This window comes from Sphaeramia orbicularis, chromosome 21, assembly GCF_902148855.1.
Source record: "Sphaeramia orbicularis chromosome 21, fSphaOr1.1, whole genome shotgun sequence".
NCBI classification, from domain to species: domain Eukaryota; kingdom Metazoa; phylum Chordata; class Actinopteri; order Kurtiformes; family Apogonidae; genus Sphaeramia; species Sphaeramia orbicularis.
This window is the reverse complement of record NC_043977.1, coordinates 36,158,624-36,230,712: the sequence shown is the minus strand read 5'-3', so window position 1 is coordinate 36,230,712 and position 72,089 is coordinate 36,158,624. Positions and strand designations below refer to the sequence as shown.

At 35.6% G+C, this 72,089-nt stretch overlaps 1 protein-coding gene across 1 annotated transcript; it reads left to right on the top strand.

The window, feature by feature from the left end:
• Positions 1-15,480: 15,480 nt before the first annotated feature.
• Positions 15,481-48,348, top strand: LOC115412017 (aquaporin-10-like). The gene is made up of 7 exons (XM_030124317.1): positions 15,481-15,567; positions 16,523-16,649; positions 16,726-16,863; positions 17,150-17,268; positions 17,730-17,947; positions 18,045-18,206; positions 48,123-48,348. Exons 1-7 carry the CDS (start codon positions 15,481-15,483, stop codon positions 48,346-48,348), a joined length of 1,077 nt encoding a protein of 358 aa, XP_029980177.1.
• Positions 48,349-72,089: the final 23,741 nt, after the last annotated feature.

Below are 72,089 nucleotides of genomic sequence, written 5' to 3'. Positions count from 1 at the left end.
CAAAAAAAAAACGGATTCTGACCGGTCATTGAAGTGGCTCTAATACAAGTGTCGGACACTAGACACAGGTAGGGTGTGTGGATCACAGGCTTCTATTGTGAGGAACTCAGTCAAACCAATATACTCTGACACTATAGACTAGCGGAGTCAAACCCATTTCAGTTCGGGGGTCACATCCTCCAAGTATGATCTGAAATGGGCCAGACTAGTAAAATAATAACAGAATAACCTAGAAATAATGTCAACTCCAAATATTTATTTATGTTTAAGAGTGAAAAAACTAAAATTACACGATGAAAATGTTTACATCTGAAAACTATCCTTTAAAAAATGTGAATAATACACTGCGAAAATCAAAATCTTACCAAGTGTATTTTTCTCATTTCTGATCAAAATATCTCATCACACTTAAATAAGACACACTCACATAAAGAGTGACTTTTCAGTGAGATATAAGAACTTTTTAGACAATAGATCTTGAAAATCTTATATCAAGAAATCTTACCAAGATAATTTTCTCTTGTTCCATTGGCAGGTTTTTTTTTTTGCTTAATTAAAGATTTTTGTGCTTAATTCAAGAAAAAAAATCTGCCAATGGAACAAGTGAAAATTATCTTGTTACGATTACTTTTTTGGCATATATATTTGATATTCGATACCAATACTTTCAGTGATTTTTTAAAAATTTAAAGTTTACACTTAAAAGACATCTCACATGACAAATACAGTCCATTTAACAGCTTTCATGTGCATAACTTTTGGGGGGCATTTTTTTAAGCAACAGAATAAATTTAGAAAAACACATAAATAACTAGAAAAGCACTCAGAGAGCACAGACCTCCGCCAAGGCAGATCAGTGCCCCCGATCACCACCAAAATGTAATCATTTGTTCCTTGTGCCAGTATCAACATTTCCTGAAAATTTCATCCAAATCCTTCCATAAGTTTTTGAGTTATCTTGCACACAGACAGACGGACAAACCAACGCCGGCAAAAACATAACCTCCTTGGCGGAGGTAATAAATAATTAACCTAAATGTGAATTCAAAAATAAAAAAATAAATACAACACTAATAATAAATATACATATGAATCAAATAAAAATGTCTAAATAAAACACAAATAATACAAATATTAATTAAAATATAAAAATAAATCACAAATAATACATTTAATGTGAATTAAATAAAAAATGTCAAAATAAAACACATTAATAATTAACATACATGCTAATTAAAATATAAAAATAAAACACATAGCCTACATAATAAATAATGAACACATAGGAATTAAATAACAAGTTACGCTATAGGATTTAAGACATGACAGGTGCTTTTATTTTGCATTTATTAATTAATAATGATACTTTATTAGCGTAATCAATCCTCAAATGATTAGTGTTTGAGTATCAATATACTGATTTGCCCACCACTTCTGTGGGGTCATTTCTTGGTCCAAAGCACTAATATGTGGATGGCAAAAATGCCAAACTTGACACCAGTGGGTGATGTCATGGACTCTTCACGCTCTTTATATACAGTTTACCTTATTAAGACACATTTGCTTGTTTTTCCTTTAATTTGTCACCAGTCTTTATCTCCTGTTCTTCCTTGAAAATGTGGTGAAGTATAAATTATGCAGTCCTCATAGTTTCTGTGCCTTGCGGATTATGGTTCACTGATGCTGTAAGATCTCTGTGAAATTGCAAAGTGTTTACAGAGTTAGGCTGTGAGTATAATGACTCAGCGTCTCTCTTAAGGTGTTAAAAGACTTCAGTGTGTATGTAAGTAGACATCAGATTTGGTTATTAAGTAAATGCATGCCAGCTCTAAAAGTTAGGAGATCAAAAAGCCATTTTAACAGAAATTACACTGAGGAAAAACTGGAGAGAAAGATGCAGAGAACACAATATGAATGCCAGATTTTATTGTAACAATCTGCTAAATTCCTGCAGAGGTGGAAAAGAAATAACCAAGGAAATATGATGAATACACCAGATCCACATGGAGACTTTGCAGGGTATGCCTTGAGCTACAACCATAGAACTGGGGTAGATGTTTGAGCAGGAAATATCATGAAGGCATGATGTGGGGAAAAAAAGGGGATAAACCCACACACTTCAAGATGGGAACCAAGAGGGGAAAAATAAAAAATTAAAGAGCATCAAAACCAAAAGCGCACCAGCTGCCAGTCAATGTCACTCAACTCCCGGGACATTGACAACAGAGTGTTGGGGGGAATGAAAGACTTTGTAGCACCTCAGTCGCCTGAAGGGTAGAGAGAGCAGAAGACGTGCACAGCAGGCTTCACCCTCGGGTTTTGGCTTCATCTACAGAACCATGAGGAATGTTTTGATTTCTATAGGCGATGGTGCCGTATGTGCATCAGACCCCGGCAGTCCTGCTGTGTGCCTCGGTGCATGTGCATGTCTCCCTCCTCCACCTGTCACTTCTCCATTTCCTCTCATTCTCTGTGTGTTTTTTTCTTTATTATTGCTGTTCTGTCCCTCTCAGTGAAAGGAGCAAAACAAGTCAAGTCGAGGGAAGATCACTGTGGAGATGGTTTCCTTTTAACCCGTAAAGACCCAAATATCCAAAAGCATTTACTGATCTAAAACTTTTGAACATTCAAGACTTTTTAAGACTTTCAAGACCTGCACAAGCACCCTGGATCTGGTCTGGAACAGTAAAATAATAAATAAAATAAGAACATAATAACCTACAAATAATGACCAAACTTTTCTCTCTACATGTACAAACTATCCTTTAAAAAAGTGAATAACATGAACAACCTTAAATTTCCTCTGAAAAATAAGTGGAATGTTAACAATATTATGCCTCAGTTTATCCTTTACACATGTGTATTATTACTTACAGATCACAGTGGATCTACAAAGGCACAAAACATTTAATAAGAGGGATAATATTGTTAAAAATGCATTTATTTTACTTAATACATTTCAGGTTGTAAACAGTAGTTCATGTTCTTCATTTTTTTTTGTGAAAGGATAGTTTTTAACGAAGGCGATTTCTCATAGACTGCAAGGGAACCTCAGCTTCCCCTAAAATTACGAAAATTAAATGGTTAAATATGTACGGTTGTGTTGACATTTCATTGACTACAAATGTGTTAGAACACGTTCATCTCAAAGACGAGTTCGTTCAGAATCAGCTTTATCACAAATCAGCGGACTCGGTGTTGTTCACTTCTCATACATTCCTGTTGCGCTGTTTTCTCATACGATCTCTGCTCAGTGCATTTGCCCGTAGACGCTCATCGTCCATGCACTTCAATGGGACTGAGTGGAACAGTTTTTTCATTGCCTCAAAACTGGACAGTAATTAGATAAATGCCACGATGTTGTCCCACCCCCAGATACTCAGCATCTCTGGGGGTGAATGGAGCTGTGGGCGGAGCTTGGCCGGGCTGGACGCTGGGCTTCCACGTGCTGATTGGAGGATCAGTCGAAATGCTGAATCCCATTTGATTGACAGCTAGTTTGAGATCTACTCCTTCACTTGACAGAGTTCAGTTTAATACCGTTGCACATTCTGCTGTGAAATCAAGAAAGAAACCACTACGAAATTACTTGCTCATTTCTTGCACTGTAAATAAAACACTCATTGTACTTCCTTGTTACAATTTAACATAATTTCAACATTTTCTAGTTTACTTGGTACGATAAGGTCACTGATCATTTTCTTAAAAAGGAACGGAGGGCTGAATTTTTATTCAAATAACATGACAATTTTTTTTTGATGTAAGCCAACAATGAGCTTCCCCTCTCTTAAAGACGAGCAGCCGCCACTGGTTTGTAAGTGTAAAAATGTTCACGTTATTTTAGTTTTTTACACAGATTAAAAACCACTGGTTTAGTGAGAGCAGATCTGAGAGCAGGAGGAGGATTAGAGTGAACACTGAGTTGAAGGTAAGTAGCTATATTGAACTTAATGTGAATGACCTTTTATTTAATGTTTGTGTTACCCACATGGTTACTAGACCCACTTATGTGATTTAAATGTAGTTTCATTTCTCGGCCACTAGGTGGTACACTAACTTTATGGTCATTACCATGATCACGCAGCGCGTGCACAATCTGAGCTGAGCCACTGACCAGAGTACCCACAGACAAACAAGCGGACGAGCCTTGGGGAGAAAATATACGATGTAGAAGCCGCAAAATGATTAGAAATCATTTTGAATCGTATAAGTAACCGGTCGCTTGCTTGTTAGGAACGAGATATGTGTGTTATAGTGATGAGAGGAGCTGCTTCATCTTCTATCGGAACTCCGGTAATCTACATGCTAGAGGCTAGGCCTCCAAGTTAGCTTGTTGATGTGAACTGTTATGAAAAGATGATTTCATGGGGATGATTTCCTAAAACCAATGGGGGTCACTGATGTGTGTGTTGGTGTTTGGGCTTACCGTGGTATTATCCGTATCATTGTGTACTCAGTAAATTGAATGCTCAAAGATTGTTCACCGCGTTAGCCCAATGCTAATGCTAATCGCCAGTGTCTTCTGCCACTACGTTAGCGCACATTTTAAATGTAGCATTCGATAGGGGAGCTAACAAAGGTGCTAGTTTGTCATTACTGTGTTTAGTGAGGGAGACACAGATGGTACATGGTGCACATATCTGTTAATGTGGTACTAGTTTGTGATTAAAAAGAAATGTTCCCTGATGAATGTAATATGCTAAATGTTGTTGGTTTGTGCCAGTTGTTGGTTTAAAATAACAAAAGTAATAATTTAATACAGCTGATTTACAATATAAGATATGTTTTAAAAAAATAAGATGCAAGCTGTGGTTATAAAGATAAATCCTGATGTGTAAATGATGAACATTGATTAAAAGACCTAAATAGCACTTACCAAGTTAAGTAAATTAATTTATGTTAAAAAGGAGTAACTTTATGTAAATAACTGTGTCATGTTAAAATACTGCGAATGTATTTCAATTCATTTACAATAATTGACATAAGGTGTATCCAGCAGTTAGGTATATATTGAAGACATTCAGAGTAAGAGTAGTATGACATGATGAGATATGATAGTAATTGTGATGTTTTCTGCATTACATGTGTAGACTGGTCTTTCTGCTGGATAGAAATTGAGTCTGAACCCTGAGCGCTTCAGTGGCGAGCCAGGAGAACAGAACAGGCCGGGTGGAAGCATGTTGTGGCCACATGTGGAATCCACCTCAAGAAGAACCTCTTCTCTCTCCACCCATGAACACAGATAAGAATACTCAAAACCTACCTGGGTAGTAGAACAAACATATACAGCTCTGGAAAAAATTAAGAGACCACTGCAGTTTCCTGTGAAATCAGCATGTTTTTGTGTATTACAGCCATTCCATTCCTGTGTCTGTTGAATTCCAACATGAGTGCACCTTACTCTACTTGATAAACACCTGGTCCATGTCTTATTTAAGGAGAAGTATAAACACCACTACTGTGGCCATCACTATCTTCTTACAATTGGCAAAACAGTGCTATTAGTACCGCAAAAGTAACTGGAATCCAAAAATAACTATTGAAAACTACTGGACTTCTGCTCTGACAATGTTCCCAAACTCTGAGGTCTGGTTTTTCTTTCAGGACAATGCTCCTGGCCTCAGCTAGGTCAATAAAGGTGTGGGTGACGGACCAGCAGATGAAGACCCTGTCATGGCCAGCCCAATCTCCAGACCTGAACCCACTCGGAAAATTTCTGGAGGAAGATGGATGGTCACAAGCCATGGAATATTGCTGAGCTTCTTGAATTTCTCTGCCAGGAACTGTCATCCAACAGCAATGAAGGAGAGCCAAGACACGTGACAGCTGTCATTGAAAATCAGGGTTATTCCACCAAATACTGAGGTCTGAACCTTTCCCAAGTTACAACATTAGTATTATGTTGTTTAGAAATGAATATGAACTGGTTTTCCTTGCATTATTTGAGGTCTGAAAACACCTGTATCTTTTTGTTATTTTGACTGTGCCGTGTTCTGCAAATATATGCTCTAAATAGCAATATTTTTATTTGGAATTTGGGAGAAATGTTGTCGGTATGGAGAGACATTAATTTCTTTATTCATCAATCAAAAAGAATGGATTTGCAATTAAAAAGAATAGATTTGCAACCAAAAAAAGAGATTTGAGAGCAAAAGACAGTGAGTGGCAATCAAAAACAAAGATCCTTTTGCTTATAAATCAGTCCTCTTTGCTTGTGAGTGAAAAACTTTTGCTCGAAAATCACTCCTCTTGCAACTTCAAAAGTTTTGCTTGTGAATTAAACTGCACTTAGTGGGCGGGGCCTATGCTGATGAAACATTCGTGATGCATGGTACACGCGGTACCAAAACGTCACGGTTCCTTCTATACTAGAAAACACACCCAGAGCAACTTAATGATGCTTTTTTTCTTGCTGATGTTATAATACACGCACACTGCTACAGCTGTGCAGTGACATCAGTGCCAATCAGCATGTATCTGTCCCACAGTTAGGTTTAGGGCTCCCGGAGCTCTGTCCATTAGAACAATGATGTTGCCTCCGAGATGTAGAATGAAAAAAAAACACTTATTTCAGCACCACTGATTTGCAGTTCGTCTTCGTTTAACCTGGCATTTGGCTGTATTTTGTAACGAAGGAGTTGGATATTGAAGATCTGAGCACCGTTCAGCTGATCTGTTGCACAACTGTAGCAGTGTGTGTGTTTTACAACATCAGCAAGAAAAAAAAGCATCATTCAGTTGCTCCGGGTGTGTTTTCTAGTTTAGTAGGAACCGTGCATCGCTAATGTTTGAATCCCATCCCCATGTTGTAAACTCCTCTCTGTAACTCACTCATTCTGTACTCTGCTCAGGCTGTGAATGTACAGGCTGTAGCCAACGCTTTTTAGTGTAATTCATTACTTAGGAGACACATTTCAATTTCACAGAGCAATAGACTATCAAACTTACCTCCCAGTAACATAACACAACAGAGAAGTAGGTTTAACATGGAAGCTGTAGCCGGTGCTGGAGCCAGGTCAAACCCACCAATAGAAACTCTTCTGTCATCCATCAGCGTAGGCCCCACCCATTAAGTGCAGTTTAATTCGCAAGCAAAACTTTTGAAGTTGCAAACAAAGAGGAGTGATTTTCAAGCAAAAGTTTTTAACTCACAAGTAAAGAGGACTGATTTATAAGCAAAAAGATCTTTGTTTTGATTGCCACTTACTGTCTTTTGCTCACAAATCTCTTTTTCAGTTGCAAATCTATTCTTTTTAATTGCAAATCCATTCTTTTTGATTGATGAATAAAGAAAAAAAAAGTCTCTCCATATGTTGGTAGTTTAGAGAATAAAACAAACATATTCATTTTACTCAAACACATACTTATAAATGGTAAAATCAGAGGAAAGGATGATTTTGCAGCGGTCTCTCATTTTTTTCCAGAACTGTTTACATACACACCCAACACAGGACTGAACATCTTTTGACACAGAAGAAAGGACACTTTGATTGAACTTTTTTTTAATCTTTATTTTTATTTGAAATCGCTCTTTTTTGTGTGTTTTGTTTTTTCCTTAATTCCATGCACTGCAAAATAATAATTCCATTGGGAGGCAATAATTGCTCACTGTTCAACTTCCAGTCAGAGTCCAACTTTCTGAACCAAGGGGAATTGTGGTTTGCTTTCTTCCATTAAGGTTAAACACGCTACATTCAGTGTTTAGTAACGTTCACCTTCTTCCTCCTTTAATTATGAATTCATGTCATATTGCCTAGCTAAGTTGCCTGAGAAGATCTCTTGCTCATAGGGTTGAATTCTATGTATGTTGAATGTTATTTCATCCTTTTACATTTTCCAACTGAAAAACTGAAAACTATCAACAAATTCTACATTTAGATATAACAAAATGTCACCTGTACTGTACATGATGATTTTAATATATTTTATGGGTCATCTGAGGCAATCACTACAAGGTCTGTTATTTCTGTATAAGTTTCAACTAACAGGTTAACTCAACTGGTATCAGGTAATATTCTGAAAGTTGTTATATTACATATTATGGGATAGTACTGCCTTTGATCGTTGTCTCAAGTTCCGCCTACCAGTGGTAAATCAGGCTAGATGATTTAATTACCGCTGTCACACTGGAGAGGGAAGGGAGGGGGTACAGCTTAAAGGGGACCTAATATGCTTTCCAGACATATAAATATGTTTCAAATGGTGGATACTTGTTCTACAGGACATAGGTGTCATATAGGCAAGTGTGAAGCCCAGCGTTTCAGAGCCAAGCAGGAAAGACAGAATGGAGGATTGCACAGACAGCTCATAGGTGATAGTTATGGAGTTTTTTATTGATCAGAACTTTCAATAGTGTCCCACTGTGGTCCAATATCATATTAAAAGCCCCTGAAATGAGCATATTAGGGACCCTAGCAGATAACGGATCATTTCTTTTCAAGGACAAATGTTGGTCTCAGATTAATTGTGGCAGCCATTTTAGTTTGTCTGAATGTAAAGGTAAGCTTCATCTGTACTGGGAAGAAGATCAGCTGCCTCAGGGGCTCGGTTAACAAGATATTAAGATATGGAAAAATAAATAGTTGATAATCACCTGATGTCATTCTGTATTTTGGTTTATTTTATTAGGCTACGTAACTGCATTGATTTTTATTATAGCTACAGTACAGACTAAATAGTCTAGTGTCGAATCTAAATACAATACAGATGGATAACATTTGTCTTCCAACTTTTTCAGGCGCTGTTCTCAAAACTTTTAAGGAGGGAACTGAGGATGTGGTCCATGGACACGCTGGAGAGCACCTCAAGTATGCTCCCTCAAGAGTGGACGGGCACAAATACTCAAGACCGGTCTCGACTTCCTTCTACTGCTACTTTTACCCTGACATAAATTCATTTTTTTCAACATGACAAATAGACGACGCTTCTGTTTATTACAAATCATAGACTGATCCTAAACTTTTCAGTATTATTCAGTATTATCTACTGTCACTGAGTGTATATTGTATTCTACATCCAGTTGTATTTCAGTAACATTTCTAAATAATGCTCTTCTTTTAAAAGATTAATGTAAATGTCAAACTGATTATTGTGATTACAGCATGACGTCTGTGTAAAGTTAAAATATGGTTCAAAAATGGTATGGACACCCTCTCAATGTCTTATTTTGAACATTTATATTCACAAGATCATTGAAAATTTTGACCAAATGAATGTATGTATGAAAATATTCAATACAGCATTCCAAATCGCTTTGAATAATTTTCTTGCACTGTGAGAGCGTACAATAACATTATTAAAATGTATTTTGAATACTGTATTAAACATTTTCATACATATTAATTAGGTCAATTAATTTGGACAAATTTAAATCTTGTGTATATTAATGACGTTCAAATTTGGTCCATATAAGACATCGAGTGGACATCCACACTGACCATTTTTGAGCCATATTTGAATATTACACACATGTCCTGTCTGATGTGCTGAATTCTGCTCCCTGCTGAAAACATCATCCCCAGCCCCAGGTGATGTAGTTTTCAGCAGTATCTGTTTTTTTTTTTTTTTTTTTATATATATATTTTGTGTGTGATGTATCTCAGATTAAGCTTTTTAAATTAGTATGTAACTTCCAGTTTGCACATTCTTTAATATTAAACATACAGCAATGTCCCAGTTTTAGGGCGTTAATAATGCTGCGTTCCTGGCCGTTTTTTGAGCCCGTAAGTCACGACTTCAAACCACGACTCACGACTTTGTAGCGTTCCAGGCAAGTCGCACCAAACTGCCTGAGTGCAAGGAAGTGTGGTAGCTAGATGTAAACAAACCAGCATGTCGGACTGTATGTTATGTTCATTTACAATCATTTCTATCGCCAAAGGTGCTTGCTCCTTGGTTATTTGAGGGAAACAGTAGTAAAAACGGTGCATAAGGCAAGAGAAGCTGTTTAAATTTATTCTTGAACTCAATGGACTGAAAAGTAGCTAATGCTGGAGTAGCTGCTGATTATGCAGAACATTTGCAGATCAATAACGTTAGAGCAATACCTTGTTTGAATAAACAATCTGCATAAACACCGCATCCACAGGGGCGGCCATTGTTACGTGACGTCAGAACTCGTAACTGGGAGTACATGATCTTGTATAAATTCAAATTTCATGATCTGAATCTGAATCTACTGTACACTTATTCTTTTTATGTGAACGTTCTTCTAATTTTTGGTCCAAAATTGAAAATTATATCTAAAAGTAACAAAATAAATATAACATCCCAAAATGTAATTACTTATTTTAAACATGATACTAACAATCTAGAATTTATTGTAAATGTATTCATATTATTTGGAAAATTTTATATACATAAAAACAAATATACTAAAACACACCCAAATTTTAAAATTTTCCTATTAGAATTTGAAAATTAGATTAAATCTTTAGAATCCATTCAATACTGACTGAACTCTCTGTTGCATTTATTTAGTTGTATTTATCAGATTTATTATTTATTTACTTATTTACTTTTTTAAAAATTATTATTTGTATTTTATGTTTTGTATTTTTAAATCTATGCATTATTTTCTTACATGTTCAAATGCTTTTTCTCTTTTGACATCTTAATGTTTGTTTAAAATTTTGTACTGTATACTCAAATGTTGTTAATAAAGTTGTTTAAAAAAAGTTCAAATTTCATATATATATATATATATATATATATATATATATATATATATATATATAAACAAATATACTAAAACACACCCAAATTTTTTTAAAATTTCCTATTGGAATTTGAAAATTATATTAAATCTTTAGAATTTATTTATAATTAAAAAAAAGCTCCAACACCTTGGCTATTTATAAACAGTTCTTTAATACTGACTGAACTCTCTATTGCACTTATTTATTTACATTTGTCAGATTTGTTATTTTTATTTATTTATTTACTTTTTTTATACTATTATTTGTATATTTTGCTTTGTATTTTTAAATCTGTGCATTATTTTCTTAAACTTATATGTTCAAATGGTTTTTCCCTTTTGACATCTTGTTTGTTTAAATGTTTGTAATGTATACTCAAATGTTTAAAATAAAATTGGAAAAAAAAATGTTTCTACAACCCTGAATAACAAATAATTGCAGCTTTAACCCTTTCATGCACAGTGGTCACTACAGTGGACAGTTACTCTACCGCTTTAATCTTGTATATTCATGGGTTTTGTTGTTTTAGTTCCATATCAACCAACACAGTGAACACTTAAGCATCATCTCATAAACTGCAATTCATACCATTATTGTAATTTTGCTGTTCTTGGTTGGTTCTTGAGTGGAAATCAATTGTTAATATTTATTTTTTGCATATTATCTCTATGAGGTGAGTAATAACTAGTATTAGAATATGTTAAAATGTGAGAAAACATCAGATTAGCTGCATTAAACATGGTTTCATTTCACTGTTTTCATATCACTTTATGATATTGGGTTTTAAATACATGTTTCTTTGCCTCAAGAATAAAATTCATGGTGTAGCTGAGTGGACATTTTTGTAACTCCATGAAAAACAGGCTGATTTAAAAAAAAAAAAAAATCACATTTTTTTTTTTTCCCATGCCTAAAGAGGAATAAAAACACTCAGGAAAAAAATCTTGATTAAGGTTCTCATAATTCATGCATGAAAGGGTTAAAAAAAAAAAAAAAAAAAAGATCTAGTATGAGTTCACGGGTGGGAAGTTACAGGTTGGACTGCCATTCCAGTGCATTTTCACCGGTAGAAGGATAAACTGTAGGGAGGGCAAAAAAAAAAAAAAAAAAAAAAAAATACCGGATGCAAATCTCAGTGTTTGGAGGACAGTAACAGGACTGTGTTTATGAATGCATCGGCCAAAAACAGGGTCACTGAGACTGGCGCATGCGCAGTACAAAACAGCCGCTTACAATAGTTTGGAACTGATTATATTTAAAAAGAACTAAACACCACCAGGAAAACTATGGACAAAATGAAGACTCTACATTGGAATTCTACTGTTACCAGGTTACGGACTGAGTATATACAGACTGGGCCGCTATTAACCGTCGTTTTTCGAACTTGTATTGAGAGAGAAAAGCAGGTATCTGATCCACGCGACGGATATTTAAGCTAATAACATCTAAGCTAGGAGCGACCACGGAGAGAAAGAAGAAGAAGAAGAGAAAAAAGAAGAAGAGGAAGAAGAAATCACCTGTCAGACATCACAACATCAACCTACGGACCACTGAGAAGGACCAGGACTAGGACCACCGGAAGACACCGGCTAGGCGCTTTAGCATCAGCAGAAGGTGAGAATCCTTTTAAACTTGTCATTTCATGTAAATAACACTTAGAGCAGGACTAAAACATGAAAACTAATGTAAACCTTGTCAGATTATTGAATTACTGAAGTCCTATCATGCAGGTTAAGCCGTTTCTGTGGTTTTAGGCTTTCAGGCAGTAAGTATCATTTTGAAAATTGCACTTTGTTATTAGAGTTAATCAGACATTTTCAAGGACAACCAAAACAGTGGTGCTGCTAAGTCATGTGAACAGCTGATGGCATGTACCAGCTCCATGGAATACAGTCTGAATACAGTATTAGTATATACAGGGCCAGTCCGGGCCATAGGCCATATAGGCGGCCGTTGTTGTGCAGAATTCTGCTCCCTGCTGAAAACTGCATCCCCAGCCGCAGGTGATGTAGTTTTCAGCAGTATCTGTTTCTATTGTTCTATATTTTGTGTGTTGTGTATCTAAGATTTAACTTTAGAAAGTTTTATATACCTTACAGTTTGTACATTCTTTAACCCTTTCATGCATGAATTATGAGAACCTTAACCCTTTCATGCATAGTGGTCACTACAGTGGACAGTTATTCTACAGCTGTTCTATTGTTTATTCATGTGTTTTGTTGTTTTAGTTCCATATCAGCCAACATAGTGGACTCTTATGCATCATCCCAAACACTGACATTCATACCATTACTGTAACTTTGCTGATCTGCAGTAACATGTTTTAGCGTCAATCAATTGCTAATTGTTATTAGACTGTAATTAACAGTTTTCGGGAACAAAAAGTTTTTTTTTGTTTTTTTTTGCATATCCACCTGAAACCTAGCAATGCATTTTGTCATCTGTAGGGGACAAAAGTTTGACAGTTTTACTTTAAAAATGCTATGCATTGCAAAGGACATTCCATTAAAAAAACAATCAATAAATAAAAATAATTTTAAAAATGTATGTGAAAAAACTGTTGCATTATGCAGTTTCCAATCAAGACAATTTTTTAATGTAAAAAAGCTAAAACTGTCAAATTCCTAGTTCTCAGGAGGATATTATCTCCATGAAATGAGTAATAACTAATGTTAGAGTATGATAAAAGGTGAGAAAACAGTGGCAATTTAGCAATTAGCGGCATTAAAAATGTTTTTATTTCATAGTTTTCACACAGTATATCACTTTCTGATGATGAGTTTTAAATACATGTTTCTTTGCTTCAAAAATTAAACGCATGGTGTCCAGCTGAGTGGACATTTTTGTAACTCCATGAAAAATAGGTTCATAAAAAAAGTCATTTGCATTATTTTTTTCATGCCTAAAGAGGAATAAAAACATTCAAGAAAAAAAATATTGACTAAAGTTCTCATAATTCATGCATGAAAGAGTTAATCAAGATTATTTTCCTGAGTGTTTTTATTCCTCTTTAGACATGAAAAAAAGCAATGTAATTGAATTTTGTTGTTTTGTTTTTATGAACCTATTTTTCGTGCGGTTACAAAAATGTCCAGTCAGCTGGACATCATGCATTTACTGACATACTGTGTGAAAACTATGAAATACATTTTTTTTAAAGCTGTTAATCTGTTCTCACATTTTAACATTCTATAACCTCCTGAGATCCAGCAATGCATTTTTGTCCTCTGTAAGGGACAAGAGTTTTACAACTTTATTTAAAAAAAAAATACTGTCCACAGCAAAGGACATTCCATAATTAAAAAAAAAAAAAATCTGTCTGAAAAAAATGTTGCATCATGCTGTTTCCAATCAAGACAATTACTAAATGTAAAAAAGCCAAAACTTTTCCTTTCCTGGGTCTCTAGTTATTACTCAGATATGCAAAAAAAAAGTTATTTAAAAAAAAAAAAAACCCTGTTAATTACAGTCTAATAACTATTAGCAATTGATTTACACTCAAATATGTTACTGCAGATCAGGTTGATCAAGAACAGTAATGGTTTGAATTGCATTGTATGGGATGATGCATAAGCGTCCACTGTGTTTGTTGATATGCAACTAAAACAACCAAATCCATGAATATACAAGAGAACAACTTTGAATAGTTGTCCGCTGTAGTGACTACTATGGATGAAAGGGTTAATATTAAACAAAAAAACATAACTGCAATATCTTACAGAATTATTCATTACTTAATTGCTACACAGGTATGATGGTGTTTAGAGGTTGAATAATTCACAGTTAATTTCTTACCCTACAGTCAGAAAGGAGAAAAAGTTGTGACAAGATGAATTCGGTGCACAATGTCCTCTTCGTGGCTGACTTAGGGGGAGCAGTTTTCGGCAGGGAGTAGAATTCAGCACAACATCCTTAGCCCGTGGAAGGGAAGAAAAAAAGAAAAAGGAAAGTACTAATTTCTGATGTTCCGTCTTAACAGTAAAGAAATGAGTAAATTAAAACAACTGACAAACATCTGCTGAGCCTGAACTGGTTTATAAACTGTAAAATTGCTGTTGTAAGATTGCAACCTATGATAAGAGATGATTTTATCCTATCATATCTTATTTGATCTTATCTTAAATGTTATCTGGTTATTCGCTGCAGACTTAGGTTATATGTTTGTATGTGGTTATTTGCTTCTGAGCTGTGTTTCTGTCTGGTTTACTTTTGTTATGCTGGTTTATATGTGTTTCTATCTGGTTTAGTGCTGGCTGCTTCATGCATCTTGTATCACATAACGCGTCAGTTGTTGTGCTGCTGAAATGTTATTACCAGTAGGGACAAATAATACTGAAATTATAATTATTGTTAAAATATTGTTGAGCAAGTGTAACTGTAGTGCACATGTAGATATTTGATGTCCTATAAGACTCCTGAATAACTTTTACAACAAAGTTGAATTTTCAAAATTATATGCTTTAGTTGACACTGCCTGAAAGCCTAAGGCCAAAAAACAGCTTACCTGCATGAATATGCACCAGTGTTTCATCTGCTTTATCTTCCTATGGTCATTCCAAAAGATAGTGGTAGAATAAGGGGCACATCACTGCTAACTTTCTGAAAAGTTTAAATCTGTGATGTAGATTCAATAGTTTTTATTGTGACCCAATACTTTTATATAGACTGAGCTGAAGTGCTACATAGAGGTGGTTTTAGTAAAAGGATGTCTTATCCTAACTCTGAACTCTTTGTCTCTCCTTTGTGCAGACGTACAACTTCCCCTTAGCCGGACGCCTGAAGGATGGAGACCCTTCTGAAGAGATGTCGAATTAGAAGCCAGATCGTCAGGGAATGCATTGCAGAGTTCCTTGGGCTCTACATCGCAGTTGTAAGTGTCTTGTTTAGTTAAATATAAGATGCTCTTGAGTTCAACGGGAGTTTCATGTCTATCTTTGTGCAGTGTGTGAACATGTGTCTGCAGAACTATCGCTGCAGGGCCAGATCAAGCCAAAGTGAACATCAGTGTCAAAAATTAGAGTTTAACTTATCATTTCTCAAATAGTTTTTTTTTTTTTATCTTAAGAACTGTATTTTATGGAACTGTTTCCAAAATTTCAGTATCACTTGTAAAAAAAAAAAAAAAAAAAGATATAATTGATTATGCAAAGTTATACTTCTGACATACATGTACATGCACTTTCAACTTTAATAATAATATTTTTCTTGCTTGTGTAAGTGATATTTCAGGTCTGTGAATCTGTAGGAAGTAATTATTCAACAGTAACAGAATATAGAAAAGTTATGTACAGTCCAATTATTTGTCAAATATGCTCTGCTTTTAGCTGTATATATCACTTCAGTTGTAATATATATGTTAAGTAAACGTTTATTAGCATATTTGTAGTGTTTTAGTTCCAGCAAAATCTTTTCTTCTGATACTAACAAAGGTACAAACTGCTATCCCTGTGTCACAACATAGTTGTGTTCATAAAAACGTATCATTTAAACATTTTTATCCAATATTGATCACAATTGTACTTTAACATCATAGCTAAAACCCTGTGTTTCATTTATTTCTTAGGAGAACAGCATGTTTTGTACATTTACTTAAAATAAAAAAAGATGTTCATTTTGAGTCCCTGTTTCACACAGCAGTAATTTAGGCACATCACCTGATATGATTAAATCCAACGAGCATTCAAGTTTATCGAGCTTGGAACTGGGAAATCTGCACAAAAAATATGATACAGTCAAAATACTCACTTGCTTAATGTTGCACATTTTCAAGGTCTTTTTTGCAGACTTATTCTTAACAGTTGTTTTTTCTTTTCATGCATTTGCAGTTAATCGGATCTGGCGCGGCGGCCCAGGTCATCACCTCCCGGGGCACCCACGGTAACTACCTCACCATCCAACTTGGTTCAGCCCTGGGAGCAGTATTCGGGATTTTTGTAGCTCGAGGAGTTTCAGGTAAGCAGTGAGTCGATGCTTGTATAGATAAGATATTGTTTTCCTCACAGGACTCATGATGTTTGTTTCTTTTCAGGTGCTCATCTCAATCCCGTGTACTCCTTGAGCCTGTGTGTGTTGGGCCGCCACCCGTGGAGGAAGCTGCCGTTGTATTCCCTTTCGCACCTGGTCGGAGCGTTTCTGGGGGCAGCGACAGTTTATCTCCAGTACTATGGTAAGATATCTACAGTTTTTATTTTAATTTTGATCTTATCCTTTAATGAATGCTTTTTGCATGTCTTTTATACTGTTTTTTTTACTTCATTGCTGTCACTAAACTTACCAGCACTTCTTTAACCACATTAGGCAAAGAAAAGTAAAAGAAAAGAAAGACACAAACAAAACAAAATCATGTGTTTTGCATCAAAAATTCGCACCCTCATTGGACTCTAGATTTTGATGTTTAATCTGAATATTTTCCCAGAATGCCCTAAATATGTTCTTTCTCTTTGTTGATACAGATGCCATCCAGGCATTCAGTGGAGGTGAGCTGTTGGTGGCAGGCCCCAATGCCACCGCGGGTATCTTCTGTTCATACCCAGCAGACCACCTCAGCTTTTGGGGAGGCCTCGTGGATCAGGTAAGGATCTGTCACTCACATCTGCTTGTCCTACATTTTAACTGAGGCTTTATCTGGAGTCTGTGCAGCACATCATGAAAATGTTAGACTCTGCAGTGACCATAAAGGGGCTTTATGTAGTATTTCCACTTTCAAATATAAAAAAAAATGACCCAAAACTGTTATTGGAATGTTTAGAATAAAGAGCTGTGAAGTTCTGTCAAAGATGCCAATGTATTGAATTGCTGAGAGATGAACTGAATTTATTTCCATGGATGTGACTGTAAGAGGGAGTAATGAGTCAGATAAATGAATGATATGCACAGCTTTCTGACATGCTGATATAGAAATTTAATATATTAAAAAAATGGAGCCTAAGGGTTAATACTACATAGAACCCCTTTAAATAAATGTTGAGTATTTTTGTGTGAAGAACTTTAGTTGCAATCAAACTGAAACTTCTTTTTACCTCCTAAATCCAGGTGGTTGCCACTGCGCTTTTCCTGCTCTGCTGCGTGGCTCTTGAGGATCAGCAAAACGGACCCCTCCCTGATGGTCTCCATCCGGTCCTGGTGGGGGCGCTGATTCTGACCATGGGAGTCTCCATGGGGTCCAACTGCGGCTTTCCCCTCAACCCAGCCAGGGATCTGGGGCCCCGGCTGTTCACCTTCGTCGCTGGCTGGGGGGAAGAAGTGTTCAAGTAAGTAAATAATTAATTTTAGACTGAAGTGTGGAACATGTACATGGTAAAAGTGTGGAACATGTGGAACCTTATAATAAAACTGCTGTCTTTGCAGGGCTGGAGGTGGTTGGTGGTGGGTCCCCATAGTGGCCCCCTTTGTGGGCGGGCTGCTCGGAACCCTGACCTATGAGGTTCTGATTGAAGCTCACCATCAGACCACGCCGCAGAGTCCACAACAGGAGCTGGAGGAGGTGGTGGTGGACTCCGGAAACAACAGGTAAGGAACCCATTACATAATGGACTAAAGACACTTAACACTATGTAGTCTGAAAGCACTGGAGTCATGTGACCGTCTCCAACTGAACATGTAGAATGATTATAATTATACATTGAATTATATAGGTCGCATGTTTTGATGAATATTAATAAGAAATGCACTGATTGTGAAAGTTAGATCCGATAACATGTTTAAAACCTGACATGTCATCACAGACACACTCTGCACATATGCAGTTTGGATGGCTGTAACTCTTTCACTGTTTGTACAATTGGAAAAATTCCAACAGTTTCTAAAACCTGAGACGTTTTATTGGGTCATTACAGTAATTTCACTCATGCCTGTACTAGAAGCTGGAGAAGAAGCCAGTTTAGCAATATTATAACATGCAGTAAATTGTAAATGATTGCTAGATTTTCAAAGATCTGAAAAAAAAAAGTGCTCTGGAAAAATAGGCAAACAGACTCACTCACAGCATATTTTCTAACCCTCTTACAGTCAAAATAAGAAAAAAAGTCCAGGCGGACCATTTTAGGCTCAGGGTTTAAAGGGTTAAATAACACTTATAGCAGGACTAAAACTAATGAAATACTGATGTAAACCATGTCATATTATTTAAACAAACTCAAAATAAGATTGATATTGAAGAAAAACTGAGGTATATGCAGAAGAACTAATTAGTTTTACATGACAATGGAACAAAAACTAAAGCAAAACTCATCCGAAGTTACTCAAATTGTCTAAAATATACTCAAAACAGAAGTAAAACTGATTAAAAAAAAAAAAAAAAAAGAGAGATTTATTAAATAATCAGACAAGTTTCAGGTACAACTACGACTGATATTAAGAAAAACTGAAGTGAATTAGTCAATTCATCTAAATAACACTTAAAGCAGGAGTAAAAGTAATGAAAACCTGATGTAAACAATGTCAGATTATTTAAAAAACTCAAACTAAGACTGATATTGAAGAAAATCTGAGTTAGCCTATATTTAAAAGAATAATTAGTTTTACATGAAACTGAGACAAACACCAAAGCAAAACTCATCCAAAATCACTCAAATCATCTAAATAATACTCAATAGAGGAGTAAAACTGATAAAAATACAGATTCATTAGATAATCTCAAAAGTTTTAGATAAAGCTAAAACATATATTGAAGAAACACTGAGGTATATTTGGAAGAATTAATTAATTTTAAATGAAACTGAGACCAAACCAAAACTCATCCAAAATTATTGACCCTGTTTTCAACAGCTCAAACCAAACACATCACCCTGCCCTGAAACAAACCACGTCCAAATCACGAGTTTAAAAGCAGAGTTTGTAATTTTCTTGAAAAAGTTTGAGAAGGTTCAATACTAACTTTATTTCCATGTTTTACAGTGAAGTTGAGCTGGAGTTCCCAGAGCAGAGCGGCGGCCCCCTGCCCTCCAACCAGTGGAGGAGCCGAAGTGAAGGAGACGTCTGTGAGGGACCATGGACGCAGACCAGGACCAGGACCAGCTCCGGTTTCCCTTCTTCTTTTTCATTGTTTTAGACTGCAGGACCTGTGCGTCTGGCCGGGCCTGCACCAGGATGTCCCCTTTTTTACAGTTTAAGATGTTGTTCTTTTCTGGTTGAATTTACAGTTTAAAATGTTACTGTTGATGTAGTTATGGCCCCTGGTAGCGTCTTGCGCTGGGGGTCATCTTAATCATATGTAAATAGTTCGTTTGTTAGGATGTCGACACCGGGCCACTGTTTTTGTGCATTTTGCATGTTTATTTATTTATTTCTTGGGGCCCGTTAGTGTCGTGTTAGAGTCCTTCATATGGTTAATGTTGAATTGTATTGATGATTGTTTTGATGTATTGATAATTTGCTGTGTCTCTTATCCCACCCCCCCACCCCTCTGTCTCTCTCTCTCTCTCTCTCTCTCTCTCTCTCTCTCTCTCTCTCTCTCTCTCTCTCTCTCTCTCTTTTAAATTGGCTTTAGACACTAATTGGCACTTTGAATTGGACTTTATATTTTGATTAGTATTTTGGTCAATTATTTATTATGTACATATTTTTCTAGATGTATTTAATTGGTTAACTTAACATTCAGTACTTACATAAAGACCCTAACAATCAATTTAAGTTAAAACCATCCACTGATCTAAACTGTTTCATACCTGTTCATCCACTAATTCTATCAATACATGTAATTAATTAACAGATTAAAATTAGCACAGGCAAAATACATGGACAGGTACTCCCAGCACCTCACTGATAAAATAGACTAAAAATAAAAGATAAAAAGCAGACTAAAATAAATAAGTTTATCAGATATCACTAAAAATGCTAATATATAAAACCTATTAGCACAGTAAAAACATCATAATATAATGTTAAAATATAATGCAAGAGACAATAGATAAATTATTAAATAAATAATAAAAGGCCAGGTTAAAATGATCTATAACCAAAGAATTAAAACAAAGTGAGGTGCCATCAGATTTGACCCATTTGGACATTCAAAGGATTTGTAGTAAATGTGGAAACATCGTCATCTTCTAAAACATTTATTCACCAGTAAAACCCATGGAGTTGGATCAATGTCAGTGGATGGATACACTTTTATAGTTTATAATGCATTTAGCTGAAAAAAGTCATTTGTTTTAAAGTTTTCTCTCTTTCTGATATAATAACCCTCAACTTTACTCTTAGCTTTTAAGAACATCTACATGTTCTATTAGTTCAATAGAGAAAAAATATCAGATTTTCACAGAAAAAGGCCAAAATACATAGGATAATAATAATAATAATAATAATAATATGATAAATTACTTATGAAAGTTTAAATAGAGAGAAAATAAAATAAAAATATAATAATAATATGATAAATTACTTATGAAAGTTCAAATAGAGAGAAAACTTAAGTTGGAAACTAATAATAATAATAATAATAATAATAATAATAAAATATAATAATAATATGATAAATTACTTATGAAAGTTTAAATAGAGAGAAAACTTAATTTGGACACTGTAATAATAATAATAATAATAATAATAATAATAATAATAATAATAATAATAATAATAATAAAAGTAATAAGTAAAGTATCACTGGGTCTTTATGGATTAAAAATTACCATTCAAATGTATCCTTAATAAATAAATAAATCAGTTAAATGTACAACATTTGTCTTGTGTGGTTTCTTTTAAGTGTCTCTTTTTCATTGGTTCTAGTGTGTTTTGCCCTTTTTAACTGAGCAGACCTCCATGCATGGGTGTCCAACCTATCCGACCCCCTTAGCTCATGTGAACTGGTCTTAGAGACTGGACTCATTTTAGTTCCAGAGATGAGATAGAACGCCATCAAGGCCAAGCATGCAGAGCAGGTCCTCCTGATCCTGGAACCACTGCATGAGCATTAGTTTGTTGAGTCCTGCAGCCTTTGCAGCTGACAGGACTTCAGGTTTCTGTATCCCAAACCCAGGTTGAATACCCTGCACAACCAGCCCCTAATCTGGTTCTGTGATGGATATGGAAGATCAGCTGCATGTAAGAAATGCTCAAACACATTCATATATTATCAAATGAATGTATTTTAATCAATGAAACCATCAAAATATTTGCTAAAACACAAGTCTGAGGTTGGGTCGTTTTAGCTGAAATGTATGGCTCAGTTTTTCTGAAAACATGAAGGTAAAATGAGCCACCATCAAAAAGGATTTTTTCATGAAAAAAGAACTTCAATGAGCAAAAATTTTGCATTATATCTTGTGAAGGCAATCACAACACATACGGTGCATTTTTGATATATATATGTAGATGTACACCTGTTTTCTATTTGTCACCCTCATCACTTTAAAGTCAGATTTGTCTGCCAGGCCACTTTCCTCACAGTTCTCCTCAGCTGGATGTGAGGCATTGATACACCCACCACAGCAAACACACACCAATCAAATCAACTCTTTTTTGTCAAGTACAGATGCAGCAGTTTGAAAGAATTTGCGTTCATTGGCTCTTAAAATTTAAAGAGCTAGGAGGCTCAAACCTTAAATGGCTCATTTTATCTGATATCACCCTATATATGCCAAAATAAACCAATATATATGAGGCAACACTATCATATACATTCAAAACATCAGATAACCAACATCTTTGTCACTTGTTTTCCAGTTCATCTTATTAAAGTATGTAAGACTTAGTACAAAAAAATGTGGACTGGTGTAATAGACTGAGTATGAAAAAGATTGGAAGAAAAAGCAGCAACAAAACAGCAGTAAATAATAGACTGACAATTGACAACACAATATTCCAACTAGAGCGTTAAACTCCACCCTTCATCTGTTTCGAAATCCTCAAATGTGAAAAGAAGTTGCATAACTTCAGCACATCTCCAATTAAAAAAAACATAAAATATGTCCGTATTTGAGGAAGCTGCTGTCTAAGGGGTAAAGAATACCGCTGACTGTAAAGGTGAAACACTTGGACAATGCTACAGGAAGGTGGGTTCACCTCTGTGAGTCATACAATAAGACTCTAAAATGTGTTCGCTTCACCAACTTGGATTAAAAAGGTTATTTTGTCCCACCTCATTTCACATCAGTTAAAGAAATGACTCAACTTTTTTAGAAACTTGGGATTTCATTAATCTAAAGCTTAGTGCAGTTTTTATTTATCAAAGCTCATCTGTTGAACATTTGAAAAATACTGAAGTCCTTCCTTACAGATGAACTTGTATAATATTTATTCTTTATAGTTCAGTCATATATAAACAAAGAAAAAGAACAAACACAATACAATAACACAATAATGACAGTAACACAATAATAGTAACTACTGGTTCACCAATGGATTACATTTCCATTCTGCTAAGTTTCCATATCTGTAAGTGTGTATTTAATATTGTACGTGTGTTCTGTGATTCCCCAACACTAGGGAGTTGGAGTGCACAGATATAGTCTTCAGTGATGTTCTCTGGGCAGATGGTTCAAGGACAGACCAATGACCAATGGAAACGACTATAATAAGATATCACATCGTCATGTCGACTAACTGTGCTCAGCGCATGAGGGGCCTGTGAGCGCTGTTAGTTTCTAGGCCAGTTTGTGATCTTCCCGTCTCCATCCACAGGCAAAGAATTAAAGCATTTGTGCAATTAAATTTTGCGCCTATGGGATGTTAAGTGAGAGTTCACGCTATGATCTGTGATTGTTTTATGTTGTTTTTTTTGTTTTGTTTTTTTTTACATAGGTTGAGGGGAAGGGTTTGATCACGGCGTGTTTCACAGTCACATCTTGTATCTTTTTTTTTTCATATGTGTTTGAACTGTGTGACTCTCAAAACGCCGCTTTCACTTCAGGTCAACTCCCACGCAGACAGAGGCGAACAGACATTGCGTTGGATCAATGACAGTGGATGGAGACACTTGTTTTTATGTTGCTAGTGATATATTTTGTTGAATATGTAATTTTTTCAAATTTTGTTCGGATTTGTTCTAATAAACTTTGAATTTACTCTGAGCTTTTATGAACATGTACATCAGGAGTGTCAAACACATTTTAGTTCAGGGGCCACATTCAGCCCAATATGATCTGCAGGCTGTTTGCTCTTTATCCAAAAAAATTCCAGAATTTTTCCAAACTGCTACCCCCCCCCAAAGACCTTGAAATTATGTACCGTAAATTCCGGATTATAGACCGCACCTGAATATAAGCCGCAGACCCTCATTTTAGAAAGAAAATCAATTTTGAACACGTATAAGCCGCACCAGTTTATAAGCCGCGGGTGTCCACCAGTGGTGATTTCTCATAGACTGCAAGAGAAGCCCAGCTTCCCCTATCATTACGAAAATTAAATGGTTAAATATGTTTGGTTGTGTTGACATTTCATCGACTACACATGTGTTAAAACACGTTCATCTCACAGACGAGTTGGTTCAGAATCAGCTTTATCACAAATCATCAGACTCCATGTTGTTCACTTCTCATACATTCCCGTTGTGCTGTTTCCTCATACGATCTATGGTCAGTGCATTTCCCCGTTGAAGCCTGGCTTCTATGGGAGTCTATGGGACCGAGTGGAACCTTTTTTTTCATTGCGTCAAAACTGGACGGTAATTGGATAAAGGTTTTCTTTGAGTTCAAATGAAATTCTTCCCTGTATGTAAATGGGTCTGATATGTGTGAGCTTGCTGTCGTATCTATAGGTTGATTCGTTGTTAATATGATGATGAAAAAACAAAAGACAAAAAACGAGGCAGTAAAAGGATAGTAATAAAAGCACATTTTGTCTTTCTTTTTTTTTTTTGTCGGTGGACTTATCGGGGTTTCCTTTGGATTCGTGCCGATACGGGATTGACTTGCCTTTGCGCCGGCTGTGGATTCACGGACTTAAAATGACTTGAAAGACACTTGAAAGTGAACACATTTTTGTTTTTCGTTAGCGTAGGACTTTTAATTTATTTTTAAAATATAAAGATTAAAAACAAGTAATTATGTCTGTTGTAATATCATTTTCATTTAACATTACGCACGACATGCGCATTAATTCTGAGATGCTTTAAATTTATGACGGTCTCTGGAGAGCTTTATTGGGTGTTTTCATTCAGAGTTTTGTTTTGTATATTTGTGAAACAATATTAACATTTGAAGGTTTACTATTTTTCCTTAAAAGTTCCCCTTTTGTGTGTGTTAATATTAACTATATTAAGTTGTCAATGTTATCCATTCCTGCATACCTGGTAACAATAGACAGATTCTTCCCTGGGGTGTGGCAGGCAATAAGGGAAAATCGTCGTATAAGCCGCATCGGAGTATAAGCGTGTGTTTAAAGTGTGGGAAAAAAGTAACGGCTTATAGTCCAGAATTTAGGGTACTTTTATTCTTCCGTGTCTACTTTTTTAGTTGAGAATGTACCTTGTGTTTAGTAGAAAAGTTAATTTTAATAAATATATGAATGAATTAATGAATGAATGAATGAATGAATGCATAATTAGCAGGAAATTATGTTTTACTGACAGACACATTTTCAAAACATATAACAATCAAAAAAGTGCATGAATATCACACAAAAGAGTTTTACCAGAATCATTCCAGTACCGACCAGTTAAATCAGGGGTGTCAAACTCACTTTAGTTCAGGGGCCACATTCAGCCTAATCTGATCTAAAGTGGACCAGACCAGTGAAATAATATAAACAATAGGATAAGAACTTTTGGGTGTAAAAAGTTAATTCTGTAAAATAAAAAAGATACACTTAATTATGCTCAAAAATCCTACAATACACGCAAAAATACACTTAAAATTCCTTAATTAAAATGTTTACATCTACAAATTGTACTTGAACATAACATGAACAAACATGAACAACCTGAAAATTCTTTAGTAAAATATGTACAATGTTAACAATATTACGCCTTAGTTTATCATTTATTTATGTAAATCACAACTTAGAGATCACAGTGGATCTACAAAGACACCAAACATTAAATAACAGGGAGAATATGATTAAAATTCCACATACCTCTCTTAAGAAATTTCAGATATTCCTTTTTTTTTTTTTTGTAAAAGACTAGTCTGTAAATGTAAACATTTTTGTGTAATTTTACATTTTTTACACTAAAACAAAGAGACAAATTTGCAGTTTTCATTATTTATAGTTTTTGATGATAGTATTTTACTGGTCTGATCCACTTTAGAATTAATTGACCTAAAATTATTTTAACATCCTTGATTGTTAATATTTTCAGTGTAATTTTTGTATTTCACAAATTTATCCCACGGGCCGGATTGAACCCTTTGGCGGGCCGGATTTGGCCCCCGGGCCACATGTTTGCCACCCCTGAGTTAAATCATATCAAGTTTTTATATATGCTTTCCTCATGTGTTCTTATCTTATAAGATTATGTGGCTTTAACCATGATCTAAAATTCAACTATGAGATAAACATTTTTCCACACTTTATTAAGACTTTCACACAAAGTTCCAGACTTTTCAAGGTCATGTCGACTAACTGTGCTCAGCGCATGAGGGGCCTGTGAGCGCTGCTAGTTTCTAGGCCAGTTTGTGATCTTCCCGTCTCCATCCACAGGCAAAGAATTAAACTGTTTGTGCAATAAAATTTTGCGCCTATGGGATGTTAAGTGAGAGTTCAGGCTATGATCTGTGATTGTTTTATGTTTTTGTTTTTTTTACATAGGTTGAGGGGAAGGGTTTGATCACGGCGTGTTTGCACAGTCACATCTTGTATAGGATAAGAACTTTCGAATGTAAAAAGTTAATTCCGTAAAATAAAAAATACAGTTAATTATGCACAAAAATCCTACAGTACACGCAAAAATACACTTAAATATGCTTAAATATCCTACATTACATGCAAAAATACGCTTAAAATATCCTTAATTAAAATGTTTACATCTACGAATTGTACTTGAACATAACATGAACAAATATGAACCTGAAAATTCTTTAGTAAAATATGTACAATGTTAACAATATTACGCCTTAGTTTATCATTTATTTATGTAAATCACAACTTGGAGATCACAGTGGATCTACAAATACACCAAACATTAAATAACAGGGAGAATATGATTAAAATTCCACATACTTCTCTTAAGAAATTTCAGATATTCCCTTTTTTTTTTTTTTGGAAAAGACGAGTCTGTTTGTGTAATTTTACATTTTTTCCACTAAAACAAAGGGAAAAATTTGCAGTTTTCATTATTTATAGTTTTTGATGATAGTATTTTACTGGTCTGATCCACTTTAGAATTAATTGACCTAAAATTATTTTAACATCCTTGATTGTTAATATTTTCAGTGTAATTTTTGTATTTCACAAATTCATCCCACGGGCCGGATTGAACCCTTTGGCGGGCCGGATTTGGCCCCCGGGCCACATGTTTGCCACCCCTGAGTTCAATCATATCAAGTTTTTATATATGCTTTCCTCATGTGTTCTTATCTTATAAGATTATGTGGCTTTAACCATGATCTAAAATTCAACTATGAGATAAATATTTTTCCACACTTTATTAAGACTTTCACACAAAGTTCCAGACTTTTCAAGGTCATGTCGACTAACTGTGCTCAGCGCATGAGGGGCCTGTGAGCGCTGCTAGTTTCTAGGCCAGTTTGTGATCTTCCCGTCCCCATCCACAGGCAAAGAATTAAACTGTTTGTGCAATAAAATTTTGCACCTATGAGATGTTAAGTGCGAGTTCACGCTATGATCTGCGATTGTTTTTTGTTTTTGTTTTTTTTACATAGGTTGAGGGGAAGGGTTTGATCACGGCGTGTTTGCACAGTCACATCTTGTATCTTTTTCATATGTGTTTGAACTGCGTGACTCTCAAAACGCCGCTTTCACTTCAGGTCAACTCCCACGCAGACAGAGGCGAAGAGGAGTCAGGGAGAAGGAAGGAGAGTGGGAATAAGAGGGAGACAGTGACTGTGAAAAGTGTTAAGACACTTAATTTCTACCAACCGCTGTTTCTCTATTTACAGTAGGTGTATGTGTGTGTGTGTGTGTGTGTGTGTGTGTGTGTGTGTTTTGTGTGTAGAAGCTAGTGAGCATGCCGGAGCGTGCCTCAGCTCAAGAGACAGAGCACAGAGAAGCAGAACAGCAAATTATGACAGTTCAGGGATGAGCCCTGAGCTGTCAGCAGAAATGGAAATAAAAAGGGCTCCGAATGGCCCCACAGCAAGTCAAAGTGACAGCCATGTAAATAATATTGGCGGAATATGCTGCAATTTAGGCATAATTTACCCGAGCCCTCCCCAACTCTGAGCAGAAAACTTGACAATTTGTCCTTTGAAGGTTAAAATGAGAATTTGGGGCTTCAAGGGAAGAAAAAAAGGTCTGTGTTAGCTACAGTAAGGGCACTGTGAGGAGAACCTAAGCAGGCCCATGCACTTCCTGCACCAGCGGCTGGCCCGAGTTCTGAAAATCATTACGGCACCATCTGCCTGTCATGACCTTGGCATATATATACACTTCAAATTTATGACGGTTAAACGGAAAACAGATGCAAAGGGCCTTTAAAGAGTAGTCTGATCCACCACTTGGGGCTAATGGTCCAAAAGTGTGAATGTTGCCTTTGAGGGGCCTAACTTTGCCTGCTCCAATATTAAGATGACGGCCATCAAATGAAAATACCATACAGAGCCTGCAACCGTATCCTCATTATGGAGACATAAAAGAAGTCAATACTGTAAAATTTTATAACGTAAAAGCAGGTATGCATGAGGCAACACTGACTAAATGGACGACGACAGAGGTGTAAAAGACTAGAGGTAGTGTTTAGATCAGTGGTTCCCAACCTTTTTTAGATGGTGACCCCATTTTAACATCACACATTTCTGGCGACCCCAGACATTCAAAACGGAGCCTTTTTTTTTTTTTTTTTTTAATTTTTGATAAAATGAATTTGTTTTTGATCATGTAATTGTTTGCTATACTATGTTGCAAATAAATGTTAATTTTAGATGACATTTATTCTATATAATGTATATTATTATGGACAGAGGCAGAAAAGCCAGGTGTAGATTACTGCACAAAGTGAGAATTTTATTTTCCTTGGTCAGGATATGTACAGTCAGTCCAGCTTGGATTTACAAGTCTGACAATTAATACTGAACAAACAAGAACTCAAACTATGAATTATGAAAGAGCTGCAGCATCTGAAACTGATCACAATGAACATTTGACAGATAAACAGAACCACAGTGCTGAGTTTGACATGTCTTTTATGTATTGGGATTGTCTCTCTCAACTCACAGTATATTTTTTATTTATTAAGTTTTTGGGTTTTTTTTCATCAATTACTACAAATTTCAGGTGACCCCATTTGAATTCCAGGTGACCCCACGTGGGGTCCCGACCCCAAGGATGAAAAATAGGACCAATGGCCCTGTAGCTTACCGGCACTTCCTATGTGTTTTAATGGGGAAATTTTTCAAAGTCGCACCAAATCCAGAATCAGAGCCAGATCCAAATAATTTCACTAACTTTTGTTGACATCATCATAATGAAGCTGTATACCAAGTTTGAAGTCAATTGGAACTGTAATTTCAGAGAAGAAGACAATTGAAAGTTTTGTAACGGATGACAGACGACAACAGACGACGACGACAGACGACGACGACAGACGATGATGCCGGAGGCCGCATGACGACAATAGCTTACAGCCTATCGGCCGGTAAGCTAAAAACACTGGTTTGGATACAGGGAACATTACTCAAATGTTACACAATACTGCATAAGTAATAAGTATGTTATAAAATTTTAATATAGACAAAACAAAAACATAAATAAATGCTTGTAGAAGCCAATAATGTAATAACAACCGATAAAGTAATATCTGACCAATAACGTAATAAAAGTCCTGAACCGATAACGTAACAGCTTTTGGCCAATAACGTTATAATTTATTACATTATTGGCTCAGTTATTTCGTTTACAAAGAATTTTTTTTACTGGGCCAATAACGTAATAACCAGCCAATAAGCTATAACGTTATTGGCCAAAAGTTATTACGTTATCGGTTCAGGACTTTTATTACGTTATTAGCCAGATATTACGTTATTGGCTTATTATATTTTAAAAACGGCAAATTTATTACGTTATCAGCTGTTATTACATTATTGGCTTCTACAATGCTTAACAATTCATATTTTACATTCATCTTATGTAATATATTTACTCTCTCAATGTTTGTTACTAGCATCAGCATTAGTTCTGTTCTGTTTGTTGTTTTTTATATTTTAACCTATTTTGTGACAAGATGTTCTTGACTGGAATAGTTCTGCCACTGGGATACATCATAAATCATCAGTAACAAGAACCACCACCTCTGAGCAGCAGTAGCCACGTACTGAAAATATCACAGAAGAATGTTTTATTTTACAGGAGTTAGATATTTTAATACCACAGCTCACTTCCCTGCATACAAAGAGTTCAACAAAACAGCACTACATAGTGTATGACCAACCGATGCTATTTTGTAAATGTTTTGGTTCCAATTCTTCAGCAGGTAAATGGTTTATTAAAGTGACTCACAGTCGTATTAGAATTGTCAGTTTAATATAAGGTGAGTTAAATAAAGAAGGAACAAGTGGTGCTAGGCACAACAAACCCCGCCCCTCGCACGTATTGTAGCTTATTTTGGCATCGATCCAGCTGATGTCATCATGTCTATGTGTGTGCTCATGTCAGCATATCAGTTGTCTGTATATATGCATGAAGATTGAAGTAAAATGACACAAAATTGCTGTTTTTATAGACATTTGAAATTCCGCCCATTATAAGTAAATAGGAGCGAAAAAAAAAAAAAGATTTAAAAAATTCATAAAAAATTTAAACTTTGACCTATTTTTCACAAAATATAATGACATTTATTCTGGGTCACTAACCATCTATAAAACAAATTTGGTATGAATTAAAGCAACAGTTTTGCTGCTACAGATATTTGAAATTTTGCCCATTATAAGAAAATGGAAAAAAAAAAAAAAAAAAAAGAATTGAAAAATTCACAAAAAATTTGAACTTTGACATTCTTTTCCCAAAATGTAATCAGATCTATTCTGGGTCACTGGTAATCTATAAACCAAATTTGGTATGAATTCAACCAAGAGTTTTGCTGCTAGAGTGTTAAAAAACAAACAAACAAACTGATCCAAAAATAATACCCCTTGCCTCCCCTTTGGAGGGCAGGGTAATAAAAAGTACCCCCAGTGCTCCCAGTAATTCAGATTAAATAGATAAACCAGTAGAGATACCTAAACATGGAATATAGAAGTCTCTGTATAAATTAAATCAATACACACACAGTTTTACTCAGTGTGTCTCTATTCCACACAGTTAAGGCTAAAACAGGGTATAGCACAAAAGTAGAAGTAATCATTTTCATGTGTTCCTAATTATTAGTTTATCTAATTAAGATAGAGGTAAATACATTTTCTTGAAATTAGGTTATTTTATTAAGAAGAAAAAATAGCATTATTGAAAAGAATATGTTGTTTTTGTAGAAAAAAAAAAAAAAAACACCCACAACTAATATATTCCCTCCCCAGAAGCAAGGCTTTCTTTACTTTCATGATTTTTTATTTTATTTATTTATTTATTTTTTTTTACAATAAAGGATCTGGAAACTGAGGATGAAGGGTAAAAAAAATAGCACTAGACAGAAGCAAAGAAAGGAATATATTAAAGAAGATCGAAACAGGAAAGGCAGTGAATTGGAAAATATTCGAAGTCCAGAAGTGCTTCGATAAATAAAAAGCTGAAGACAAAATCAAGAACAAACCATCGACATAAAACTCAGATTAGGAGTGTACCCTTGAAAAAAAAAAAAAAAAACCTGTCTGTGCAACAGCTGTAAAACCCAGGAGGTACATTTGCAGATTTTGAGTTTTATAAATACAGTTTTGTAAATCCATCAACAGATTAAAAAAATCATGGTGAATTTTTGATTGTAAAAATGATGTGGACTCAGTCTCATCATTGTCTTATTGATGAAGAACGTGACAGCTGAGAAGTGTGTTTATGTAGGAGTGCATTGTTATCTTCTATTAAGATGCTGATGACTGAACAAACACCAAATATCACCAGTTTGTCTTTTATGTTTATGGAACAAACACAAAAACACCAGAGAGACGCATGAACCGGTGAGGACAAGGACATGTCGGTTGAACAGGGCGGTGATGACTGAATCAGAAACAGGTGAAAATGGGTGGGAAAAAACATTAGATTACTGAGGGAGTTGCCAAAAAAATAAAAACCTACAAAGGCAGAGGGAAAGAGCAAGAAGAAGAAAAAGAAAAGAGAACAAGAACCAGAAGTGCAGATGTGTTCACTGTCTTTGCATCATAGTCTGTTCATGCACTTCGCTCTATTACCAGCAGTTAGAGCCAAAAATGTGTTCAGTTCATTCCTGAGTCCAAGTATGAGTCCCTGAAGGCGTTCCAGACATGTCGCATTCATAAGACGGTCACAGCCACCGTGACCTTTGACCTCTGGGTACCAAAATATATTCAGTTCATCATTAGTGGCTTTTCCAGTTGACATCTGTGCAAAACTTTACTGATATTTAAATGTGGAAAAAACAGAGGTGCGTAATGTCGGTTTTTCCATTAAATCACAAATGTGATGATTTCTTTATTTATTATGTTAAGATGACATGAAAAGTCATTCCATAAACATGGTGACAAACATAAATATCATTGATTTACAGGTATACTCATTCTTATATATTACTATGAAGATCATTTTGTGTCTTTATTATGCAAGCAAAGGGAAAAAAGGCAAACAAAAAATACAGTTTTGAAACAAAAAAATAAAGATTTTAAAACAAAAAATGAAGGTTTCAAAATTTTTAAGCTTAACAAAATGGACTGCGTTCTCATTTTCTTTCATTTTAAACCTGAAACTTCTGCTTGCAGGCATAAATGTTTTGTTATTTGAAAACTTTTTTTGCAACTTCAAAGGTTTTGCATGTCAAAATCTTTTGCAAATCAAAAAGTTTTGCTTGCAACTAGGGATGGGAATCGTTAAGAACTTAATGATTCCAATTCCATTATCGATATTGCGTATCGATCCGATTCCTTATCGATTCTCATTGGGTGAGGGAATAAAAGAGTACAAACAGGTGTGTTTGCATTAACTGTCTTTTATATTTCCATCTCTGCACAGAAAATATAACATATACAGTATGTACAAATAATAATAACAGATGACGCTGGGCCGGTTCGGGGGGGCGTACAGTTAAATTGAAACTAAAGACGCTTTACTAATTGTTCTTTTACCGCGTTTCTACTACGTGGAACTGGTTCGACTCGGCTTGTCTCCCGTTGTTGTGCACCTCATTTCCTTTCCCTTCTTACCTTTGGAAACTTGTATTTGAGGAGTTACGATGTTTGTTGTCCACACCGGAACCGGAACCGGCCTGGTGTTCACTCTGCCGCTACATTCACAAGCACCGCTAAGTATCAAATACGTGACATTCCTGTAAATGATTCACATGCTGTGGACAAATGTTTGAGGATATTGGAGGGATTCCACCCTTTTGAAGACATGGAAGCTTTGACAGTGTTCCAGTGGACCTGGTGTCGTCTTTTTAGACCGTTTCTGCCTCAACGCCATGTTGGCTATGTTCTGACCGAAACAATGCAGCGTACGTGTGACGTCATCGCGCATGCACAACGAAGGCGGAATCGATAAGCAGAATCGTTAAGCAGGCAGGCAAACGATTCCAAGGAATCGAGCTACTGGGAACCGGTTCTTTTTTGAGAACCGGTTCTCGATTCCCATCTCTACTTGCTAGTTCAAGTGGTACTTACTTCGGGTCAAAATTGTTTGCGAGTAGAAAAGTATTGTGTGTCAAAATCTTTTGTGAAGTAAAAAATTTTGCTTGCAAGGTCAACCAAATGTGGTGGGTTTCTACATGAGCAGAAGCGGTGGATTTCCATTGGTAGTTGGCTTCAGATACATGACATGACAGTGTGGTTGGTGCCTGGTCGTCCAGCCCACTTGAACACGGTGGGAACTACGGTGGGAACATGGGGGCACCGGGGCGGAGATGGAGAGTGTTCACCGAGGTTGACAGCTGGTAACTGAAAAAAAGTTAGGATTCACCTCATTTTGTGTCAAGGAATCCCTTCTTCCATCAGGTTTTGGTTGTAGTTTCACTAAGTGCATCAATCAGATGCTGGGGCACATATAAGGAGGGGTAAACATGACAAATTCATGGGGCCCAGTATTTGTGGGGGGCCCACAGAGCAGTGGAGGGGGTCCAGTGGAATTAGAAGTAGTGACAATTTTGTGTAAGATCCGTTGTATAAGATTGGTGTAGAAGTCGGGGGGTGAACGTTGAAAGTATGTTAACCCTTTCATGCATAGTGGTCAGTAGAGTGGACAGCTCTTCAAAAGCTGTTCTGTATATTTATGGGTTTTGACATTTTAGTTGCCAACACAGTGGGACACTTGTACATGATCCCATACACTGTCACCTACTGGCCAGTCATGGGAAGGGCTTTTTTATTTATGTATGTATGTATGTATGTATGTATGTATGTATGTATGTATTTATTTATTACTCATAACCAAGATGGCTGACAGGAAGTCAGAAATGCCGAACATCCCAGGAATATCTTGTAAATCCTTCTATATCAGGAAACCCCTGTAGGTAGAAAAATATGCTAGCATCCAGTAACATCTAAGGATTAATATCAGTGTTAAAAATTCCAGATATTTATTTCGTATTGGAAGAAATTTGCAATTAATCAGGTCCACTAAATTGGACGCCATGCATCAATTCATACCATTAGTGTAACTTTACTGTTAATCGATGGATCTGCAGAAACATGTTTTAGTGTAAATCAATTGCTAATTGTTCTTAGAGTGTAAATAACAGTTGTTTTGGGTTTTGTTTGCATAATATCTATATTAAGTAAGTAACACCTAGTATTAGAATATGTTAAAATGTGAGAAAACATCAGATTAGGAGCATTGAAAATGTTTAATTGCATAGTCTTCCCACAGTATATAATTTTCCGATGTTGTTAAATACACATTTCTTTGCTTCAGAAGTTAAACGTATGGTGGACATTTTGTAACGCCATGAAAAATAGGTTGATAAATAAAAAAATTAAAATAGCTGTTAAGACTTCTGGGTGAAATGACAAAGCTGTTCAGACATTTTGGGTTTGTTTACGTTGTGGTCGGCATGTGTAGTTATTAGCCCATGGGCTCCCATTCATAAAAAGGCTACGGTGGCGCTGGGATGCGCTTTGCGCATGCTCCAAGAACACTAAGCCTTCTGGGTAATGTAGTTTCCAGGTTAATACAGTCAGTGTAGTTAGTCTAATGTGTTTTGTCTTTTAAGTCTGTTTGTCATGTGAGAGATGACTTTGTTTGCTTGTTGTTGTGTTTTATGTGTGAAGAGTACATTGTAATTATGAATTTCTATGTGTTTGTTTCTATTTAAAGGTTTATGACCTGTGATATATCCTGTGATAAACAAAGAATAAATTAAGCAAGAAAAGGATAAACACGAGTTGTAACATTGTGTGCTGCCTGTCCAGCCTTTTCGGAGGGCTAAAATTTTGAAAAGTCGGAACAATAGCAATTGCATTGTTTTTACATGCCTGAAGACAAATAAAAACACTCCGAAAAAAAAAAAAATCTTGATTAAGGTTCTTATAATTCATGCATGAAAGGGTTAATTTTCATTTTCACTGTATCATAAGTGATGTTGTTTATGGACCGCACCCCCACGTACATAACCACCCCCCCCCCTTTTTTTTTTTTTTTTGACAGATTGAGAAGATAGTCAATTTGTGTAGGTGCCACAACAATTATCCTTTCATGACACCCATAATTGGTAGCGGCGCCCCTGATCACACGTGTACACATGTGATTTTTACCTTACAACAGTGTTTTCTTATGTGATGCATTTTCATTTCATTTATTTCTGCATGAATCACTGTGAGAATACTGATACAACAGCACATATGTAGCATGTTTGAATCAACATACGGGTATAAGGATTAAACAAAAATCACTGAGTTTCAATCATACAGTGAAATGTATAATTGTGTTAATTCTTACCATAGGTTCTTCCTCTTCATTGCTGTCAGACTGAACCATCACCACTGTACACAGTGGACCACCCCATGAAAACTGATAAATTCAGTCCTGCCAAGTCAATGTATACCAAGCTGTGCAATATCAACATTTGCAATATATCAAGCTGTGCAATATCAATACCCCTATGTGCATAGTCTGTGTACTGTTGACTCTATTTATTACCATCTCTTTGCTCTTCCTTTGCTCTTTTTATTTATATCTTGTTGTTTATTACTTTTGGAAAGGAAGTTTTTGCAGAGTTTGTGTGTATATTTATATCTCAGCAGAAGTCTAGTGTCCGCAGTTCTGGATAATGTGGACATGGTGCTGTCAAGTAGGAATTACTCAACCAGAAAATCACCTTAGAAATATGGATTCATCAAATATGGTTTTATTTTATATTACTGACATGTTTAATAATGAGCCGTTTAACCCTTTCATGCACAGTGGTCACTACAGTGGACAGTTATTCTACAGCTGTTCTCTTGTATATTCATGAATTTTGTTGGTTTATTTGCATTTCAGCCAACACAGTGGCCGCTTATGCATCATCCCATACACTGACATGCATACCATTACTGTAACTTTGCTGTTCTTGATAAACTTGATCTACACTGATGTTTTTTTTTGTTGTTTTTTTTTTTACTGTAAATCAATTGCTAATTATTAGATTGTAACAATTTTTTGTTTTTTTGTTTTTTTTTTTGCGTATTATCTCCATGAAATGAATAATAACTAGTATTAGAGTGTGTTAAATTGTGAGAAGACATCTGATTAGCAGCATTAAAAATGTTTTTATTGCATAGTTTTCCATATCATTTTCTGATATTAGGTTTCAAATACATGTTTCTTTGCCTCAAAAATTAAATACATGGAGTGGCCATTTTTCTAACTTCTTAACAAAAAAAAAACAAAAAAACCCTCAATTGCATTGTTTTTTTCATGCCTAAAACGGAATAAAAACACTCAGGAAAAATATATTGGGTAAGGCAGGGGTGTCAAACTCATTTTAGTTCAGGGGCCACATTCAGCCTAATATGATATAGAGTGGGCCGGACCAGTCAAATAATATAAATAATAGGATAAGAACTTTTGAGTGAAAAAAGAAAATTCCGTAATGAAAACGTGTACATCTACGAATTGTACTTGAACATAACATGAAGAAATATGAACAACCTGAAAATTCTTTAGTAAATCAAGTGCAAGGTTAACAATATTACGCCTTTTATCATTTACTTTTATTATGCCGTTTATCATTTATACATGTTAATCACAACTTAGAGATCACAGTGGATCTACAAATAAACAAAACATTTAATAACGGGGAGAAAATGATTAAAATTACACATACTTCTCTTAAGACATTCAGATATTCACATTTTTTGTTAAAGGCTAGTCTGTAAATGTACACATTTTTGTATAATTTTACTTTTTTTACACTAAAACAAAGAGACAAATTTGCAGTTTTCATAATTTACAGGTTATTTTGATAGTATTTTACTGGTCTCATTATTTTTAGATTGAAATGACCTAAAATGATTTGAACACATTTGATTGTTAATATCTTCAGTGTAATTTTTGCATTTCACAAATTCATCCCAGGGGCTGGACTGGACCCTTTTGCGGGCCGAATTTGGCCCCCGGGCCGCATGTTTGACACCTGTGGGGTAAGGATATCATAATTCATGCATGAAAGGGTTAATAACATAATATTTACGCTACTATATTATTACTGTAATAATGTCGAGTTTTCTTGGAAGCTGATCTCCATGCTGTTGCACTTTGAAATTTTTTTTTATTTTGTTTTTTTTTTTATTTTGTTTTTTTCCTCTCAACTTACCACATCTGACAGAGCGATGGAACCGTCTGGAAATCAGCATCTGAACATGTTGTGTTTTGTTAAATTTGTGACACTTCAGAGATTCTGAGATTACGTCGAGCAGATGGAATAATGTCAAGCAATTACAATTTTCATTTTTTTACATTGTTTATTTCCAACATATGCAGCATGAACACACTGAAACAATTATGTGCAAACTTCAGCTAACAGACGGCTATGGGTCAAATACTGTTTGCAAATAAGTCTCAACTGTTTGTTCATTCCCTCCTTTGGATTAGCCACATATGACAACATAATAAATGCCAACATTTTTACAGAACTCAAAGCTGTTGTGACACTTTGCATGCACTTTCGTGTGACTATCCAATCATGTTCCACAATCAGCGCTGCTCCAGATCAGTACCATGTGTTGCTTATGGTTAGCTGTAACAATAGGCTTTTTAACAGCTGACATTTTGACATGTCGCTGCAAGAAACACACAGGTGAAAATAATCAGATGAATTCTGTCTAGATGAGCTGCACCAGTCTGAGGTCCTGCTATTGTACCAGCGGTGGTGCCTTATATGTAAGATGTGATGTCAGAAAGACAGATATCAATAGGCAAAGCAAGGTAAATTTATTTATATAGCACCATTCATACACAAGGCAATTCAAAGAGCTTTACAAAGGCTTAAAATTACATAAAAATCATAGAGAATAAAACATTAACCCTTTCATGCATGAATTATGAGAACCTTAATCCAGGATTTTTTTAACTGTTTTTATTCCTCTTAAATTTGGCATTAATTGTGCAGGATTTTTTTTTTTTTTAAGTTTTTAATCTATTCTTGTATTTTATTCTTTTATTTAGGTTTTATCTAATCTTCTGTATTTTTATCTATCTTTTTTATTTTATTTTCTATTTTTTAAATTTATTTATTATTTTTTTTTTTTACAGTTATGTCTTTTAATCTATTCTTGTATTTTACTCTGTTATTTTGTTTGTTATTTATTATTCCTCTTAAACTTGGCATGAATTGTGCAGGGTTTTTTTTTGTTTTTAATCTATTCTTGTATTTTATTCTTTTATTTAGGTTTTATCTAATCTTCTGTATTTTTATCTATCTATCTTTTTTATTTTATTTTATTTTATTTTATTTTTATTTATTTTTTTTTTAACACTTGTTTTATGTCTTTTAATCTATTCTTATATTTTACTCTGTTATTTTGTTTTTTATTTATTTTTCTCTACAGTACTTGAATCCACTGTGCTTTACAAATAAAGTTGGATTGGGTTGGATTTAAAAAAAAAACAATGCGTTTTAATTTTTATCATTTTTTCTTTGGGAATCTATTTTTCATGGAGTTGCAAAAATGGACACCATGCATTTAATTTTTGAAGCAAAGAAACATGTATTTACTAATATGCTGTGTGAAAACTATGAAATAAAAACACTTTTCATGCTGCTAATCTGATGTTTTGTCACATTTTAACATACCCTAATACTAGTCATCACTCACTTCATGGAGATAATATGGAGAAAAAAAAAAAAAACAAAACTTTTTGGTGTTAATTACAGTCTAATAAAAATAATAAGCAATTACTTTACACTCAAACATGTTACTGCAGATCAATTTTATCAAGAACAAGCAAAGTTAAAGTACTGGTATCAATGTCAGTGTATGGGATGATGCATGAGTGCCCAATGTGTTAGCTGATATGGAACTAAAACAACAAAACCCATGAATATACAAGAGAATAACTTTGAATAGCTGTGCACTGTAGTGACCACTATGCATGAAAGGGTTAAACAAAGGAAAAATGCAGAAAAGATATAAATAAATAAATACATACATACATACACAAATAAAAAAATAAATAAAAATAAATGAAATTAAAACAGGAATAAGAAACAGTTAAAACAAAAGCTAAAAACAGTCTTTATTGGAATTAACCCATGAAGACCCAGACAGTCATCGGCAACCAAAATAACTTTGTCTTTTGCCTCTCAGTAATATTAGGTCACTCAAATGAAGATGTTTTTCCAGAACCGTCTAAAGTGCGTTTTTTTTTTTTTTTTTTTTCCCCCTTTAACCCATAAAGACACAAATATCCACCACTGACCAAAATCATCTACTTAACTAAACTGTTTAATACCTGTTGATCTACTAATCCTATCAATACATGTAAATAATTAGTGTAAAATACAGTTTATCATCTTTTCATGGTCATCAGATATGACCCATTTGGACATTCAGAGGCTCCATAGTTACCATGGAAACACTGTCATCTTCTACAACATTGATTCACCAGTAAAACCCATGGCGTTGGATCAATCACGGTGGATGGAGACACTGGGTTTACGTTCAGTTATTGATATATTTTGCTGAAAAAGTCACTTTCTCTTCAGTTTTCTCTGTTTCTGATATAATAACCCTTAAATTTAATCTGAGCTTTTATGAACATCTACAGCAGAGGTGTCAAACATGCAGCCCGGGGGCCAAAACCGGCCCACCAAAGGGTTCAATCCGGCCCCTCGGATGAATTTGTGAAATGCAAAAATTATAATGAATATATTAACAATCAAGGATGTGAAAATCATTTTAGGTCAATTCAATCTGAAGCAGGTCAGACCAGTAAAATATAATCATAACAACCTATAAATAATGAAAACGCTTTTTTTTTCTTTCTTTTTTTTAGTGTAAAAAAAGTTAAATTACACAAAAATGTTTATATTTACAGACTATCCTTTTACAAAAAATGTAAATAACCTGAACAAATATGAAATTTCATAAGAGACGTTTGTAGAATTTTACCAATATTCTGCCTGTTACTAAATATTTTATGTATTTATAAATCCACTGTGATCTCTAAGTTGTGATTCAAATGTATAAATGATCAACTAAGGCATAATATTGTTAAAATTGCACTTATTTTTCTTTAAAATTTTTAGGTTGTTCATATTTGTTCATGTTACGTTCAAGTACAGTTCATAGATGTAAACATTTTCATTACGCAATTTTACTTTTTTCACTCAAAAACAGAGTAAACTTTGGTGTTGACATTATTTATAAGTTCTTCACCTATTATTTATATTGTTTTACTGGTCCGGCCCAGTTTAGATCATTTTAGGCTGAATGTGGCCCCTGAATTAAAATGAGTTTGACACCCCTGATGAACATAATCAGTAAAATTAATATAGGAAAATACCTGATTTTCACTGAAAAAACACAAAATACAGATGATAATTTTTATAATAAATGGTGATTAATCACTTAAAAAAGGTCCATTCTAGAGAAACATTCATTTGGGAACTGCCACAAATGTAGCTGTGGGTCTTTGTGGGTTAATGTCAAATGTCTGCCTTGGGCATGTACAGGTTCATATTATGTCCACAAATGAATGGTCATTTAATATGTGCAACATGAGGTACATTTAGTTACGACTGTGATTAATAGGAGCCAGTGATCTGTGAAAGGTATTAAAATGGCACTGTGGTGCTGTGGTTAGCGCTTATACCTCACACAAAAAAGTCCTGAGCCTTTCTATGTAATGACTCAAGCACCCCCACAATGATCATGATGCATAAGCAGTTCACAAAACGAATGGAAAAGCTATTGCACATCAGAAATGAATGACATTCCCATGGGGAGGGAATAATTATCCTGATTTTGTATGAGTCTGAATGGTGAGGATGCTTTAGCGAGTATAATTGTTGAGCCCGTTTACATGCACACCAGTACTCCGATTATTATCCGATTTCTGGAGTTATCGGATTATTCAAGTGATTATGTAAAAAGGGATAATCTGATATGCTTTATCAGATAACGGCAGTAATCTGATTCTGAGAAATCGGATTAACGCACCTGGATTTCTCTCCAATACTACGATGTCTTCCTGCATGTATAGAGGTTAATCTGATTTATTGATCTGATTTGTAGGTCTGCGCATGTGTAAACACAATTAACCCTTTCATACAGGAATTATGAGAACCTTAATCAAAATTTTTTTCCTGAGTGTTTTTATTCATCTGTAGGCATGAAAAAAATTATGTGATTGATTTTTTTTTTTTGTTATGAACCTATTTTTCATAGTTACAAAAATGTCCACTCAGCTGAACACCACGCATTAATTTTTTTAAGCTCAGAAACATGCATTTACTGACATACTGTGTGAAAACTATGAAATAAAAACATTTAACTTCCTGAGACCCAGCAATGCATTTTTGTCCTTTGTAGGGGACAAAAGTTTGACAGTTTCACTTAAAAAAAATGCTGTCCATTGCAAAAGATATTCCATTAAAAAAATAATAATAATAAAAATAATTTTAAAAAATGTCTCAGAAAAACAAACAAACAAACAAAAAAAACCTATTGCATTTGTAGTTTCCAATCAAGACAATTGTTTAATGGAAAAAAACTAAAATTTTCACTTTCCTGGGTCTCAGGAGGTTACTGCTGCTAATTTGAAGTTTTCTCACATTTGAACATACTATAATACGAGTTATTACTCACTCAGATAATATGCAAAAAAAAACAAAAAAAAAACAACTTTTGTTAAAAAAAAAAAAATCTGTTAATTACAGTCTAATAACAATTAGCAATTGATTTAGATAAAAGAACAGGAAAGTTACAGTAATGATATGAATGTCACTCTATGAGATGATGCATAAGTGTCCGCTGTGTTAGCTGATATGGAACTAAAACAACAAAACCCATGAATAAGAGAACAGCTGCAGAATAACTGTCCACTGTAGTGACCACTATGCATAAAAGGGTTAAAATAGTGGAGAACGTAAGTTACACAGTCAAATGTGAGCGGAAGACAACAGGAAGCAGGGTTCCCTCAAAATTCTTAAAAATTCTTAATACCTTAAAAAAGTCTTTAAAAGGTATTCAATTCGATATGTTAGGTTTTAAGTTATGTTGACATAAACTTACTCACTGTATTGTGTTTAAATGTCTCTGTTAAATGTCCAAACAGCAAAGAAAGTAGCGTTAGTCTACTCAGTTCCACCCATTTCATTTCAACTCCATAAATTATATGGAAATTAGGAACTGATTATAGGTAACTTTGCAGCCCCCGGTAAGAAATGAGTCAGAACGGTGATAATCAAGGCGTTGGAATAAATAAATAAATTTTCCTAAATTCTAGGAGTCACACATTTTTGCCAATATAGCCATGAAATAGGCTGTGAAATGAGCATTAATTTCTGTTTTAGTAGTCTTAAAAAGGTCTTTAAAAGTCTTAAATTGAACTTGTAGAAACTGTAGGAACCCTGAGGAAGTCTGAGTCTACCATCACTACGTACGTATGTAACGGACTGGAGCGTCTAAACCAGGGTTTTCTGATAATCGCATTTCTTATGACAAGGTTGAAACTTTGAGTATCATTATTGTGAAAAAAATATTGTGGAATAAATGTATACCTTTCATGCAGTGTCTTGTGTTGAATTTTTTGGAAAAATTGTGTAGTTTCAGAATAGAACATCAAAAAAATGTGTATGACTTGTCCTTGTGTGACTTTTTGCATGATGTTTGCTGAAAAGTGGGCTAAAATCACCCTTTTTCAGTGACAAAAAATTTGAAAACCCATATTAATCCTGTTGCTGCTTGCAAATTTTCATTGAACTTGCTTCCTTTTAACCTTAGAAGAAGAGCTTATGGTGTGCCCTTTTGAATGAGTATCAGCTTCAGTGATTTCAGTTCAAAGTCAATGACGTCATATCAGCCAGTTCCTCAGAAGACGTCCTGTGACAATTTTGTTTGGATTTTTTGGCTTCTAGGTAAGAATTTGACTTATAATTCTTTATGTAGAGTTGATATGATCATAAATCTATGTGTATTTTACACCATTCTCTTTCTTTTTCTGTTGTGAATAAAGCATTACCCAACAATTAAGTATATTCTAATATTAGATAAGTCAAATCATTACTTTTACTAACCCTACCCCCATCAGTTTTTAGTTTGTGAAAAAAATACATACCGTTGTAAAAAAACAAAACAAAACTTGCATTCACTCAATTTTCAATATCTAGCCTCCAAAATGTAATCAATTATGCCCACCTACATGGGCTACAATTAGTGTATATTATTTAGGCCCATTTACTTTCCTAAAGTGAGATCAAGTTTTTTTTTTACAACCAAATTTTCATATTCGTTTTTGAAACTGCCCACCAATTTGTTAGATTTTGACTTGCTCTGTCAATGATGAAACCAATTTAAGCAGCCAGAATCACTTTAGGAAGGCTTCTATATATCAATTTAAAGTTAAACTAATAAAACAACTCTTACACATGTTATAAAGTAATGTCTAATTGATATATTTTTTTAAATTTCAGACTGACTGAATTGGGCTAAGATACCAAGACGAAAGCCAACCAGGGGTGGAGGAAGGAAGGCCTCCTGGGAAGTATTCAAAGCTCACAGATGAAGAGAAGAAAGCATGTAATGTTTGATTTTTGACAGAAATTAAATGGTTAAATCAAGTTGTGCATAGGCCAAACCATGTTTTTTTGTTTCAACCTTGTGTCAATAAAGGCTCAGTGATTTGAAAACCACAAAAGATTTTGCATAAAGCTGGAGAATAGCTGTCCACTGGAGTGACCACTGTGCATGAAAGGGTTAATGCTGCTAATCTGATGTTTTCTCATATTTAAACGTACTCTAATAGTTATTACACACTTCATGTAGATACTATAAAAAAAAAACAAAAAAAAAAAACATGTTGTTAAAGAAAAATGATAATTACAGTCTAATAATCAGCAATTGATTTACACTCAAACATGTTAGTGCAGATCAGGTTTATCAAAAACAGCAAAGTTACAGTCAAGGTATGAATTGCAGTGTATGGGATGATGCATAAGTGTTTACTGTGTTGGCTGATATGGAACTAAAACAACAAAATCCATGAATATACAAGAGAACAGCTGTAGAATAGCTTTCCACTGTAGTGACCACTACGCATGAAAGGGTTAAAAGCATTCAAGGAGATCACTTCAGTCCGTTTTCAGTTTTTTAGCAACATATTCCATGTGCAAGGAGCAGAGTAGACAAATACCCTTTAATCCAGCTCTGTTACAGTTATTACCATCTTATTTGAACACGCTCCTGACTCTTGTCTCCTTAACCCAAACCAATTGTTGCTGTTTCCAAATGCTTTCAAAGCCGTTTTATATCTTCATGTTCTTTTGCACGTGTGACTAAAAATAAACCTACACTTTAGATCAGGCCAGGGAACATGCTGTCTCATCTGTACTAAAAGTACCTCCAGCTGCTCAGAGCATGAATGAGTTCAGCAGTGGTATGGTTTTGAGATGTGTACATGCAAATAAATGACTTATCACTCAAAAATCCAAATGTAATACTTTTCAACATTGCAGAGAAAAGAAATGTGGGTGTTTAAATACTAGGATTTCCTCTGCGTTTCTGAGACCTTTGTGTGTGTCTGACCTTCGCAAAACACAAATTTACTATTTTATAACATATTGAATTGTGAATGAAAAATTAGCTGTTTTTGCAGTTTTACAGTCTGCTCCTATTCAACTGTGTAAAAAATCTGAGCATGCCAGTCAGTCCTTTTTCTGAAAAACATGTAGATATTATGTAATCATTTGTTTTTCTGTAATCACTTAGTTAGAGTGGTGAGGGGACATGAGTCCAAATGTCATTTTCAGATGTTATGAACAAGGAAACACAAAGAGGATTGATCAGTAGATGGAACGAAAATCCTACCATAAATTAAAACAAAGTAAATATGCTAAAGCTGCTTTTCTCAAACATAGGCACATAATCTAGAATGGATCGTGGACTGCGTTACCATTTGAGTGACCAGGAATAGAGTGAATGAGCTGCCATTCAACCTCAATGAGTATTGTTAGATTGACAATACTACGGCTCAGAAGCACTGGGGTGGCAGCTGGGATGGCCAATCATATGTCAAGGGGGCTGGGTTTTATCCCATGCCACACTCCTCAGACCCGCCCACGAGCCTGTCCCAGCTGACTCAGGGGTGGGTGAAAGGCAGGGTACACCCCACACAGGTCATTAGCTGATTATATAGCTGACACATATACAGTATTATAAACTGAAAGTACATATTCTGATTTGCATTTGAGGGGTTATTTTCATAACGGCTAAAATTTGCTTAGAGGTCTTATTTATGTCTTTGTGCATAAGAAATCAATATAAGTGAATCCCCAAAGGAACTTTGTGTTGGTAAATGCAAGTTCTGCAGATTTACAGGATTTCAGTTCTGTTCAACATGTTGATGGTCATATGAACTATGTTTTCAGGTCAAAAATGTCCAATTTCATCACAATTAATGCTATATTTTCATGTCACAAATGGCCAAATTATATTTTAACTGAATTTACCTGAAAAACAAATATTCTGTTCTTTTAGATTCCCCAATTTTTTTTTACAAGATTATATCCTACATATCACGCCTTATTTTTACAGGTTGCAATATGGAGTATGGTGCTGATCCATCCTGCTTATGTTACACCAATACATACATTAAGAATGTCACACGTCACTTTTTAAATCAACAGTTTTCTAATAATAAGCATTTTTATAAAGAAATAACAATTCTATATTGTTATTTACTCTTTAGTATGATGATAAACTATACAATAAATAATTCTGATCCTAGTTTTTGCACAGGGATCATTTGTGGAAACGGTGACATGGCTGCCGAACATCAGTATGATGGGATCTGTAACAACCATGTCACATCCGTCCACTGCCACATTTTGTGTTTTTGTGTCAGCTGTTATAGTTTTAGATCCACAATACTAACATTTATGAATAAGAGGAGAATTAGCAATAGTAAGTATATAAGTTTATTACTAATAAAGTACTGGTACTGACCAGATCATCATGGGTAATGTCACGTCCGTCCACCAGCAAAAGTTTTCACATACATGTGTTATTCCAAGTCCAATATTTCTGAAAATATAGCTTCCACTGTCAAATAATATCAGTAGTCTGTGCACAAATGTATTAGCATTATTTCAACACAGTTCTATGCATTTCTCACAACTTTTTTTTTTTTTTTGGCAAAAATGGTCACTCATTTGACCCCCTAAGTAAATTTTAGTCAATAAGGATTGTCAGGGGTGAACATTTCTTCACTGTTCAAAGCAATACAGAAAACTTGGAGTGTGATGTTGTATGGAAAGCTAGCATTTTGTGACTGATCTGTGGTATCGTGCTCCTTTAACCCTTCACAGGGCACTCATTGAAATACTTGTCGATTACTTTTACAACAGTCTCCCTCCCATTACAGTAGCACTTGCTGAAAAGTAAACATATGCAATAAAACAACCATTATAAGTAGGGATGTCCAATAATATCGGCCCACCGATATTATCGGCCCAATATTGGCATAAAAATGTAATATCGGTGAATATCGTTATCGTTTTTTTTGCCTATCATTAAAACCGATAAAATAATGCCTAGATTTCGCCGGCATTTACTGACGCATAAATGAAGCATTGTTTGTAGCTGAAAGAAATGTGCAGTTTTCAAAATTGTACAGTAGAGTTGCCACACTGTAACAGACTCATGGAGGGAGGAAGAGAAAATAAATAAATATGGCATTTTTTCCACAACTTAAGTTGAAGTATGTATTCTTTGCACGGACAGTGTTTACATTTTAAAAGCCTTGTTGCATTTGAGAATGCATCCAATGGGGCATCACAATAAAAGTCGGCATGATGTGTTAATTCCATGACAGGAGATATGTGATGTTACCTAAAATTAGTTTAATATCCCATATATATCGGCAGCGGTATCGGCAGATATTGGAATCGGAAATTAAACGTTTGACAATATCAGCATATCGATTTTTGGCAAAAAAGCCAATATCGGACAGCCCAAATTATAACTGACAAAAAAAATCACTCATATTTACTATTTACACCTTCAAAATGTCTATAAAATCCCTCTTAATCACTGTATAGTTTTATAAAAACCAACATGCTTCTTGACCTCACTAAGGGACAGGATTGGCGCCACATTTAACAAGAAAAGCGCTTGGAGAGCGCAGACCTCCGCCAAGACATATCTGCCCCCCCGCAATCACCACCAAAATTAAACCATTTCTTCCTTTCCTTTCCTGAAAATTTCCTGAAAATCTGTCCACAAAGTTTTGAGTTATATTGCTAACAAACAAACAAACAAACAAACAAACAAACATGGGGGGGGGGGCACAGATCTGTCTTGGAGGAGGTCTGTGCTCTCCGAGTGCTTTTCTTGTCTGATTTGCATTTAAGGGTCGTTTTTACGAGTTTTGTGAGGGGTGAAATTTCTTCAGTGCTCAAACTGAAACAGGAAACTAGGAGTGTGATGTTGTACGGAAAGCTTGCATTTTCTGCCTGATCTGTGGTATCATGCCCCCTTAAATACCCAGCTCAGACACCCAAAAATAAAATCCATAAAGTTGCCGGTGAAGCCTCTCTTTTGTACTAAACTTTCTTTACTCACACAGACAGATTAAGTCATCAGACCTTAGCGAGGAACCAGAGATCCAGTGTCCATTTTCCCAGCGCTTTCATGTGCAACACTGGGTCCAGTGTAGCCCCGAGGAGCTGATTAATCCGTACGCTATCCCCAGCCTGCTGCCCTGCCCTGCTCTGCTCCTGCTCGCCTCACAATGCTACAGAGGGAGGGGAAAGGGAAAGAAAAGCCACAAGGTGCAATCCAACACCCCTTAGGAGCTCTCTCCTACTGAGTGGGAGTATTGTGGAGCAGCTCAAACAAACAGCAGAGTGTGTGCCAACAAAGGTTCCCAAAGGAGCTGGAGAGACGGAAAAGAGAAGGAATACCAACTTATGGACTGCTGTGTTTTTTTTTTTCCCCTCCTCCGCTCCCTCACCTCCCACCACCTTCAGCCCGGAGAGCAGAGAAGGTTCCTCAGGGGTCAAAGTTCACCGAGGAGCAGCAGCCTTTCCAGTTTCCAGTGGCTTCCAGGATGTAAACCCTAGTCTTCAAAAGCTGTAATTTATACTTCAGCAAATATTGAAGAATGGAAAGAGGAACACGCACAAGCCTCGCAACAGCGTACACACATTGCATCTTCAAAGAGAGACGGCTCTCTCTCTCTCTCTCTCTCTCTCTCTCTCGACTATTGTGTCCCAGGAGAAGCTACAAACTGCCTGAACCGCTGAAAAAAAAAAAAAAAAAAAAAAAGCTTGGTTATGAAGGAAAGGAGGGAAAATTAAGTCCCTTGAATGAAAACATACACTTTGTGAAATGTGCCTTTCTGTGCCACATCAGTGTCTACGCCATCAGGGAAGAAAATGCAGCTCCACGTTTTCACATTTCAGATTGAAGTTAACCGTAAACCTTGAGAGTCTTGCGGGGGCGTTACAGGAAAATTGCACTTCTCTCAGTAAAGCGATCGGAAAGCAAACAAAGACTTAATAAAAACAGTCCAGCTGATATGCGTAAATGTCACTTGGTCGTTTTCATAAGGAGCTGCGATATTAATGTTTATTTATGAAGCGCAGTTGTTGTGGTTTTGAAACTTTGAAGATTTTATATTTATTGAGTCTTTCAGTTTGGATTTTCATTTCGGGTTTTAGTTCATTTCATAAGTGCGTTTTAGTTTTATGTGTATTTTTGATGAACTGGCCACTTTATAGTTCAAGTTTTCAGGCGTCAAGATAAGGAAAATCTTCAAACGCTGACATCATGGCATCATATCAGACATGATTAATGGCATAAAATGATCAACATGAGCAAATATAAACCAGATACACACATATGAAAGAAAACGCTATATCACTCTGAATGAGGAAACGTTCAGGGAGATGTGATCAACACCTGAGTGCTAATGCTGTTCTTCCACTGCCGGTATTAGCACGACCCTTCTCAACTTTTTTGTGTTTTCACAGCGTAACAGAAATCTTGAGGTCAGATCAGGTTAAATATCTTACAAAAATAACGTCCTACACCCAGATTTTAACCCATAAACAGCCAGTGCTACTTTTGTGGCAGTTCCCACATTAATTTTCCTCTCTATTTAACCTTTCCTCAGTGATTTATCACCATTTATTCTAATATTATCCTCTGTATCTTGCATTTGTCCAGTGAAAATGAGGCATTTTCCTATATTTATTGTAGTGATTATATGGATGTTCATAAAAGCTCAGATTAAACTTGAGGGTTATTATATTATATAGGGTGGGGAAGCAAAATGTACAATATTTTGAGGCAGGGATTGAAAGACAGAGTATGACCAATTAGTTTATTGAAAGTCATGAGAATTTATTTGCCACAAGAAAATTGACATAATAGAAAATGTTTTTATTCTATGTGTCCTCCTTCTTTCTCAATAACTGCCTTCACACGCTTCCTGAAACTTGCGCAAGTGTTCCTCAAATATTCGGGTGACAACTTCTCCCATTCTTCTTTAATAGTATCTTCCAGACTTTCTCGTAATAGTTTTGCTCATAGTCATTCTCTTCTTTCCATTATAAACAGTCTTTATGGACACTCCAACTATTTTTGAAATCTCCTTTGGTGTGACGAGTGCATTCAGCAAATCACACACTCTTTGACGTTTGCTTTCCTGATTACTCATATGGGCAAAAGTTTCTGAAAAGGTATGGATAATAGTGTTATATATTGATGTCATAATCATACCTGTTTGGTTTCAAAACAATTGACGTAGTGCCTGCTGAGAAAAAACAACTCAATGTTCATTGTAAATTTTGCTTCCCCACCCTGTATATCAGTAAAATAGCCATTTATTATAATATTACCTTCTGTATTTTGCATTTTTCACTGTAAACCATGTATTTTCAAATATTTCATTTCCTATATTTAACCCATAAAGACCCAGTGCTATTTTTGTGGCACTTCCAAAAAAATGTTTTCTCAATATTTGACTTCCTGTAAGTGATTTATCACCATTTATTATAATACTATTATCTGTATTTTGTGGGGTTTTTTTTTCTTTTCAGTTTAAATCATGTATTTTCCTATATTTAATTCAATGATAATGAAGATGTCCATAAAAGCTTATGTTAAAGTTGAGACTGATTTTATCAAAAACAGAGAAAACTGAGGTAAAAGTGACTTTTTCAGTAAAATCTATCTTTAACTGAACATAAAAAAGTGTCTCCATCCACTGTCATTGATCCAACTCCATGGGTTTTACTGGTGAATCAATGCTGTAGAAGATGACGGTGTTTCCATGTTCACTACGGTGCCTCTGAACGTCCAAATGGGTCATATCTGATGACCATGAAAAGATGACAAACTGCATTTTACATTGATTGTTTACATGTATTTATAGGATTAGTGGATCAACAGGTATTAAACAGTTTACATCAGTAGATGCTTTTGGTCGGTGGTTTATGTTTGGGTCTTCATGGGTTAATCCAAATTCCAAAAAATGTTTTAAAATCATTGTTGTGTTTCTGTGAGTCTATACAGAGTTTGTGACTTTTTGCACTGATCTGGATAATCTGGGCCAAATACTGGGACAGACGAAGATCCCAGCCCAGACCTGTCATCTGACCGTCTATAGGGGTCAACGGTACTAAAACTCCTGTCATCTGACCCTGTCTTCAATCACATTAATGCAGGGCTTTATATTTTTATTCCAGTTAAAATCATTTTTCAGTGCCAGTTATAGTTTTAGTTTTGATTAACTTTAATCTCCCTGTTATGAAGTTAAGTATATTTATATTTTTCTTCCTTTACTTGCCAGAGCCTATGCCTTTTTTCCTCTTCCTTTTTTGCCTCTTTATTTTCCCCTTCCCCTCTCCTGTGGATTATTAAGTGGTTTTTGTCCTGGTTTAATTTGGAGGCGACCCATAGCTGGGTTTCTTTAATCCCACTAGATTTATGGCAGCCTCACTCTGCTGTCGGGAGCCACAGGCCACAGAAAATGAGAGCGAGGTGGAGGAGAGAACTGAGAAGGTAGGTCTGCAGCCAGCCCCCTGCCAGTCACCCTTAACGCTTTTATTGGCTACCACGAAAGCACTTACAGTAAGACTGAAGCCTTTGGGCTCCACTCACCCTTATCCACTTTCAGAACACCCTAAAGCTCTCAGTCAACACCCCCCCTTCTCTTTTTTTTTTTCCTCCAGTGCTTTCAAGGATCCTCTTCTTCTTTTTCCGTGTTCATCCTTTGCACACCTTTCCATGACCGGCATTAAGGCTTGTTTGGCTTGAAACTTTCACCAAGGATTATGGGAGGAGAAGTCAACCATGCTACTGTCAACCATAAACGAACACTTTCAACAGGATGCAAACAAGACTGTCCCCTTTCTGCACACAAGTAGTGATGGGCGATTCACGAATGAATCGTTCAGAAGAATTGATTCATTTAGGTCAGTGTTTCTGAATGGGGGCGGTACTACCCCAAAGAGGCACTGAGTCACCATCAGGGGGCGTTTGGAATGAGAAAGCTGACAAGGGGGCGCTGACACCAAAATGGGGGGTGTAACTGCTGGTTATTAAATGTGTCCACGCTTTGTACTGATGTCCACAGCAAGTTTATTCTTCACAGAAGATGGTGCGATGGTACACCATGAAAACTAAATACAAACAGAAAAAACGTCATTCATACACAACACTGTTAACATAAATTAAAAGTCACTGTTACCGTGTTCGCCTGGATAACCAACAAAAAAATGGGGTTCTCTGTTCGGACCCACCAGATCTGTCCTTTCCTCCCGCGTTGTCCTTCGCTTCCATGTTGAGGGTCACATGATTGTACGTGAACTTTGACCAGGACGAACTTACTTAATGCAAAATACTTATTTGACTGAACAAAACGACTTAAGTTACAACAAATCAGATATTTCAAAAATGATGTACAAAATAAAATTAACTCAAAAAATCTATAATATAATAATTAGGTTAATAAACTTCTGTGTTGCCATAGCAACTTGACAACCTGAAACTCTATCCATTACAGGGGCTGTTAGTCTGTTGAAGTACGTCGCACCTCGATAATTTGTTAAGGAGCGGTAATCCCCCCACCCCCCACCCCAATCGGCAGGAGGCTCATGATGACCTAAGGGGGCATTTGTTCAAAAAAGGTTGAGAAACACTGATTCACTGATTTAGGTGAACAACTTGAATCAATTTGAACTGAATCGATTCAGCAGCGCTTTGCTAATATTTTTGTCTATTATCACATAAACTAGTCAGAATCACTCCTTAAATCAGAGGTGGAAGTGTTGTGTGACGCACTGCAGCAGGTAGTCTCCACGATAACATATATCGATTGTATCGCAAGATTAGTTGCCGATGACAGACTGACTGAGCCGAGGTAGTGAACTGCTGAATGAATGAGCAGCTGAGTCGCTGAATCACTTTGCGAATCGCTGAGTCTATTGAACCGCTGAGCAATACTAGAGTTTAGAGTTTAATGTTTAATTGCAAGAAAACACGCTAATAAAATTAAATTAAACACACAGAGCACAAAGTTATTTTAACTCTTTCCCCGCCATTGACGAAATATTCCGTCAGTCTGTGTTTTCACTGTTACACTGTAGTTGGAGCTGTTGCAGATCGTGTGAATTACTTTTCTTAGTCCAAAAACAAACAATTAAGCAGCTTTTTCGGAAAAAATTAAGGACTGGGTAGAAAGTTTTCGCACTTTAGTCACTGTAGTGTTATTATTATTTATTTTGTGATTTTGAATACAATGTTACTGTTTGTAAACAAGAAAGAGTCAAAAATGTAAATAGGAAATCAGTTTTATCTTTGAAAAAAAAAGCAGTTTTCTCAGTTTTTTGCTCAAAATTTCGTTTTTTTTTTCCTGAAAATGACAAATATTCAAATGTTTATATCTCATGAGCGAATGAGGATAGAATATTTTTTTTTGTATGTGTGTGTTGAAGTTCTTTTCTGTCTTTTGATGTATTCAGTGTTCACATACTCCTAACACAACATTTTCAGTGAGCCTTCAAAGATTAGTGAAAATGACCAAAAAGGCTGGCACTGGCTACCAACTCACTATAAAATGTTCTGGCGGGGAAAGAGTTAAGCAACACAAGATAGATAGATAGATAGATAGATAATCAAAAGCATACTAAATACAATTAATTATATACTAGTGGAAAATCTTTATTAAGTTTTTGTAATTTGCTAACTACATTATTCATTCTTGACATTCTGGTGGGATAAGCATATATACTTGGCAGTTTGACACCACAAGTTTGCGACTAATGCCCCCAGAATGCTTTTTTAAATTGGTGAATCAAATGACTCAATTCGGAATCAATTCGCAACAGACGAACAAACTGAAAGAAACGAGTTAGTTAAAAGAATCGGACTCCCCATCACTACATCCAAGCATTTAAATGTGTCGGAGCACCTCAGAGGAAACGTTCATGCACGGAGTGGGCAGGGAATATGAGATTGATGGCAGATCACATTAGTGAGTTGAATGACTATTCATGACTCTGTGTGTCTGTGTAATACCTCTGTGTTTGTGCTTGTCATATGTTTGTTTGGCCGACTGTGTGAGCAAGCCCGACTAGAGGATTCCTACGATGACAGTCCCAATCAATCACATCGGCCACTAGAGTGCAGAGTTCAAGAGCCGATTTGGCAGTCAGCTTCACTGGGGGGGCTGCCAAGGCAAAGAGACTGAACTGGAGTAATGATTGCCATTAGGCAGCTTTATGAATATTTATGACAAACATCTGCACTCAAAACATTGCACAAATGCTACACGGGACTGTAAGTTAGTGGAACTATCCCTCATTCAGAATGGCAAGCAGGGTCCAGGAGACTCCGCATAGCTGATGTCCGACAACCCTCCAGCGGGGTCAAAGGTCACAGGTGAAGAAGTGTCAGGCACCAGTTGGTAAACCAGGTATCTGGGGTCATTCTTGGCACCTGATAGATCCAGGGGACACTGGACCAACCTGCAAATAGATGTTTTTTTGTCTCAAATCACCACAAAAGACTAAGAAATGAGCTACAGCGGAGTAATGAGGCAGCCCTCGATCAAAGACGAATCAAACAGAATTAATGACGGAATAAAAGTGTACAGGTAAGAAAATAAAACCTCACTCTACAGTGAAATCAAAGGAGATAAGGTTAAGAATTACCAGTCAGTATAAAAGCATTAAATGTGTTTATTAAAACCCCTTTAGCCCTATCGGCTAAAGGGCCGCCCTATATTAATATTCATCTACTATAAAAATATAATAAATCAGGACAATGGATGTTTTTTTCAACTTTTGCTCAAAGTTTAGACCCTAATGTTAATAAAATGTACATCAAAAGTGTATTTTAGTGCAAACTTTAATGTTCAAACATGATTTTTAATCTTTGTGGGGTGAAATATACGCTATTAAAAATCTCCGACACGAACAATTAATTTATGCATATCATCGTCAATCCAGTCAAAAAACAAAACAGGCGAGGATAAAAAAAAATTCTAATTTCTCTTTTAGTTTGTTACAGTTTACTCAGGCATAGTAATAGATACAATATTTTAGACAATGGGAATAGATTCTGTGAGGTCTCTAAGGGTGTATTCACACCTACCACGTTTGGTCCGTTTAAAACAGACGAGAGTTTGTTTCCCCAGAAAGTCCGGACTTTTTTTTAGGTGTGAATACAAACATGTGAACTCTGATTCTAGGCCGGTTCACTTCTGGTGTGAATATAACTGACCTTGAACTGAACCAAACCAAGGAATCTTGCGCCTTTTTGTGCTTGACGAGCCACCGTAGCCGCTGGAAGTAGCTGAGGTTTATGGGTGGTCAGAGCTAATAGCAGCAGCCATGAGCTGTGGACAGACGTGGAGCAATGAGGAAACTGAATCTGCCATTGACATTTGGTCAGATGCCCGTATTATGAAACTGGCTCTGACTGAGCTGTTCTTGAGTGTTAACATTATTTTTGAAAATTTGTGTCAGTAAAAATACAATTTATATTCCGAAAATGATAACTGTATGTAGGAGTACCACGATTATTTTCATCAACACCGGCCGTCTCTGGTTCACCCCGCCCCCGACTTTTCTGTCCAATGCCAGCGCAGTTCGTCACATGCGTGCTTGTGTTCACGCATTTTGGTCCACTAGCAAAAAGTGCAATGTGAATGCGATCCGACCCAAATGAAAAAAAAAAAGTCTGTGTTTGATTCGAATCAAATTAGCGGACCAAAGGACTTTTCAGGTGTGAATACACTCTAAATGTCCATAGACACCAAGAACATCATATGAACCTTATTATTGTGAAGTAATTCTTCATTTACTTTGGGTATGTCTTTTTAGGCGTTTTTCCCCAGAAAATATGGTCAGGGTTAAACAGGTTAATGTACATCTGTTTGTCTGTATATATTTACATTTACATTTATGCATTTGGCAGACAGATATATACCAACTTTGAACATATATAATATAATGACTCTTCCCTTTATTGTTGACATATTCTGTTTATATTTTTGTACATTACTTTTGACTTTTACATTGGCTGACACTATGATGACACTATGAGATTAAAAGTTTGTAATAAAGCATAAAAAAAATAAGCAGTTTGCAGATCAATGCTTAAAAAAATTATGTTCCCATCCTTAGTAGGGATTTAGTTCCATGTAACTGACCAACTGATGTGAAGGCATTCATCACTGAAAACATTTACAGCAGCAAAATGCTCTTTTTTTGTTCTTATCCTTTAAAAAGACTATATTCATATTAAGCAGTTTACACAGCATAATATTTTAATCTTTCATAATGTTACAAAGTATTACCTGAAATGTGAACTTGATTTTTGTAAAACTAACAAACAAACAAATAAACACCTAGATCAGGGGTGTCAAACTCATTTTAGTTCAGGGGCCAGATTCAGCTAAATTTGATCTGAAGTGGGCCGTACCAGTAAAATAATAACAAAATAATATATAAATAATGTCAACTCCAAACTTTTCTCTATGTTTTAGAGTGAAAAAAGTTAATTTACATTATGAAAAGGTTTACGTCTACTACCTATTCTTTCAAAAGATATGAATAACGTGCAAACTGAAGAAATAAGTGTAATTTTAACAATATTCTGTCTCGGTTTATCATTTCCACATGTACATTATAACTTACAGATCACAGTGGATCTACAAACACACAAAACATTGAGTAACAGGCAGAATATTGTTAAAATTATACTTACTTTTCTTAAGATATTTCCGGTTGTTCATATTTGTTCAGATTATTCACATTTTTTTTTTTGCAAAATTATACTTTGTTTTAGTGTAAATAAATGAAAATATTTCCATTTACCAAGAGAAACATTCGGAGTTGTCATTATTTATATGTTATTATGATAGTATTTTACTGGTCCTGCCCATTTGAGATTGAATTGGTCTGAATGTGGAACCTGAACTAAAAGGATTGTTAATATCTTTGTGTAATTTTCGCATTTCACAAATTCATCCCAAGGGCCGGACTGGACCCTTTGGTGGGCCGGATTTGGCCCCCGGGTCGCATGTTTGACACCTGTGACCTAGATACTTTTGGGACAAAAACTGAATATAGTTTTACTTCAGACCACAAATTCAAGCTGAGGCCACAACACCACAAACAGCTGACAACAACTGACGGCTCAGCAGATTTCCATGCGTCCAAATGACACATCTCACTCAGCGTCACATTTTAACGGTTTACTTTGGCTAACACGGCTGCTTTTACTGTTCTTCTGAAAGCCGCTCTGCAACCTCCCCTCACCCCACTCCCACATTTTCATGTCTGACTTAATCAATGTCACGTTGTTGTGATTGATGCCTGCTCTGTTGTGTTCTCTATGGGTGGGTGGGTGGGTGGGTGGGTGGAGGTGTATGGGGGGGGGGGGGGGTCTTGACATTGCTCTCCCTGCCTCGGGCTTCTACTTGGAAGAACAGGAAGCCTTACTGCCGAACCTTCCGGAGCTCAGACATACCGCCAAAGATAACTACTGTATGCAGACCATGTATTTCCTTTGACAGAATGGTCCTGACTGAGCTGAGACACACAGACTGAATATACCATATACACGTGTGCTCATAAGTTTACATACCCTAGCAGAATTTATGAGTCTTTGGCCATTTTTTCAGAGAATATGAATGATTGTTAGTGATGGGACTTTTGGCTCTTTGAAGGGAACCGTTCAATCAGGAGCCTTTCCTTGGTGTCCTGGATGTGTGATCTAAATTTTTTGCATCAAAATATTTTTTGCTTCTGAATTTTTTGCATCTGAATTTTTTTGCATCTGAATTTTTTTCGCTTCTGAATTTTTGCATCTGAATTTTTTGCCTCTGAAATTTTTCATCTGAATTTTTTGCATCTGGATATTTTGCATCTGGATATTTTGCATCTGAATTTTTGCATCTGAATTTTTGCATCTGAATTTTTTGCCGCTGAATTTTTGCATCTGAATTTTTTGCATCTGATATTTTGCATCTGGATATTTTGCATCTGAATTTTTGCTTCTGAATTTTTTGCATCTAAATATTTTGCATCTGAATTTTTGCATCTCAATATTTTGCATCTGAATTTTTTGCATCTGAATTTTTTTGCATCTGAATTTTTTTGCATCTGAATTTTTTTTTGCTTCTGAATTATTTACATCTGAATTTTTTGCATCTGAATTTGTACATCTGAATTTTTTGCATCTGAAATTTTTGCATCTGAATTTTTGCATCTGAATTTTTTGCATCTGAATTTTTGCCTCTGAATTTTTTGCATCTGATATTTTGCATCTGAATATTTTGCATTTGAATTTTTTTGCATCTGAATTTTTTTTGCTTCTGAATTATTTGCATCTGAATTTTTTGCATCTGAATTTTTACATCTGAATTTTTTGCATCTGAATTTTTTGCCTCTGAATTTTTGCCTCTGAATTTTTTGCATCTGAATTTTTGCATCTGAATTTTTTGCATCCAAATTTTTTTTCATTCTAAATTTATGAACATAGTAGAATTCAGAGACAAAAAATTCAGATACTTAATTTCAGTGCAAAAAAAAAAAAAAAAAAAAAAAAAAATCAGTGCTAGAAATTCAATGGCTTTAATTATTCAAAATCTGATGAGACAGATTTACTTCCATACAGGTGGACTTGGCCTTGTGTTTTGAGTCATTGTCATGTTGGAACATCCTAGACCGTCCCGTGCACATTCTGTCAGGGTATGTAAACTTTTGAGCACAACTATATATGTCCAAAAAAAAGCTCCTAAACTTGAACAAAATCACATCCTACATGTATCAATTGTCAGCTGCTACATTCATTATCTAAACAGAACATCTTTGTCTGACCTGTATCAGCTTTAGAATACTGTCATATCCTAAATCATAGCGGAATATTAGAGTAAAATTAATAATTTAGGTTGCAATTAAACTGAGTTTTATTTCACATCAGCAAATAAGACATCCTGGACAGATAATGTGCCATATTAACACTATTTTCATCTTGCAAATATGAGTTGCACATATTTATTTTGTTTAAAAATGGCAATATAATCGGTGTTATCTTTGTTGACATCAAATTTAGTATGTCGCTTCTATTAGAGATTAGAAGTACCGCAGAAAGTAGACGGTATAAACAAGCACTGGATCAAAATCTGGAGTTTTTAGCGCATTTGTCATTTACAGTTGAGGATAATATCCCTATAAAATGCCTGCAGGGACAAGATAATACTTGAATCTATTTTTAATTATGTATTCTTAAAATCTATAACAAGCACTTCTCTGCCAAATGAAGTAATTTTTCTTTTGTAGCCGAGTATCACAAATTTGCCTGAAGGGGTTTTGTAATCAGTGCAGTATGTCTCTGTCATTAGAATTGTATTTACACCTCATTATGTCATTCAGTTTTGTTTTAATTTAAGGCCTATGTGTGTGTGGGGGTGGGATGTTGTGTCAACAGTGAGTTATTACTTTTTCGAATTTTCTCACAAAATCATGGTAATATTATACAGGATGCATCAGAAAAAAGGACTCTCAGAAAAAAAAACAAAATAAAACCAAAATCTGCTCATATGTGTTTATTGACCATGTAATTCTCCCTTGATTGACACCAGTGCTTCAGTGAACAACGCTAATTTGAATTGTGCAAAATAAAAGTCTTTCACGTATGAAAGTGTAAGGGTTAATATGAGATTAATGCCATGGATGACAAGTTCCATAGGTCTTTTACTTGCATATATAAAACGGGAGAAAATTAATTCCATGTTAACCCCTTACCATCGATACAAAGATTTCACATTAACAACAGATTTGAGTCTATCGTGCCGAACGCAAAGGGTTAATGAGGATTCTTTAACCCTTTCAACGCACAAATTATGAGAACCTTAATCAAGATTTTTTTCCTGAGTGTTTTCATTTCTCTTTAAACATGAAAAAAACAATGTGATTGAAAAATGTCTTATGAAAAATAAATAAATAAATAATGTTAAAAAATACATTAAAAAAAAAAAAATAATAATAATAATGTTATTAACCTATTTTTCCTGAAGTTGCAAAAATGTGCATTCAGCTGGACACCATGTGTTTAATTTTTGAAGCAAAGAAACATGTGTTTACTAATAAATCGCGTGAAAACTATAACTATTACGCTCAGGGGAGATCTACACAATGTTACCAATTTATGTCAGAAAAGATATGTAGTGTCTTAAAATTTTAATAAAGATATGTGCAAAAAAACAAAACAACAAAATCCATGAATATACAAGAGAACAGCTGTAGAATAGCTGTCCACTGTAGTGACCAGTATGCATGAAAGGGTTAAGCTTGTTTTGAGCTGATCGTTGGAAATTTTCGGCATTTCAGTCAGCGTATGTAATTCAGTGCATCATCTAGGTGTTCCGTTTTGGTAATTTAATTTGTTAAAACAGACCAGTAACGATGCAGATATGTTGGGGAGGGCACAAATTGGACAAGGAATGGGGAATATATGGAAGACTAAACATACCGGAATCCTTTGACGAACAGAAATGTGTGCCTTCGATTAAAATCCTGAAGTGTAAAACCCAAATCTTGACAAGGTTATTATCGTTAATGAAAACTAATGAAATAACAAAAACTAGAATTGAAAAAGCATTTTCGTTAACTGAAATACTGAAATCAAAACTGAACTGCTGGTCTTCCCAGCTAAGCCAACCATACAGCAGGACATCTCCATCACTATTGACTCCATACCTCTGGCTCCTACCAGTGTAGTACGTAACTTGGGAGTCATGATTGATAATCAGTTGACCTTCACGGATCACGTTGCCTCTGTCACCCGATCATGCCGTTTCACTCTGTTCAACCTAAGAAAGATCAGGCCATACCTAACCGAACAGGCCACCCAGCTCCTGGTGCAGACTATGGTTATCTCCCGTCTTGACTACTGCAATGCTCTTCTAACGGGCCTCCCAGCTTGTGTTGTCAAACCACTACAGATGGTCCAGAATGCAGCAGCGCATCTGGTCTTCAATCAGCCTAAAAGGGCACATGTCACCCCCTTACTCATTGAGTTACACTGGCTACCCATAGCTGCCCGCATCAAATTCAAATCTTTAATCCTAGCCTACAAAATTCTCCGTGGGTCTGCTCCTGTCTACTTAGGTGCACTGATAAAAGCTTATGTCGCCCCACGACCACTCCGCTCGTCTGGGGAATGTAGTCTGGTGGTCCCCAGACCTTGTACAAGACAATCCAGGCTCTTTTCATGGGTCGTTCCACGTTGGTGGAACGCTCTACCAAGTGCTACAAGGACAGAGTCATCCCTGCCTATCTTCAAGAAGCTCCTGAAGACCCAGCTCTTCCGAGAGCACCTCCTGTCCTAGCACTTTCAAACATTCCATTTTAAATATTCTAATAAGGTTTTTCCCAGGACAACCACAGATTCTTTCACGATTATCTCTGGACCTGCTGCGGTGGTCCGGCCTCTTCCCTGCCCTCATCATCACCACTCACTTATCCTCAACCGCCTCCATGTGTCTCCCCCTACTCCCCCCTTCTCCCCCTCTCCCCCAGTCTCTTTCTCTATCGCTCTCTCTTTTTCCCCTTCTCTACTCTCTCTCTTTAACCCCAACTGGTCAAGGCAGACGGCCATCCTCCAGGAGTCTGGGTCTGCTCCAGGTTTCTTCTGTTAAAGGGAAGTTTTTCCTCACCACTGTCACCAGTCACTAGTGTTTGCTCCAGGAGGATTCTGTTGGGTTTCTGTAAATTGACTTAGAGTCTGGTTTTGACCAACTCTATATATAAAATGTCAAGAGATAACTTTTTTGTGATCTGGCGCTATATAAATAAAATTTGATTGATTGAGTGATTTAATTGGTTTTCCCCTGTAAGTCGCTTTGGAAAAAAGCGTCTGCCAAATGTGTAAACATAAACATAAACATAAATAAATAAGAGCTATAATTAAAAGAAAAAAAAACGATAGCTAACTGAAACTGTATTGTGCGCTTACAAAACTAATTGAAACATATAAAAATTATGGATAAAATTTCCTTCGTTTGCTATTTGTCTCTGTATGCTATTTAAAACCCCTTTAGCCCTATCGGCCTTTCTGCGGGCCTAAAAAATTATATTAATATTCATCTACTATTAAACTATAATAAATCAGGACAATGGATGTTTTTTTCAACTTTTGCTCAAAGTTTAGACCCTAATGTTAATAAAAGTACATCAAAAGTGTATTTTAGTGCAAACTTTAATGTTCAAACATGCTTTTTAATCTTTGTGGGGTGAAATATACGCTATTAAAAATCTCCGACACAAACAATTAATTTATGCATATCATCGTCAATCCAGCCGAAGAAAAAACAGGCGAGGATAAAAAATTCTAATTTCTCTTTTAGTTTGTTACAGTTTACTCAGGCATAGTAATACAGTCTACTCTCGTTATACCGCCAACTTCCATTCACGGCCAAATTGGCGGTATAGCGAAAATGGCGTTACAACGGGTTGCGTCCATAATGTGCATGTCTTTACTATATGATGTCTATGCTGCCTCCGTTAACCCGTTCTAATTGCGTTTCTAAATAAATCTTGATTCTGTTATGTTGTAAGGGATCATTTAAAGTGGGGAAACATTTTAAGCATTATTATACCGTGTCGGGAAATGACACCCCATCATCTTGAGGCTTTGGCTTAATCCCACGTCCTCTTCCCGACATCCTGACCTACTGAGTGTTCTGCGATAAATGAACGGTGGCCGTTCCGTAGACCTACTCGTAGCTTGTCGCGATCAGCGTCTGGCGCGTTTGTTTCAGTGCATTGTTAAAATTTATGTGTACTCGATGGCAATCACGCTGGCGGTATAACGGTCGGGAAATCAATGGTATAAGTGTTGTTTGTGCATGGAACTGGGCTGGCGGATGGCGATAGGCGGAAATGGCGATATAATGGCGGGCGGTTTAACGAGAGTAGACTGTAGATACAATATTTTAGACAAAGGGAATAGATTCTGTGAGGTCTCTAAATGTCCACAGACACCAAGAACATCCATATGAACCTTATTATTGTGAAGTAATTCTTCCTTTACTTTGGGTTTGTCTTTTTAGGCGTTTTTCCCCCGAAAATATGGTCAGGGTTAAACAGGTTAACAGTCCGTCACTTGTCGTCACTTGCCGTTTAGTCGTCTTCTAGTCCCCACTCTACCTGGAAACATGGAGACTAAAGTTTTGAGAAAGCAGCAGAGTCCTGTCTGGGATTTATTTGAATACGACGGCAAAGAAGAGAAAAGATATAAAAAAACTAAAATTAAACTAAAACTAAGCATTTAGAAAATAACAAAAACTAATAAAAACTTGCAAACCTGCTCTAAAAACGAATTAAAACTAACTGAATTAGAGGAAAAAAAGACAAAACTAAATACAACTAAACTATAATAAAAAATCCAAAACTATTATAACCTTGAATCTTGACTCACTGAGCAAATTTTATTAATTTTCAGTTTCTCACCTATGTGTGAAATTTTTGTATCAATGGTAGAGGGTTAATATGTTTTTTGTTTTTTCCTGTTTTATGTAAGCAAGTAAAAGATCAATGGACCTTGTCATCCATAGTGACAGATCTCATATTAACCCTTACACTTCCATGCGCAAAAGATTTTTATTTTGCAAATTCAAATTAGCGTTGTTCACTGAAGCATTAAAACACACCCAGGACGCTGGTGTCAATCAAGGGAGAATTACATGGTATGACCAGATTCTCAAAATGTCTTTGCATTTTGGTTTTATATTGTTTTTTTCTGAGAGTTTTCTTTTTTCTAATACACCCTGTAGAAACTTTCAGCCTGGGAAGAGATTTTTTTCTGTCAGCGGTGGTGATGCATTCAAGGTCCAACAGGAAGGTCGACACCACATCAACATTTGTATTTTGTCCTCCTTCATCAAGTGCCGCTCTGTTGTGATGAACCCTCAACGAGTCACTTACTGCGGGTAACAAACTGAAGCTGTATCAGCCGGCCTTGAAGAGTTGACTGGATGTGTTTTCTGCTCCTGCCAACGGATTTAACGGTGAAACTTCATCACAGCGCTGCCTCACACACAGAGTTTTTCTAAAGTGATATTAAGCCTTGGCTTGTGAGAGATAATTACTTCTGCCTCTGTAAGAGGTTGAGGCACAAGTCAAATTTGTCCCAATGAAAAACATAATTAGGTTTCTTTTGCATTCTCGATTATTTTTGGTTTGGTTTGTTTCTTTGTTAAAACTCTAGCTGCAAAACTATGAATTGTGAATTCTATGAAACTATGAAATATGAATTCATACCAAATTGGGTTTATAGACTGCCAGTGGCCCAGAATAGATCTCATTACACTTTGACAACAGTAGGTCAAAGTTCAAATTTTTTATGAATGTTTTAAATCTTTTTTTTTTTTTTCCCCATTTACTTTTAATGGGCAACATTTCAAATGTTTGTAGCAGCAAAACTATAAATTGAATTCATACCAAATTGGGTTTATACATTGCCAGTGGCCCAGAATAGATGTGGTTATGTTTTGGATAATGTAGGTCAAAGTTAAATTTTTTTAATGAATTTTTTAAATCTTTTTTTTTCCCATTTACTTTTAATGGGTGAAATTTCAAATATCTGTAGCAGCCAAATTACTTGTTGAATTCATACCAAATTGGGTTTATAGATTACCAGTGACTCAGAATAGATGTCATTAAATTTTGAGAAAACTAGGTCAAAGTTAAAAATTTCTATGAATTTTTAAAATCTTTTTTCTTTTCCCATTTACTTATAATGGTCAAAATTTGAAACGTGTATAAAAACATCAATTTTGTTTCAATTTGCTTCAAATTTGGCACATATATAGAAGCAATTGATATGCTGACATCAGCACATACATAGACATGATGACATCAGCTGGATCGATGCAAAATAAGCTACAATATGTGCAAGGGGCGGGGTTTGTTGTACCTGGAACCAATTGTTGATTAAGTATTACAGGCTCAAGTGGATTAATTCTATTTTTTATCAACAGAGCTGGAATTAGCTGGAAATTAACGTGTGGCATGCATCAGTAAAAACCTACACTTTCCACACAAATGTCACATGGTAGATTTTTTTCCTCTGTCAGATGACACGTGGAAATCTTTTTCCTATTACAAACCAAGACGGTGGTTAAAAAATGAGCCAGAAATGACTGTGGTGATCAGTTTGAATAAACTTAAAAAAGCTTTTCCTCACATATCTTCTTCCAGCAGTTGGCATTTGACTGTGCTACAGGTGACTGAGATCCAGCTGAGTCTGACATCATACGCCGTAGGGGGTTTCCAGGGGGTCAAACAGGGGCTTGGCGGTGTATCGAGTTAATGAAAGCCGCAGAGATGAGGCCTGTCTGCGCCAACTGTAGGTGATAAACATGGAGACAGTTGGGAAATTTGTGGTTGGGGTTTTATGAGAATGCAGCAACCTCTGGGAAATGTTTTAATTTAGTTTGGATGCTAACGTGAGGTGTGGGTGGTCTAACTGCTGTCGCAAGCTGCTCCTGAAACCAATTAGCATATCTGTCATTCCCTATTTGTTTTACCCCGTCGTCCCAGAAAAGAAAAATAGTTCTTTACCTTCATGAGGTATAGCGTAAAGATACTTGTTTTTAGGTTCAATTAATGGCAGATTTTGCTGAAAAAGTTTTTTTTTTTTCTGTAGTCATCTCAGTTTTAATACAATAACCTTTCAGTTTATTGAGATTTCTACATGAACAGTAAATGCAATTTAGGAAAATACCTGAATTATACTTAAAAATGCAAAATGTAGAGGAAGATTTTATACTAAAAACTGATAAATTACTAAAAAAAATAAAGTTAAATGTAGAGGGGAATTAATTTGGAACTCACAATAAAAATAATTGTAGGTTTGTAATGGTTAAATTAATACATATATTTTGGTCAGTTTATTGTGTGTTTCACCAAAACATGTTCTGTATTATTACCAAAAAAGTCAACACACATAAAAAATTGATTCCAAAAGGTGAATTATTTCTGTACTGAACAAAACAATGTTTAATGTTCCATTTTCATCAAATTTGGATTTCTGATATATGTCTACTTTTACGTTGCACCCATAGGACAGTATCCAGCCATAACAAAAACACTCTTTTGTTGTTACTTTTAATGGTTGTTTAATGTTTGTTATCTCTTGAAAAATATATTTTTTAAAAATGCTGATGCATACTAATTTTACATCCAAAACTAAAGATTTTTTTTATGTGCCATTTTAAGCAAATATTCACTTAATGGTTAAATACTGTGTTATTTGTAATGACACAACATACACATTAATTGGGGATGACACTCATCACCTTCAGTATATTTGTCTTATCCCTTTATAGTTCACTCATAGAAATACTCTGAAATTCCAAATTACAACCTTAGTGTGTTATTGCAGGACATAACAAGACTTTATTACTTTTGTGAAATTTTGCAAAATGTTATCATCAAGTAGAAAATCAAGGTCAGTGAAGTTACTATATTTGGTTCCTTGCCCATAAGTGGAAATAAATAAATAAATACAGGAAGTAAAAAAAAAAAAAAAAAAAAATACAAGAAAAACACATCTAATGAAAGGAACATATATTTTTGAACATTATAACATCACTTTTAGAGTATTATATCAATAATCCATTTTATTTTACCTCCGGCTGCTCCTGTTTTTAAGTAGACTTCTCTCTTTTAATTTGTCTTTGTTACTTTTACTTTTTGGTATATCTGATATGGCTATTGTATGTTTCAAATGTTTTGTTTTGTCTCGGCTATATTGTAAATGAGATTGCGTCCTCAATATATCTGAGTTTAAATAAAGGTCGTGTTTTTTTTTGTTTTTTTTTAATTAATTTATTTATTTATTTTTTATAGGGCACTCATAGATATACTATTTTGTGAATTTTTTCCAAAATTTTTATTGTTGTTATCATATTTGGTTCCTTGCCCATCAGTAACAATAAATAAATAAATAAATACTGGAAGTAAAAAGCCCTGCGATGAACTGGTGACTTGTCCAGGGTGTACCCCACCTTCGCCCCTATGTAGCTGGGATAGGCTCCAACTCCGACCCCCGTGACCCTAGTGAGGATAAAGCGGGTTCAGAAAATGAATGAATGAATGAATGGAAGTAAAAAAAAAAAAAAAAAAATCCAAGAAAAACACATCTAATGAAAGGAACATATATTTTTGAACATTATAACATCACTTTTAGAGTATTATATCAATAATTACCTCCGGCTGCTCCTGTTTTTAAGTAGACTTCTCGCTTTTTAATTTGTCTTTGTTACTTTTACTTTTTGGTATTTCTGATATGGCTATTGTATGTTTCAAATGTTTTGTTTTGTCTCAGCTATATTGTAAATGAGGTTGCATCCTCAATATATCTAAAGTCGTGTTTTTTTTTGTTTGTTTGTTTGTTTTTTTATAGGGCACTCATAGATATACTTTTTTAAAAAAAAATTTCCAAAATTTTTATTGTCGTTACCATATTTGGTTCCTTGCCCATCAGTGACAGTAAATAAATAAATAAATAAATAAATAAATAAATACAGGAAGTAAAAAAAAAATAAAAATAAAAAATACAAGAAAAACACATCTAATGAAAGGAACATATATTTTTGAACATTATAACATCACTTTTAGAGTATTATATCAATAATCCATTTTATTTTACCTCCGTCCGCTCCTGTTTTTAAGTAGACTTCTCTGTTTTTAATTCGTCTTTGTTGCTTTTACTTTTTGGTATTTCTGATATGTCCATTGTATGTTTCAAATGTTTTGTTTTGTCTCAGCTACTGTATATTTTAAATGAGGTTGCATCCTCAATATATCTCTGAGTTTCAAAGAATTCAAATTCAAAAGAATTCAGAGGAGTTTATTTGTCATTCCATCACAAAGAAAGAGCAAAACTGGTTACCGAGGACCTGTATTAGCCATATCAATAGAATAAATAACTAATAAATAAATGAATACATTAAAATTGACAAAAACTAAGACTAATTTCAAAACTAGAAGCACTCGGAGAGCGCAGACCTCCGCCAAGGCTGATCAGTGGCCCCCCCCCCGTGGGCCCCCCCACCCCCGATCACCACCAAAATTTAATCATTTCTTCCTTATCCCATTTCCAACAAACCCTGAAAATTTCATCCAAATCTGTCCATAACTTTTTGAGTTATGTTGCACACTAACGGACAGACAAACAAACAAACAGACAGACAAACAAACAAACAAACCCTGGCAAAAACATAACCTCCTTGGCGGAGGTAAAAAAAGAAAAGTAAAATATATGTCTAAATAGACGAGTTTAAATAAAGGTTGTGTTGTTTTTTGTTTTTTATATAGGGCACTCATAGATATACTATTTTGTGAATTTTTTCCCAAATTTTTATTGTCGTTACCATATTTGGTTCCTTGCCCATCAGTGGCAATAAATAAATAAATAAAATCCAAGAAGTGAATATAAAAAAAATACATGAAAAACACGTTATGTAAAAGCAACATGTATTTTAGAACATTAAAACATCACTTTTAGAACATTCCAACAACATAAGTGCTGATCCAGACCCCTGTCCAAATCCACATTCTCCCTTTGAACATCATTCCTTACATTAGTACCATTACTTCATGGTACCTAACAAAGCAGGTACACAAGGTAATTATCGTTAACGAAAACTAACGAAATGACGAAAACTAGAATTGAAAAAAACGTTTTCGTTAACTGAAATAAATAAAAACTATAATTAACTCTTTCGGTGCCAGACAGTTAAGGGGCTAATAAGCCTTAAAAGTGCCACAGAATTTGGCCGTTTTTCAGTATTTCGCGTCGTTTTTATAATCGAAGTCTGAATCGTCATCAGAACTCATTTTCTAGCAGATGGGACTGTTTTGACAGATCGCTGTGTTTACGATATTACTACAAAATGGCCATCTAATTTGCATATGATTTCATTCATAAATTCATTCATAACATTTCCCAAGCAGAAAACGAAACGCAAGCTCTTCCTTGGTCAAAAACCGCTCGGTAACATCCGACCAATTGCTACTTAGATTCAAAACGCACCGGACGCAGCCGATTCATTATTGATCGTAATTTGCAAGAAGATTTGAAAGAACGTCATCGAAATGTGAAAAAGAAATGGGGGTGGATGGTTTGTTTGTACACAAATATGGCGTGTTCTCCAAAGCCGATCTGATCGGCCCGTGGCACTTTAAAGGTTGTATTCGTAAAGCCGATTTAATCGGCCCATGGCATTGAAAGAGTTAAAAGAAAAAACGCTAACTGAAACTGTATTGTGTGTTTACAAAACTAACTAAAATGTATAAAAAATATGGAAAAAATTCCCTTCGTTTCGTCTTTGTCAGTGTCGGATTGATATGAAATTGATTTATTTTGCTCTAGCAATTTTAGCTGCTGGCACCGTAAGACACTTGTGGTTTACAGTCGTCTTCTCGTCCCCACTCTACCTGGAAACACGGAGACTAAAGAAAGTAGCAGAGTCCTGTACAGGATTTATGTGAATACGACGGAGAAGAAGAGAAAAGATATGAAAAAAACTAAAACTAAACTAAAACTAAGCATTTAGAAGAAAATTAAAACTAATAAAAACTAACAAACCTGCACTAAAAAACAATCACAACTAACTGAATTAGAGAAAAAAAGGTCAAAACTAAATAAAACTAAACTATAATGAAAAATCCAAAACTATTATAACCTTGCAGGTCCACTCACTGTTCATGCAGAGGTGGACCTTACAGACCCTGTAGACCACATTGGACCTGAGATTGTTGACTCACTGTCCTCATTGGAACTGTTCCTGTCACTGTCTTGTAATGTATGTGTAAATGACCAAATATAGTCACTTGCTCCATAATGGGTTAAATGTGTTGAATGTGACATGTGCATAATATTACACCATTCCAGTAATCTTAATAATCACTCAGAATAGTTGCCATTTTGTGTGTGTGTCCTATAATTACATAATGTGCCGTGCCCTCTGTGAAGCTGGACACACACATACAGGTTGGTTGCAGCTTAAGTGGGGTAAGGGGGGGTGGGGTGGGGTGGGGTGGGGGTTCTTTTGACAGAGGCTGACACATCAAGCGAGGAGAGTGTTTCAAGTGCTGCCAACAGCCCTTCTGTGCTCGTCCCTTCTTCCACCTTTTGTCTTTGAGTGGCGCTCCATGTCACAGGGAGGCCTCTTAGTAGAGCTCGCTGACCCCCCTCCCTACCCACCCAACCTCTCCCCGCTGTTGTTTATGGAGGAAGTGTCATCCAGACTCTTGTTATTCCAGCTGGGCCAAGAGCTACCTCTGCCACGCAGCCTGGATGGTGGAGGTTGTCCCAGATCTGAAGCAGGAGAGGACTTGGAGAGCATATTCACATCCCTGTCTGTGCCAAAATATCTTTTTCAAGCAAGTTTAAAGATAACAAACAAGGGGAAGTCATTTTACTACAGCTCACTATCACAGGGTCGACTTAAAAAAGGTTGGATGACCCCGCTAAGGGTGTTATCCGCTATGTGAGCATTCTCGGCTATGTCTGGAGGAGGGCGGATCCATTGAGGTGTCAGAAATGAGGTAAGAAGCTGCACGCCAGGGAGTTGGAGGGTCAACCAGGGTTGGGTTTGTTTTTAAAACAGACACTGGCAGCTCCGAGCCTTCTGCGCAGCGTGACGGTCTTGACGTAGAACCGTTTCCTGCTTTGAGCCCTGTGTACACACTCTTTTCCAGCAAGGATTGGCCAGTCAGCAGTGGTGTAGTCCAGGTTATACGGTGTATATCGACTTATTTTTCAGTCAGCATTGCATATACCCACTTCTAAATCCCCCTGATGCACACCATTCAGTAGTATCTGAGCCAAATTGCTAATTTTTTCTTGTAGGATGGTGAAGCCATGACCCGCCCTACCCTACCTCTAATTGGCTAGTACTAGGTACTTTCACGGATTAGACTGATTGACTTTAGGCATGAGGACTGATGAGCCAATCAGAGGCAGAGTAGGGCGGGTCATGCTGAGGAAAATATTGCTAACTAGCACAGGCCACCTCTGGAACCTGATTGGACATCTCTGGTGCCAGTGCCACCCCAGTTGATTGACAGGTCACTGCACATCTCCTTGAAAGATGTGCGATTATTGGAAATGTGAACAAGAAAGGCAGAATAAACGTCTTTCAAGTAAGTGACACATATTGAGAGAACCCACACTGCAAAAAAAAAAAAAAAACATAAAAAAAGGGTAATATTCTGGCAACAGGGGTGCAGAAAAAATGCTGTTAAATAACAGAAAATAACTACCTCATAAAAATACAGTTATTTTCCATAATTAAAAGACAGTTTTTTGCCCTAACTTTACATGAGATTTTGCTTTTTTTTTTTTTTTTTTGACTTTTTAATGTTTAATAAAGAATATTTTCATGTATTAAAACAATCAAATTACACACACACACACACACACACACACACACACACACACACACACACATATATATATAACTGTATTTTGACAGTTTATCAGTGCTTATACATGTTACACATTTACAAAAATACATTTATTTAATATTTTTGTTGTGAAACCTCCCGTAATTACACAAGATATTTGTCAATTAACAAACAAGTCTTGTAGAACAAATACTTCTTTTGTGGTTAATTGTCAGTAATTTTATCTTGTTTTATTATTATTATCTTTTTATAGTATTAAACTTTAAATTAACAGTTTAACCTCATACATAGAAAATAAATATTTGTGAAATTACGATACATTTGCAAATGTATTTTAACTGTATTTTTCTGTGAAAAAAGAAAAAAATTCTTTAAAAAAAATTGAAATTTTTTTGGTTATTCACAGTTACAGTTTTTTCATGTTATTTTACATTTGACATGTAAAATCGCAGTCTACACAGTGGTGCAGTGGTTAGCACTCGTGCCTCACAGCAAGAAGGTCCTGGGTTCGATTCCAACACCAGTCGACTGGGGGTGGGACCCTTCTGTGTGGAGTTTGCATGTCTGCGTGGGTTCTCTCCGGGTACACCGGC

Coding starts and splice junctions, on each gene's coding strand:
- LOC115412017 (XM_030124317.1), top strand. CDS start 15,481: ATGGAGACCCTTCTGAAGAGATGTCGAATTAGAAGCCAGATCGTCAGG. Junction 15,568..16,522: donor TTGGGCTCTACATCGCAGTT/GTAAGTGTCTTG, acceptor ATGCATTTGCAG/TTAATCGGATCTGGCGCGGC. Junction 16,650..16,725: donor TGTAGCTCGAGGAGTTTCAG/GTAAGCAGTGAG, acceptor GTTTCTTTTCAG/GTGCTCATCTCAATCCCGTG.